At 48.0% G+C, this 71,164-nt stretch overlaps 1 protein-coding gene and 2 long non-coding RNA genes across 4 annotated transcripts; 2 read left to right on the top strand and 1 right to left on the bottom strand.

The window, feature by feature from the left end:
* The first annotated feature begins 24,303 nt into the window (after positions 1 to 24,303).
* On the top strand, positions 24,304 to 39,315 carry LOC146351743 (uncharacterized). The gene is made up of 3 exons (XR_014789646.1): positions 24,304 to 24,671; positions 34,948 to 35,025; positions 35,615 to 39,315. It is a non-coding gene; the product is annotated as an uncharacterized LOC146351743 (long non-coding RNA).
* LOC146351742 (uncharacterized) lies at positions 31,674 to 50,764 on the bottom strand. The gene is made up of 3 exons (XR_014789645.1): positions 49,693 to 50,764; positions 33,969 to 34,185; positions 31,674 to 31,862 (listed from the first exon to the last, which is right to left on the bottom strand). It is a non-coding gene; the product is annotated as an uncharacterized LOC146351742 (long non-coding RNA).
* PTMA (prothymosin alpha) lies at positions 49,355 to 62,991 on the top strand. Of its 2 annotated transcripts, none has more exons than XM_084847725.1 (5): positions 49,355 to 49,602; positions 54,783 to 54,854; positions 55,801 to 55,894; positions 60,202 to 60,275; positions 62,316 to 62,991. In XM_084847725.1, the coding sequence occupies exons 1-5, from the start codon at positions 49,558 to 49,560 to the stop codon at positions 62,361 to 62,363; spliced, it is 333 nt and encodes a 110-aa protein (XP_084703851.1). In that variant the 5' UTR covers positions 49,355 to 49,557; the 3' UTR covers positions 62,364 to 62,991. The 2 variants fall into 2 exon arrangements, with proteins under 2 accessions (XP_084703851.1, XP_084703850.1); XM_084847724.1 differs by having other exon boundaries at positions 55,798 to 55,894.
* The last annotated feature ends 8,173 nt before the right edge of the window (positions 62,992 to 71,164 follow it).

Genomic DNA, 71,164 nt, shown 5'->3' with positions numbered 1-71,164 from the left:
GGGGGACACCCCATTCAGATAGAGGACAGGCCTTCAAATAGAGGGCTGTCCTCTGTAAAAAGGACACCTGGACACCTGTGCTTTCAGATATGGGGCTCCTGGCACTAAAAATGTAAAGGCATTGTGCATCTCTTCTATCTTTTCTTCCTTAACGGATTGTTTTTCTGGTAAGAAAAAAAAGACAGATAAAGCAGTGGGAAAACACAGGCGGACTACAAGTGGGAGATGACTTTGACTCGGCCCCTTGCAAAATTCCGTGAATGAGGCAGGACAATTGCACAATAAAAGCTTTATCTGGAAACACCCCCAGGAGCCCCCTATCCCCCCCTTCTTTCTGTGTCACTGTATCAGTTTTTAAAGCATCCTTACAAGATTAGGCCCCCCAAAACTAAATTACATGCAGCTGCATGGCTAAACAACTACTAAAGAGGGGACTCGATAACAGCCTGTAAATATTCAAGGCATGTAACCTCCCAGGGAAAATTTAAGAGGGGCGTTTAGTGCTGTCCATTTACCCAAACAACCAAGCAAGAGGAAGACGTGGGTAGGAATGATGGACCAATATAATACATGTGGAGACAACTACAGCTTTACACTGAGTGCATCTATGCTACAAATGATATGAGTTTTATACTAGTTGTAAAGGGCAAAGGCTTCCCCCAAATCTGAGAATTGGAGTTTAATGAGGGTGCAGATAATTTTCTGTAAGGCACCCCTAGCCCCAACCCACACCCCACACAATTCCCATGATTCTCTGGTGTACACAATTCCCATGATTCTCTGATTCCCACAAGGTGCCACAAGACTGTTGTTTCTGGGGTAGAAGAATTTACTGTGGAACCAGTTTCTGTCTGGGGCATAGAACCATCCCTAAAAGCCCGGAGTGGGATGTTACAGCCCAAAAGCCCAATGCCATTCAAGGTTTTAGCATTGAAAAAGAAAGCCAAATAAGGGAGGTGGGAGAATATGATAGAGATTTTATAAAATCCTGAAAGTTATGGAGAAAGTGGATTTGTCATACTGATGGGCAGCAGACTCAGGTCAGACAAAAGAATGCATATTCTTCACACAACACGTCAATTTCAGTGAAGCCATTTGCTGCCACGAGATGCAGTGATGGCCGCTGGTTTAGATGACTTTTGAAGGGGAATAGACAAATTCATGGAGGAGGCTTAGGGCTCAACCCTATGCATATTTAGGCAGAAAGAAGTCCTACAATTCCCAGCATTCCCCAGCTGGGAGTTGTAGGACTTTTTTTTCTGTCTAAACATGCATAGGACTGCATCCTAAGTCTGTCGATGGCTATTAGTCATGACAAGTGCTGCGGTTGGAAGTGTCTGTTCAGGTCACCAGCCAGCCACCTGTGCCCTATTCCAGAACACTCCATTTCATTTCCTAATTATTAAGAATGATTTACAACAAAACAGATTTAAAATAAGCATTGAGAATGCCCCCCTGTGCACATTTACTAAGGGAATAAGTCCCACTAAAATTGGTGAGGCTTACTTCTGAGTAAATATGGTTCTGCTGTAAAATACTTAAACATAAAAGAGAAAAGAGAAAAGAGAAAAATGTGCAATACAAGCTTCAGCATAAAACTATGGCAGCCTCCAGAGACAGCAGCCTACACGAAACATTAAAAAAAAACCCTGCTTGAATAGGTCTGTTTTTAACACCAGTCTAAACACAGGAAGAGTCCACTGGATCGTTGTTTCATCTAGCCCACTTTGAGCTAGTTTGCTCATCAGAATATCATGGGGCACTTTGTCGAAAGCTTTGCTAAAGTCGAGGTATATTATGTCTACAGCATTCCTACAGTCCACAAGGGAGGTTACTTGATCCAAAAATGAGATGAGATTCGTCTGGCAGGACTTGTTCTTGACAAATCCATGTTGGCTTTGAGTAATCACTGCGTTGTTTTCAAGGTGCTTCCAGATGGATTGCTTTATCATCTGCTCCAGAATTTTCCCAGGGATTGATGTCAGACTGACTGGTCTGTAGTTCCCAGGTTCCTCCTTTTTACCCTTTTTGAAGATAGGGACAACGTTAGCCCTCCTCCAGTCATCTGGCGCTTCCCCCGTCCTCCATGATTTCTCAAAGAGAATAGACAGCGGTTCGGAGAACTCTTCTGCCAGTTCCTTTATTACTCTATGATGCAGTTCATCTGGCCCTGGAGATTTGAACTCATTCATAGGGATGTCAGAGAATTTCTCCATGAATCTCGGAGATTCATGAATCTGGCATTCGGCCCCCCGAAATTGGTGGATAAATGGTCTGCCCCCCCCACCCCGGGACGGGACTGACCTTGCTCGAATGTCCCTGGCAGCGGCGGCTCCGGCCAGCTGCCCAGCTGCCGCCACCACCACCGCCACCGACCAGTGGCGCCACCACCGCCACCAGCTGCCGCCACCGCCATTTCCAAGTAAAAAAAAATAAAAAACAAACAAACGAGATAGGCTACGTAAAGATTTATGTAGCCTATCAGGGCTAGATTTTTAAAAAACACCGTGATAGGCTACGTAAATGTTTACGTAGCCTATCACAGCTGACTTTGGGGGAAAAAAAAGCGTGTACGCAAATGGCGGTGCCCATGGGTGCCGCCATTTACGTTCCTTATTTTAGCACGTGTAGTCTACGTAAACATTTACGTAGACTACAGCGAAAATAAGGGGAACGCAAATAGTGTTGCCCTTATTTTCACCGTAGTCTACGTAAATGTTTACGTAGACCACACGTGCCAAAATAAAGAACGCAAATGGCGGCGCCCATGGGTGCCGCCATTTGCATACACGCTTTTTTTTTTCAAAGTCAGCTGTGATAGGCTACGTAAACATTTACGTAGCCTATCACGGCTGACTGCAGGGACGCAAACGCCGGCGGCTACGACTGCCGCCATTTGCACCCTGGCAGGAGACGAGGTTTCGCGGCTGGAGGGAGGGGGCGCCTCCCCCCCGGCCAGAATTTCGGCGGGGAGGGACGGGGCGCCTCCCCCCCTGGCCAGAATTTCGGGGGGAGGGACGGAGCACCTCCCCCCCACCGCGAAGCAAGCTTTGGGATCAGTAAGTGACCTTCGTCCATCCCTACTCATTCAAAGTAATTAGGTGTTTCTTGACCATATGCCTATCCATCTCAAACTGCAATCCTGACCCTTCAGCTTGTACTTCGCCTTTGCCAGGGGGCTTTTGGGAGAAGACTGAGCCAAAGTAGGAATTGAGCACCTCTGCCTTTTCTTTGTCATCTGTTATCATTTTGTCATCCTTATTTAATAGCTGAACCACCATTTCTTTCCTCTGCCTTTTACTATGCACGTAGCTGAAGAAAGCCTTTTTGTTGCTTCTAGCATCCCTCACTAACCTCAGCTCATTCTCAGCTTTAGCCTTCCTGACGCCATCCCTGCAATTCTGTGCTACCTGCCTGTACTCTTCCTTTGTTGCTTGGCCTTCTTTCCACTTCCTATATGTGTCCTTTTTTGTTTTCAGGTCATCCCTAAGTTTTTTGTGAAGCTACATTGGCTTCTTCTGTTGTCTGCCACCTTTTCTTCTTGTTGGAATTGTTTGTAATTGTGCCTTGAGAATTTCCTTTTTTAAACGCTCCCACCCATCTTGGACTCCTTTTCTCGTTAGAGTCGCTTGCCATGGGACCTTACTTATCACCGTTCTGAGTTTATTAAAATCGGCTTTCCTAAAATCCAGGGTACGCGTTTGACTACACTCGGCTTTTGCTTCCCTTAGAACCAAGAACTCAAGTACAACATGGTCCCTTTCCCCCAGAGTTCCTGTAACTGCTACTTTATCCACTAAGTCATCTCTGTTGGTTAGGATCAAGTCAAGGATAGCCGATCCTCTAGTTCCTTCCTCTACTTTCTGTACGAGGAAGTTATCTGCCACACAAGTCAGGAATTTCCTGGAGGGGCCATGTTTTGCAGAATTTGTCTCCCAACAAATATTGGGGAAATTGAAGTTCCCCGTTACTACTACATCATGCTTCCTTGAAACATTGGCTATTTGCTTTTCAAAAGTTTCATCCTTGTCTTCTCCTTGATTGGGTGGCCGGTGGTAGACTCCGACCACCATGTTCCTTTTATCCTTTGCTCCATTTATTTTAACCCAGATGCTCTCGATGGGGCTCCCAAGCTCATCCTCCTGTATTTCTGTGCAGAGATATGTATTTTTCACATACAGTGCAACCTCTAGCCTCACTATTTCTCCCCCACCCCCCTCTTTAGGCCACTTTTGACTAGCCAGGTCCCCACACCAGCCGCTATGTGACTAGCCATATCCTCTGTGGCAGCCATTTTGTAATGGTGCCCACAGCAGGTTCTCAAATTCCCAAATGTGCCACAGGTCCAAAAAGATTGGGGGACCCTGGAGCATGTGTGCAGTCCAGGTGCTCTTGATGGGCAACTACAAGGCCCAGCTCTTTCTTTAATTGGTTCTTTTTCTTTATACTGGATTTGGGCTGGACAGCCCTTCAAATAGAGAGGACTGTCCTCTGTAATAGCTCACTGGGTGACTTTGGGCCAGTCACAGACTCCCAGCCCAACCTACCTCACAGAGTTGTTGTTGTGAGGATAAAATGGAGAGGAGGAGGATAATGTAAGCCATCTTTGATTCCTTGCAAGAGGAAAAAGGCAGGATATAAATGCAGTAAATGAATGAATGAATGAATGAGGACACATGGCCACCCTGGCCTTGATTATCATGTTTATCTCCATGCAGAAGAAACTTAACCTGCTAATTCTCATACACTGAGCCGCTGTTAGACACAAGATCAGGCAGGCTGGGTGGTTTTATTTTCCAAGCCAGTTGTCAACCTTAGAAGGTAGACTGTGGTCCAGTGGTAGACTCCTAGCCCTAGGCATGGTCTGAAAGCACATGACAGAGCAACCTTTCTGAAGTTAAGTAAGTTTTGGTCTGGCCAGTACCTGGATGGGAGACTGCCAGAGAATCCCGAGTTATGCTCCTTGAGTTCCATAAAGGAAGAGAGATGGAATATAAATACATGCACAGATGGTTCTTTGTAGGCTATTTAGTGCTGGCATTCTTCAGATCAAGCACATTAATTTGAGCATTTGCTCCAACTGCTTTGTGTTTGGGACCCTGATCTGATCCTACAATGCACACCTCCTTCGTGTATTTATTTACTCAGGATATGCTGTCTTTAACACAGATTGATTATGCCTCAATTCCTAACAGGACCTGAGTATGTGCTCTTGCCTTGTATGTATGTGCTCTTGCCTCACTCTTTCCTCAGCAGAGTGGAAGCCAGCGAACACAACAGTAAAATTAAAATAAAAGAATGCCAAATAAAAACACAACCCTGCAAATGAAAATGGAATAAAAATTAGAGTAAATAGAGAATAAAGAAGTGGAGAGTTAAAAGCAGCTGCAGAAACCACTTTCATTAACACACCATCCAGCAGGCTAAATGCACACAGAGTTCAAAGGCCTTTGGGGGCAAACAGCAGGTTGGGGGGGCACTTTTTGGTAGGAAAATGGCACAAGATGGAAGGATCGATGACCACGGAGAGTCTATATTTTTAAAAGAAAGATAGAGTAGAACACACAAGACTGAAATCCACCAGCCCTTGCTAGGTAGGACCAGCCTGCATGGTGCTATTACAGATATGGGGATGGGATAAGATTTCCCTTAATCAAGGTTTCCTGATGCTCTTCCTCAGAAGATGCGTTCAAGCATCACATCCACATTTCCAGCTGGGACTGCAGCTCAGCTAAGGGCATAATCCTACGCTTGCTCAGATGGGGAAAAAGGCCTACAACTCCTAGCATGCCCCAGCCAGCCATGCTGGCTGGGCCATGCTGGGAGTTGTAGGCCTTTTCTCCATCTAAACATGTGTAGGATTGCTCTTTCAGAAAATGAAACGCTGGAGCCATGTCTAGGAAAAGTATTAAAATATTTTAAATGTTAAATTACAGCTCCTTGGAAGCTACTCTGAGCTTCTGAATGTTGGAAGTCAATCCATCCTGCGATTTACATCTCATCATCTCTGACTGTGGGCCATGCTGGGTGGGGCTGATAGGAGTTGTAGTCCAACACAGCTGGAGGTTGAAGAAGGCTGACCCACACTGCCTGGCAGTGGCTGTCCAGGGTTTCAGGCAAGGGTCTCATCCTAACCTTAACTCGAGATGCCAGGGCTTGAACCTGGGACCTTGTGCATGCAAGCTGTGGTCATTCTTAGGGCATCTTCAAGACCAACAAACGTATAGCAGTCGTGTCGAAACTCTGCCACAATAAAACTGTGCACCTTTCAGGCGGCACAGGTCTCTTGAGTGGTGAAGAACCCCTTTGTATGGGGACCTTGAGCTGTGCAGAATCCTGCTGATGTAAATAACCTCAAGGCACTGTGGGACATTATGCAGTGGGCATCAGGGGTTATGTGACGTTTGATGTGTGTGTGAGAGAGATGATAACCCTCCACTTGTTAAACAAATTCCAGAGAATCACCTCCGGGATCACCACACAGTCTGATAACTTTGCATTAGGCCTGCATCAGACTTCCCCCTAGTACCCTTCAGCTGTGCTGGACTACAATTGTAGTCTGGGAAACACTGCCTTGCACCAACAAGCTCTGCTAAGAAAGCTGCCTTATACATGTTGGATTATTTGCTCATCTGGTCCAGCATTGTCTAGCCTTACTGGCAGCTGCCCTGCAGGGTCTGGGACTTTCACCTGGGACTTTCTGCATGCAGAGCATACACCTGGGGTCTCTGACCTAGCACCACTGGGTATCGATGTGCCCATGGAGACCTCTCTGGGCATCCACTGGGCCCTGCCTGATGTTCATTTTATTTTTAAATGTTTTTTTTTTAATTAAAAGTTATATTTTTAACTCAGAGTCTGGGATACTGCAAGGAGAAGCACCTTTATTTCCAAAAATGCCCCTGACACCCAGAGACATTCTTAGAAAACAAAAGGGTGGGTGGTTATTTTGGCATGGTATGTGTTTTTGCACGCGCACGTGTGTGTGTGATTCTCTGGACATCACCTATTTACTTTCTGCGAAATTGGTATTTTGTTGTGCTTTGTGGGAGCAAATATGTAATTTGGCATTTGGGGATCAGACGCCACCTCTGCATTGCACGCAGTTCCTTGGCCAATTTACTTGTCTCTGAGCCTCAGCACTTTGCCGTGTGTGAAATGGATGTTGGAGCACAAAACTTCTCTTTCAAAGGAGAGGTGTTGTGTTTTAGAGCTCTGAACCCACCTCTGCCTTGTACTTAGGTTCTTGGGCGAGTTACTTTTCTTTTAGTCTCACCAGCTTGCCTTCTGGGAAAGGAGTGCTTTGTGAGTGGCCACACCCCCATGGCAGCCATTTTCTGAAAGTGCCCATGACACTCTATCAAAATTCTAAATGTGCTCACCACCGATCCAAAAAGATTGGGGACCCCTGACATACACTCTTAAGTCCCTCGAAAGTGTTCCCCAAAGGGACATCCAGTTATGTCTCTCCAAAGATGAATACTCCTTTGAGCTAGAGGGGGTTGATTGTTGCCCTCCTCTGTTATAATTCTCACTACAGCCTCCTGTAGACTTGTTGCCCAAACTGCTGTCGAGGTCAGAAGTCCACCCCAACTTTTATGCATTATTGTGTGATGACTTGTGATGGATCTCTTCTTTTCAGCTTGCAGCTGTACATCTGATTACCCTCACACTCAAATTTTGAATATTTCTTTTATCTTTGAAAAACATGGGTTTCGGGCGGGGGGGGCATATTTTGCTTGGTGTTTACACAATAACATTAGCTGGAGAAACCAGAAATGTGCTCCTCAAACTAGCCTGTTAGTCCTTTTCCAAGAAAATCCTATACCTCTTTAAAGACATACGATTTAGCCAAGATGATTCTTGCCTGCTTGATACTGCCTACGCTCATGGCCACAACAATTGCTGCCCAAGGCAAAAACTGCCCCCCCCCCCCGCTTTCCCTGGTCCACTCTACAATTTGCTGCGTAGAGAGGTGGAGGGAATTTATGTTCCCTGCTTGAAGCTGGGATCCTTTTCCCCTGATCCACAAGTGAATGGGTAAACCACTGGAGATAGGATACACCTCACCTAGACCCTGTTATCACAAGGTACTCCTGTAAGATGTCTTGGAATAGCCTAGCATTGTTTATATAGTCAACGCTGAGATACTGATGATTATTTTTGTTTTATGTTTATTCTCAGGGTGGTTATCCAGATAACCAGATAAGAAATGATCAGGTATTTCATCCACAACCTGCTGCAAATTTTCCTGGATGCTTCACAAACCAGTGTGGTTCTCTATGGAATTGTGAAATCCACTGCTAATGTTGAGGTTATCCTGGTGCATAAAAGACGTGTCAAGAACCCTGATTTTGCCAGCAGTTGTTGGGCTTTTCTACATGAGGCATTTATCGCGCGCCCGTCATTCCCTCCTCATGGCTGTTTACGGGTTCTTTAGACAACAACGTGACCCTCCATTTTCACTTCTGTTTTTAAACAGCACTTTCAGCAAGTTCTTTTAGAGCAGGGAAAATGCAGCATTTTGTTTTGAAAGTGAAAGAAACTATTTTTTTCACTTGTGTATTTGCGCTATTCCACTATAGCACGGTGCCAGCTAGAGGTTATGTAGCGGAAAAGCAGGAAAGGAAATGCTCCTCATGTAGTGCTCAGATCTTGATTCTGTGACGAAACCTAAAGTAGATACAGTAGATGAACAGTCTCATGTAGAAAACCTCCTAATCCACAAAACAATCCTGTGAGGTGGGTTAGGCTAACAGAGAGAGTGACTGGCCCAAGGTCACCAGTGGATTAACAGAAAAGCTCCTTGATTCCCTTTCAGCTTCCTCTTACCTCTTGTAACAAATTGGTTGAAGAGAAAGAGATGAGGGGTCGTTATCCCAGGGATGTGTAAACAGGCCCAAGTACGCATTATAGTGTGTGGGCCCTGCAGGATGAATGTAGACTGGAATAAATAAAAATAAATGGTTTATTTCTGATGCAGCTAAAAAGACACACGACCAAGGTGCTGTACAACAGAATAACATATCACAATAATATAACAAACATTCACTTTTCATGTAATGATCACCAGATTTCAGGGATATGTCGCTGAGTTCAAAGGGGCTTATTAATTCATTAATTATTATTAATTATTGCCTCCCTGTGTCAAATTTTAATCTGTAAGCTCCTTAGGGCAGCAACCTGCCTTCTTCTATGACTTCTATTTCTACTTCGTAGTAGTAGTAAAGTGCCATGAACATTTATGGTGCTCAATAAATCATTATTATTATAGTCAGCACTCAGCAACAGTAATGTAGATGTCATGTGACAGAGTATAATGAACCAAACAGACAGTTCTCTGCCTCCAGGGAGCTTACAGTCTCAGTTTGGGGAGGAAGCAATGTAAGAAGGCGAGGGAGCAGCAGAGAGAGGGAAGCAACACAAGATGAATGTAAGCAGACCAACTCTAAGCAAACATGTTTTGGACTGAGCTATATCTCTTGGCCATATTTTTAATGAGTAACTTTGGCAGGTCAAGATCTTCAAAACATTATTTGAATAAGAATTAGTTCCTCTGTGTATACACTTCACTTAAAAAGGGTGAGGGAGAGAAAGCAATAGCCTTTTCCATAGCCCTCTTTCACTGGGAGGCACTGGTGGACAATGCTTGGACATTGGCTAAGAAGATACAGGTTCATATCCCTACTTAATCACAAATCATATTGGGTAACCTTGGGCCAGCTACTGTCTCTCATCCTGACCTACCTCATAGGGTTGTTATGAGGACAGAAGAGTGGAAGGAGGCTGTATATGCTGCTCTCTCAGAGAAAGAGTTGGATAAAAATCCAATAGCACTGACTTACCAAGAAAGAGCTCTTGGGGTTGTGGTGGACACCTCAATGAAAATGTCGACCCAGTGTGCGGCTGCTGTGAAAATGGCAAATTCCATGTTAGGCATAATTCAGAAAGAATTGAGAATAAAACTGTCAAGATCATACTCTGCTTATACAAAGCTATGGTGCGGCCACACGCGGAAAACCGAGTACAGTTCTGGTCACCACACCTAAAAAGGGATATTGTAGAGTTGGAAAGGGGGCCGCTAAAAGGATCAAAGGGCTGGAGTTACAACATCTGGGACTGCTTAGCTTAGAAAAGAGGTGAATAAGGGGAGACATGATAGAGGTGTACACAATTATGCATGGTGTGGAGAAAGTGGATAGGGAGACATTTTTCTTCCTCTTTCATAATACTAGAACCCAGTGAGGTCATCCCATTAAGCTGATTGGTGGGAGATTCAGGGCAGATAAAAGGAAGGACTCTTTCACACAGTGCATAGTTAAACTATGGGATTTCCTACCACAAGATACAGTGATGGCCTCTAATTTGGATGGCTGTAAAAGGGGATTAGACAGATTCATGGAGGATGAGGCTATCAATGGCTACTACTTGGACTCAATGGTCTTATAGGCCCCTTCCAACCCTGCTGTTCTATGATTCTAGTCCTGCTGCCTCTATGCTACCTCCAGTACCAGAGACAGTATGCCTACGTACACCAGTTGCCAGGGAACATGGGTGGGCTGGTGCTGTTGCCCTCCTGTCCTGCTTGTGGGCTTCCCATTGGGGCATCTGGTCGGCCACAGTGTGAACAGAATGCTGGACTAGATGGCCCCTGGGTCTGATCCAGCCTCAGGGCTCTTCTTATATTCTTATGTGCAATAGGTAAACAGATTTATTGATGGAGACAAAGGTGAAATTGTGAGTTGCACAGAATTCTTCTTCAGGCAAAAAGGGAAGGTCTCTAACTTTTGGGTATACAAAATATGATGAGGGATTGTAGCGTTTCCACCTTTTTTGCTGGCTCTGCTTCTGAGCTTAATGGCAGCACAAAATGTGGGGATGTGAGGAGAAAAATATTTCCCCGCTTAATTTCTTTAAGACAATTAAACAGGCTGCTTTAAAGGCCAGTAATAAAAGTGACAACCCAGCCTTAGCCTTTGAACAAATACATTTCAGTCCAATTTTTTTCCACCCTTTCCTTTCCGACTGCCAGGGCAGGACTGGACACGTGGATGTGAGTCATGCGGACGTGCCAAGACAGGTTATGAAGGCCAAACCGGGAAATGGTGGGGTGTGTTGCGATTTTACGCAATGCATTCCACGAAGCCTTTGGCATCCCAGTGTAATTATAGGAAGCCTTCGTCATATTAAGAAGATAGCTAAGTCTGAGGAAGGAGAGAAAAAAGAGGGAAACCATTTTGTTTGTGGAGGAGGAATCCCCTCTCTCAGGATGAAAACATTTCAAGATGAGAAAATTTTCCACTCTGCATGTTGCCTCTGAATGCTCGCCTCGGGGCTTCATGTTCCCATAAGGATGTCAAGGTGTGAATATTCATTAAAAATAATTGAATGTTAGGTAACCTCTTCAAATGAGACTTCTGTCTCACCTGGGCGGACTGATAGGAAACAGAGAGAAGAGGTTTAAAAGCAGCAGAGCCTGAAAGAGGACAGAGAGACAGACAGACTCAGCTCTCCAATAACTCTCTCAATTTACCAGGGACTGTCCATGTTTTTGGTCCTTGGTCTACCACCGCTGCCCCTAATTTTGTCTTTCAGGATGCCTTGTTAAAATGGTTAGTGTGTGTTTATATTTATTTATTTACTGGAAATGTTTGTATACTGCCTTTCGAGACAAAAGGTTTTTCAAGGCGGCTTTCAAAATAAATAAATAATTTTTGTGAACCGCCCAGAGAGCTTCTGCTATTGGGTGGTATAGAAATGAAATAAATAAATAAATAAATAAACAAGCAAACAAACCGTAAGACAATTATATCGGACAGCTAGCTAAGGCAGAGTTGTCATTCTATGGTCGTCATTCTTCAGAGTTCAGCTCTCTCTCCCTGAGGAAGTGAAATCTTTAAGTTAGTGGATACATTTTGTCTCTAGTGTGCATGTAGGGCTCCTTCACACAGGGTTTTTTATCCCGCAATTTACAGGGGCTTCTGCTTCCAGATTCTTTGAGGGATTAAGATCAGCTCCCTTACACAGGCTGACATGGGCTGTCTTTTTGGGGCTCTTCTTGCAGCCCCTTCACCACCTCCTCAGAATTTGTTGCCCCTCTCTGCTTGGCCTAGGAATTGAGGGAAAAGTGTGTGTGTGGGGGGGGGGGAATGCTGAGGAGGGATGCTTTGTCAGAATTTGCTACGCTTTTTCTTTTCTCCGCATCCTGCTGACTCCACTGAGGTAGCAGAGAGGGCACCCCAATTTACCCAGTCAGAGAGGACCACCCAGAATATGTGACATCAACTCCATATTACATGTTTATTCTGCCGTTCTTCCAAAGAGCTCAGAGCAGCATACATGTCTCCTTTCATTATAGAAAAACCCTGCAAGGTAGCTTAGGCAGAGGAAAGGGAGGAGGGGAGAGAGAGAGAGAGAGAGAGAGAGAGACTAGCTCAAACTATCTTCCCTTCTTCCATGATGGAGTTAGCTTATCATAGGAGCCACCCTATATTTATCTCATAGTGCAGTGGTTATAGCAGAATTGTGAAATTTCACACGGCCATTAAAATGGATTTCCATTTAAATACTGCATTATCTCCAATCTTTTAAAAAGCGGGATAAAGGTCAAAAACCTCAGGAGACACCCTGGAGGTTGACAACATTATGTAAAAGACCCGCAAACTTCTGTGAGTGACCAATCACAAGCGTGCAATAAAAGCCCCATGTAAAAGACCCTGTAGATAAAATGTGCTTTGTTTATTCACAGCATTTTACCCTGCTCTTCAGACAAAAACAAGGGGGGGGGGCTCCCAGAGTGGCTTACAAAGATTAATATTAAGACAATCCCTGCCCTCAAGCTTACAATCTAAAGTCATGACACAAAAGAAAATGGGGCTAGTCTGGTCTCTGCCTTGCCACGATGTTCTCCCTGGTCCCTGGCAGGCCGGGGGTAGCCTCCTAGTGGCCCTTGGCTCTCTGGTTAACAGCTGAGGCCAGCATCCACAGTCCCAGGGAGCTGTCAGGGGGAGCATGAACATGAAGACACAGCCCGCCATGTTGCCCCCTGCAGCTGCTGAGGTCCATTTGGAACTGTTAGTAACAAATCAGATCCATTGTATTATTTTTTATCCCCTGGCGTATCTTTTTAAGGGACCGTCACTCTTTGGGCTGGCTTTTTCAATCAGCGCAAGACGGGTTCTGGCACAATACCTGAATGCAGCGTGCAAGAGGCAGAGGCGGTGCGCCTTCCGCAATAAGTAACAGTGGAGACACGGCAGGAAGCGTCGTTTGCAAAGTGATCCTGTTGGGAGGAGAATAAGGCTGTTATAAGCACATCCCTGCTTTCATCCTTGAAATCTTGAGAGGAGTATGCAGCCCTTTCGTTTTGTTATGAGAACCTTCATTTGCATCACAAACGCAGGGCATTTTTGTTGGCATTCGCATTTATTTCAATGGGAGAGCCAGCTGCTTTTTACCTGCCTGTAGCTTCCCTGTTTTCCATCCAACTGGCAGGGATTGTTCAGACATGGACTGTTCAGGCTGGTACTCCCTCAGGGCATCCATCCTGCAGAGTTTCATGCAGGCAGAATTGTCCCAGTTTAATAGGCAGTTTAAGAAGTCACACTGGACGCGCATCCTAAAATCGATTTCGGTGGGAGACCCGGCTGTTTTTCTCTTCCCAGGGGGAGGGAGGGAAAGAGGAAGGAAAGATCTGTCTCTCCATGACAGGGCTGTTGCTTCTTCTGCAGGCACGCTGGCCCTGCCATGAGGCGCACTGTGGTGGCCATCTCCGAGAGGGCTCCCTCCACTCTTAGCTCCTCATAACAACCCTGTGAGGTAGGTTAGGCTGAGAGACAGTTGCTGGCCCATGATCGCCCAATAAGCTTTGCTGCTTTGTAGTGCCAGCTCCAGGATTTTGAAGGCCCCTGGGTAAGACACCATCCATGGGCCCCTGCCTCCGTGAGCCCCCGTTCTCACCACCATGGTCACCAGCTGCTGTTGCTTTCTCCTCTTTGCTACCTTTGCTTTCTTGACAGGTAGAGAGCCAGGGAGCCAGGCGGCCGGGGCATCTGCTGCTCTTCCTTCTCACCACTACCATTCTCTGGGCCAAAATGAGAAGCAGGTGAATAAGCAGTTGTCATGGTGAAGAGGAGCAACTCCAGGGCGATCTTGTCAGTGGGCCCCTGCTGGGGTGTGGGCCCGTAGCAGGTGCCCAACCATTTCATTCCATTTATGATATTTCTATGCCGCCCCATAGCCAAAGCTCTCTGGGCAGTTCACAAAAATTAAGAACCATTAAAAATACATTATACAAATATAAAACCATTTACATAAGAACATATAAACAGATAGGACACACACAGTCAACATATACAGTACTGTGCAAAAGTCTTAGGCCACCATTAGATTTGTTGTTTTAGCAATGGTATAATGACCATATATAATTATTTCTCAGTCTCTTCATTAGAATACAACCAGAAAACACAGGAAATTTGTATGCAGTATTCAACGACAGAAAAAAATCAGAAAAAACAGCTTCCATAGGCTAAAGTGGCAAGTATTTAGTGTGATCTCCCCTTACACTAGAGTAACAGCAGGCGGCTGGCCAGGAATGGTCTTCGTGGACGGGTAGTAGCCAAGAAACCACTTTTGCGGAAGGGGAGCAGGGTGAAAAGGCTAAGATATGCTAAAGCTCACAAAGACTGAAATTAGGATAAGTGGAAAAGATTATTATGGAGTGATGAATCCAACTTTGAAATTTTGCGGTCCAATCGTCGACAATATGTGAGAAGAAGAGTTGGAAAGAGATGGACGAATGAGTGCTTGCGGCCTTCAGTGAAACATGGTGGAGGGTCTGTCTTGGTTTGGGGCTGCATTTCTGCGAGTGGTGTTGGCAATCTTGTCCGTATTGATGGGATCATGAATGCTGAAAAGTACAGACAGGTTTTAATTCATCATGCCATTCCTTCTGGAAAGCGCCTGATTGGGAATGGTTTCATTTTTCAGCATGATAACGATCCCAAGCACACTGCTAATGCAGTGAAATCATATTTAGCGAGGAAAACAGCTGATAAAACACTGACAGTCATGGACTGGCCTCCACAGAGTCCAGGCCTGAATATTATAGAGGCAGTATGGGATTACCTCTTCAGCAAAGGAGATCGTTACCTTGTCGTGGTGCTGGAGCTTGAGTACCTCAATGACATCATGAGCTAAACCGTGAAGGGACACCCAAGACGGGAAGGTCATGGCAGAGAGGTCAGACTAAATACGATCCCTGGGGAAGGAAACGGCAACCCACCCCAGTATTCTTGCCATGAAAACTAAATGGATCAGTACAACCAGAGATATGTCGGTATACCATCGGAAGATGGGACTCCCAGGTCGGAAGATGGTCAAAATGCTACTGGGGAGGAACAGAGGATAAGTTCAACTAGCCCCAGATGTGATGATGCAGCTAGCTCAAAGCCGAAAGGACGGCTAGCAGCCGATGGTGCTGGTGGTGAATGACGAATCCGATGTTCTAAAGATCAACACACCATAGGAACCTGGAATGTCAGATCTATGAGCCAGGGCAAATTGGATGTGGTTACTGGGGAGATGTCAAGATTAAATATAGACATTTTGGGTGTCAGTGAACTGAAATGGACTGGAATGGGCCATTTGACCACCAGATCTACTACTGTGGACAAGAAGACCACAGAAGAAATGGAGTAGCCTTCATAATTAATAATAAAGTGGCTAAAGCAGTGCTTGGATACAACCCAAAAAATGACAGAATGATCTCAATTTGAATTCAAGGTAAGCCATTTAACATCACAGTGATCCAAATATACGCCCCAACCACACATGCTGAAGAAGCAGAAGTAGATCAGTTCTATAAGGATCTGCAGCACCTACTGGATAGTATGCCAAAGAAATATGTTATTTTCATTACAGGAGACTGGAGTGCTAAGGTGGGTAGTCAAACGACACCTGGAATTACAGGCAAGCATGGTCTGGGAGAACAAAATGAAGCAGGACATAGGCTGATAGAATTTTGCCAAGACAACTCACTGTGCATAACAAACACTCTCTTCCAACAACCTAAGAGACAACTTTATACATGGACTTCACCAGACGGTCGACACCGAAATCAGATTGACTACATCCTTTGTAGCCAAAGGTGGCGGACATCTATGCAGTTGGTAAAAGCAAGACCTGGAGCTGATTGTAGTTCAGATCACGAACTTCTTATTGCACAGTTTAGAATCAGACTAAAGAGAATAGGGAAGACCCACAGATCAGTTAGATATGAGCTCACTAATATTCCTCATGAATATGCAGTGGAGGTGAAGAATAGATTTAAGGGACTAGATTTAGTAGATAGGGTCCCGGAAGAACTATGGACAGAAGTTCGCAACATTGTTCAGGAGGCGGCAACAAAAAACGTCCCAAAGAAAAAGAAAACCAAGAAGGCAAGATGGCTGTTTGCTGAGACACTGGAAGCAGCCCAAGAAAGAAGGAAAGCAAAAGGCAACAGTGATAGGGGGAGATATGCCCAATTAAATGCAAAATTCCAGAGGTTAGCCAGAAGAGATAAGGAATTATTTTTAAACAAGCAATGCATGGAAGCGGAAGAAGATAATAGAACAGGAAGGACAAGACACCTCTTCCAGAACATTAGAAACATCGGAGGTAAATTCCAGGCAAAAATGGGTATGATCCAAAACAAAGATGGCAAGGACCTAACAGAAACAGAAGAGATCAAGAAAAGGTGGCAAGAATATACGGAAGATCTGTATAGGAAGGATAATAATATCAGGGATAGATTTGACGGTGTGGTCAGTGAGCTAGAGCCAGACGTCCTGAAGAGTGAGGTTGAATGGGCCTTAAGAAGCATTGCTAATAACAAGGCAGCAGGAGACAATGGTATCCCAGATGAACTGTTTCAAATCTTGCAAGATGATGCTGTCAAGGTGATGCATGCCATATGCCAGCAAATTTGGAAAACACAAGAATGGCCAACAGATTGGAAAAAATCAACCTATATCCCCATACCAAAAAAGGGAAGCACCAAAGAATGTTCAAACTTTCAACAGTGGCACTGATTTCACATGCCAGTAAGGTAATGCTCAAGATCTTGCAAGGTAGACTCCAGCAATTCATGGAACGAGAATTGCCAGATGTACAAGCTGGGTTTTGAAAAGGCAGAGGAACTAGAGACCAAATTGCCAATATCCGCTGGATAATGGAGAAAGCCAAGGAGTTTCAGAAAAACATCTATTTCTGTTTTATTGACTATTCTAAAGCCTTTGACTGTGTGGATCATAACAAATTGTGGCACATGCTTGGTGGTATGGGGATACCAAGTCATCTTGCCTGCCTCCTGAGGAATCTCTATAACGACCAAGTAGCAATGGTAAGAACAGACCATGGAACAACGGACTGGTTTAAGATTGGGAACGAAGTACGGCAGAGTTGTATACTCTCACCCTATCTATTCAACCTGTACGCAGAACACATCATGCGACGTGCTGGGCTTGATGAAACCAAGGCTGGAGTTAAAATCGCTGGAAGATACATTAACAATCTCAGATGTGCAGATGATACCACTTTGATGGCTGAAAGCAAGGAGGAGCTGAGGAACCTGATGACGAAGGTGAAAGAAGAAAGTGCAAAAGCTGGGTTGCAGTTAAACCTCAAAAAAACCAAGATTATGGCAACCGGCTTGATTGATAACTGGCAAGTAGAGGGAGAAAACATGGAGGCAGTGACAGACTTTGTCTTTCTGGGCGCAAAGATTACTGCAGACGCTGACTGCAGCCAGGAAATCAGAAGACGTCTACTTCTTGGGAGGACAGCTATGACAAATCTTGATAAAATAGTGAAGAGCAGAGAGATCACACTGACAACAAAGGTCCGCATAGTTAAAGCAATAGTATTCCCCGTAGTAACCTATGGCTGCGAGAGCTGGACCATAAGGAAGGCTGAGCGAAGGAAGATGGATGCTTTTGAACTGTGGTGCTGGAGGAAAATTCTGAGAGTGGCTTGGACTGCAAGAAGATCAAACCAGTCCATACTCCAGGAAATAAAGCCAGACTGCTCACTTGAGGGAATGATCTTAAAGGCAAAACTGAAGTACTTTGGCCACATAATGAGAAGACAGGATACCCTGGAGAAGATGCTGATGCTAGGGAAAGTGGAAGGCCAAAGGAAGAGGGGCCAACCAAGGGCAAGATGGATGGATGATATTCTGGAGGTGACGGTTGGGCGTGGCAACGGCCGACAGGAAGCTCTGGCGTGGGCTGGTCCATGAAGTCACGAAAAGTAGGAAGCAACTGATCAAATAAACAACAATGGGATTACCTGGACAGAGAAAGAAATAAAAGACAACCTACATCTAAAGAACTCTGGGAAGTGCTGAAAGAAGCCTAGTATAATATACCAGAAGATTACTTCAGAAAACTTCAGGACAGTCTCCCCAAAAGAGTTCAAGATGTGCTTACAGCCAAGGGAGGTCACACTAAATACTGACTTTTGCCTGTACATATTTCCTGTATTTTCTGTTTGTATCTTAATACAGAGACCGAAAAATAATTATGGATGGTCATTAAAACTTTGCTAAAACAACAAAGCTGGTGGTGGCCTGACTTTTGCACAGTACTGTACCTAAAAACAATTTGCAAACAATCAGCCAAAGACAATCCAGGGTATGATTTTTAAAAGCCTTATTATATGCTGCCAAATGCCTGAGAGAAGAGGGCAGTTTTAACCTCGCACTGAAAGGGTAACAATGTTGGCACCAGGCATGCCTCGTTGGGGAGACCATTCCATAATTGGGGGGGGCACCACTGAGAAGGCCTTTTCCCTTGTTGCCACCCCCCGCCCCCCTCAGAGGAGGCACTCGGAGGAGGACCTTCAATGCATGGGTTGGTTCATGCCGAAAGAGGTGCTCCATCAGGTATTGTGGTCCTGAACCATGTAAGGCTTTATAGGTCGAATTGGGCTCGGAAACATACAGATAGCCGGTGCAAGCAGGTCAGAATCGGTGTTATATGTTCGGACTTTCTTGTCCCTGTTATCAGTCTGGCTGCCACATTTTGCATGAGCTGCAGCTTCCAAAACATCTTCAAAGGCAGCCCCAAATACAGTGCATAGCTTGGCCACCATCTGAAGTTGGTAGAAGGCGCTCCATTCCACTGACAAAGTGTCCAAGCACTACACCACATTGGCTCATAGTGAAAGGAGGAAATTGAAAAGGTCTGGGGGGGTGTTTTTTCCTCCGTGCTCCACTTTTTTATTGCCATTAATAGGAAGCAAATTCATTTCTAAGGGAGGAAGTGGATTTCTTGGTCACATTAGATTGTGATGCAACCTTTACAACTGACTTTTTAACAGAGATTGCAAATGGGACCTGCAACAAAATGTTGAAGTGTGGAGTGCTGCTGTTCAGGGTTCCAGCCAGCCAGGCCCTTTCCAGAGTACTCTGTTCCACCCATCCACAAGGTTTTCTTCATAGACTGGGGTAGGGGTCCCCCTTTGCATGGGTTTTCTAAAGACTTTTTTGTAGTTCTGCAAATCTTGGGGTCCCTCGAAGCTGGCTGACCCCTCTTGTGCATAGATGGTGCTGTTTTGATACATAAGGATCCGTGCTCGGAGAACGAGTGTGCTATTAGTATACAGAATTAAGGGTGTGTTTCCCCCTCCCCACTCCCCCAATGGAACAGACACCTCTTGGGGTTTGGGCCTCTGGCACCAAAAATGTTTTTGGGTTGACCCAACCACCTACATACTCTGCAGATGGCTTCTCTTGCTGAGTCCCCATCTGGAACTGTACTCTCACTCTCTCTTTCTCAGCTTCTGTTTCTCTGTAAAATGGGGAGATGAAACACACTCAGTGTTTAGAGAAACTGCTGATGCTCTGGGAACTGTTCTATACATTTCTAAGGAGCTGAGCAGAAGAGTTTCTCTTCTGTGAGATATTTCATTTCATTTTCATTTATTATATTTCTATACAGCCCCATAGCTGAAGCACTCTGGGCAGTTCACAAAAATTAAAAACCATTAAAATACATTATATAAAATATAATAGCCATTCACATAATGACATAAAACAAATAACACACACAATAACAACGTATATCTAAAACAATTTAAAAACAACATTTCATAGAATCATAGAATAGTGGGGTCAGAAGGGGCCTACAAGACAATCGAGTCTAACCCCCTGCTCAATGCAGGAATCCAAGTCAAAGCATCCCTGACAGGTGGCTGTCCAGCTTCATCTTGAATGCCTCCAGTGTGGGAGAGCCCACCACCTCCCCAGATAATGGGTTCCATTGTCGTATTGCTCTAAAAAAAAATTCATTGGCAACTGGCAACAGACTGGCAACAGACACCCCCAAATATCATGGGGGTGTCTGTTCTGTAGAGCTTCAGGCATCAGGGGTGGCTCCTTTATGCCATAAAGTGGTGGAATTTGCACCTGGGGAAATGTGCATTTCTGGGTTGTTCTGTGAAGCCATGTGACGGGCTGCAGTGCATTTATGCATATTTCCCCAAAGAAATGTTTCAGTACTTTGTTTCTCAGGATGTAGCCAGATTTAACCAATTGATTCCTTTCTTCTAAAGAATACTGGCATTTCATTGGTTATCATAATCTTGTGCTTTCAGTTATTTCTTTTAGAAGCCTATGCCTGAATAAGAGTTTGGTATAACCTGAAGCCCTGCTCCCACCTTTGGGTTCATAGCTCTTTGGGGAGGCTCAGATCTCAGTAGTAGAGTGCACACTTTGTATTCATAAGGCCCCAGATTCAGTCTCTGGCACCTCCAGCTGATAAGGATCTCAGATAGCAGGCAACTACAGTTGCTGCCTCCCAAAAACGAGGGCGCTCCCAGCCTCCTGCACCTTGCTAAACCACATCCACCATCCCTTCCCTCTGCTCCACCCACCCAAACCTCTTCCCACCAGCTCCACCCAAGCTTCACCTGGGGAAGTTCCTCCTTTCAGCTATTAGTCAATGGATCCTCCATGTTTCAAGGCAGTTCACCTCTAAATACCAGATGCTGGCAACCAGTGGAAGCTGATGGCTCCAATGTCGGGGGGGGGGGATGAATCCGCTCCAGGTTTTAGTCAGAACCAGTCAGAATTCTAAAGGAGCTCTCCAAGGTGCAAAAGTCCTTAGAGTTCTGACTGGTTCATACTAAAACCCAGAGCAGGTTCACCACCCCACTGACATCAGAGCCACCAGCTTGGGAGGGTGGGGATGAAGTGGTTGCCTTCATGTTCTTCGTGTTCTCTGCACCTTGGAGAGCTCCTTTAGAGTTCTGACTGGTTTTGTCCGAAACCCGGAGCGGATTCACCGCCCCACTGACATCAGAGCCACCAGCTTCCACTGTTTGAGTTGATTTAAAAGGCTTTTCATTGATAAAAAGTTGCAACCCTAAAAAAAATCCAAGTTTTTTCTTATTCTGCCTCAGCTCCGTCTTCTTTAACCCACACAGCCCGATCCCCAAATTTTTCACTTGCGTTGTAGCCAGGATGATATCCACCCTCAGCCTCTCCAGTGCCTGCCTGATCCCTCAACGCCTCTCTTCCAGCTCCACCTCCAGGTGAGAAAACAAAGGTGCAAGATGTTAAAACAGGCAGCATTCAAGCCTTCTCCTCCGTGCACTTCACAGGCACTCATCCTTCCCCAGCCTGACACACTCCATGTGTCTTGGACTACATCCCCCATCATCTGTGCTGGCTGGGGATGATGGGAGTTGTAGCCCAACACATCTGGAGAGTGCCAGGGTAGAAAAGGATGCTACAGGGGCAGGCAGGGAGCAACCATGAGAATGCCTTTTGCACTCATGTACCAGCAGCACCTCAGAGCCTTGAAAAGCTGGGGGGGGGGATTTTCTTTCCAGTTGGGCCTGTCACTCCCTTGCACATTAAGGACCCACCTTGGAGGGTTGCTGGCCAACAAAATAGACAATATTGGCCCTGGATGGGCCAGTGGTCTTACTTGGTACAAGGTAAGGCTGTGATGTAAATTTCCCTGGCATGAAAAGTTGCATAAGCTGATTTCTGACCATCAAGTTGCTGTTAAAGGCACAACAGCAGGCCAAGACAGTTTTTTTTCCTCTGGTCATTTGGCAAAATCCTGGGAAACACGGTTGCCAATCCCCCCTCCTCCTGCCCCCTGGCATGTCTCTTGTGATTTTAACAGCTGCATGACTGGCAGAAATCCAGCGAGGGAGGCTTTCCACATAATTACATCCGCCTGCCAGGAAAAAAAGAAGAAGCACCTTCTGAATTTCTGCTTCTAATACATGTGCCCGGCCAGAATTAAAAGGTTGTCCACACTGCTTGGAGGTTGAATCTCTACCACTGCATATTTAAAAAAAAAAATTCTAAGAAGTCCGTAGTCCTGTCCCTTCCTCACTTGGACTCAGTTTGACTACTACAGGACTTGTTGTTTTTAAGCCTTGAAAGTGTGTTGTTTAGGAACACAGAACAGAGGAATGCCGGAAGGGCCTTATACTGGATCAGACCATCAGCCTCCTGATTGGCAGCTGCTCTGATGGGCTTCAGACAGGAGTTTTTCCCAGCCTGGAAAAAAGGATTTTCCTAATCCTTTTGCAGGCAAACCATGTTCTCCACCACTGAACTATGGTCCTTTCCTTAAAAATAAAGCAAGCTTCCAGTCCTCATGACTCTGAATAAAGAACTGATTTTAAGACGAACATAAGAGATCGCCTTTTACCAGCTCAGACCATTGGTCCATCTAGCTCCCCCTCCCTGCCCCAGTTCTAAAAGGTTGAAATGCCTAAGGCTTAATTACTGGCTAGAAGAGCTTTAAGCTAAAAGAAGCTGGCATTTGTTGTTATTTTAACCCCACCCCTTTTGCCTTTGGCCCCGCCCACCACTGGCATGAGCCCCCCCCCCCCCCCGAGAGACACCCTGAAATTGAATTTGGACCTTGGGCTGAAAGAGGTTCTATGCTGACCCATAACAACTCTCCAGGCTTTGAGATGGGGGTCTTTCTCAGCCCTACCTGGCAATGCCGGGGCTTGAACCTGGGACCTTCTACATACAAAGCAGGGGCTCTACCACTGAGCTACAACCGTGGTACATCATGTGAACAGGGATAAAGACTCAGCCTGTTTCTGTTGTGTTTATGGCATTTTTTTTTCCTGGCCCAGCCCCTCTGCCTTTTAAATTTTATTTATTTATTTATTTATTTATTTATTATTATTATTATTTATCACATTTCTATATTGCCCAATAGCCAAAGCTTTCTAGGCAGTTCACAGCAATTAAAACCACAAAATGCATCATAAAATACAACATAAAATGTAAAAGCTTAAAACTACAATAAAAAAGAACAACCCACAATTAAACCTAGCAACAGTGCAACCCACAATTAAACCTAGCAACAATGCAGATTTAAAATACAATCACAGATTTACAACAGCAGAGCTAAAAGACGAAAACGCCTGGGAAAATGCAAAGGTCTTCACCTGGAGCCAGACAGAGCACAATGTAGGAGCCAGGCAAGCCTCTCTGGGAAGCTCATTCCACAGTTGGGGTGCCACAGCAGAAAAGGCCCTCCTCCTGGTAGCCACCAGCCTCACTTTCTTTGGCAGGGGCTCCTGGAGAAGGACCTCTGAAGCCAGTCTTAGGATCTGGGCAGGTACATATTTACCAACCTGCACAGAAATTCAGCAGGTGAATGTTGTCTTCCCTGTGGGGAAAGACGTAACACACTGGGGGGCTTTTTACATTAGGAAAAAAGACAACTAAGGAATGGGGGGACATGACAGAGCTTTATAACTTTATGCACTGTGTGGAGAAAATGAATAGAGACATTTTTCTCTTCCCTCTCTATCATAATATGAGAACTTGGGGTCATCCAAATATATTGACTGGCAGCAGATTCAGCCCCCCTCCCCCACCCCATTAAAAAAAGGGACTTCTTCACACAGTACATAACTAACTGATGGAACTCCTTGCTACAGGATGGGGTGGCTATTGCATTCAAGCTGAACTGGATGGCATCTGGTTGGGCATGGTGTGGATGTTAGGGTGGAAGTGGACCCTTGTTCTGATCTGTCAGGACCCTTCTTACGTTCTCGTCCCAGCACTTTATCTCCATACCAGGAAAGTTACACCTGCTAAATCTCTGTGTCCAGCTGCCATTAAGCATGCAGGAGCAGGGCCAAGGGGAGGAGAGAGAAAAGGTGGCAACCCTACATCTTAACTGCCATTCCAGTTTTGCAGCTTTTGGCAGCAGCCGCTGGGATTTGGGAACGGCAGCGGTGCCAAAGCCACACGCCGATTCCAGGAGTTTTGCAACGTGCGAGAAAGGCATGTCTGCATTGCTTCAGGGAAAGGGCAGCATTCTGGCTACTCCTATCCTGACGTAACTAACAATTTTCATTCCCACAAGCTGGATTTGTTGAAGCGTTTCAGTGGCTCACAAGGACTGCAGTGCCAGCCAGCACTTGCTAGCACAAACCTAGGCAACAGCAGCTGGGGCGAACAGCTAAAAGTCTTGTATTCTTTCCCTTCTTCCTCTACGACGCGGTTCATGGTTACAAGCCTATTGCTTTCGGTCCATCTGGTTGTACTTCTAGTCCTGGCCAAAGCACTTGGAACGAAGAGTCGTCTGGTGAAATTTAGGATTCCGTATCTGCCCATGGACCAAAGCACAAAATGGGTAAGATGATCTTCACCAAAAAGAAAAAAGAAAAAAAAGAAACATGCTTTGCTGTTGTAAGACTATGCAAACTTTTGAGTTGCACAGGATTCTTCAGGATATGTTGGTGCAAATGCCAATGTTTGCGTAACATAGAACTCTTTATTGTGAACCATCACCTTTTGGTATTAAGCCCAGGCAGGGTGGAAAAAAATCTCTGGTGTGGTGCCTGATCCCTGGGTTTCTAGAATGTCGATGCCAAGAGACCTTGAACATTCTATACAGCCCTGATAGAGGAAGGACAATAGCGGCAGAGCACACGCTTTGCACGCAGAAGGCTCCAGGTTTAATTGCTGGCACCTCCGGTTAAAAAAGGATCAGGTAGGAAGTGGTGTAAATGCCAGTGTTTGAATTACATAGAGGTCATCCTTTGCTAATAAGCCCAGGGCACCACCAGACAGGGAATAACCAATACTGGGCTATGTGAATCCATAATCTGACTGGATATAAGGCAGCTCTCTATGTTCCTAATGACTGCAACGGAAGAATCTGTGTCTACTGATTATTACCATTATTAAAAGATGACTGATTATTAAAATATTGTTTCCTTGCATGGCACTTGGGCTTTTCCAAGAGTGTGAGGCATGAGACGTTGATAGAATACACACACCCCTGGCCCAGTGTTTGCATACGTCAACTGAGCTAAGGAGGCAGCGTGCAGACCTGCCTCTCCCTCATAATGCCCAAGACTGCGGACAGGTTTGGTGCCACCTGTATGTTTATGTTGCTTGACAGGGAAGTGGCCAGTAGGGTAACCACTTGCTTTGTCTAGGAAATTCTGATATCCTTGCTGTGCCTCCCCTGTCCCACCCGCAACACAAACATATCCGACCATTGCAGGAATTTACATGAAGCAAAGACAAAGAGCTCACCAGAGGAAGACAGATGCAATAGAAAGCGCAAGCTCAGAGCAGCTCTCTTTGCTGCAACGTAAGACCTGCGTACTTCCATCTTTGCAACTAAAATGACAGATATGCTTATTGGTGAATCGAATGCTGGCTCAGCCATCTTCTGCTCTGATGCTTCCTCCTTTCACTGCATGAACATTTATACATTTATCTGTTCATATTCATGTTTATCTGTTCATTTGTTCTTGTTAATGAAATAATAACACTCTTGAGAGCCAGTGCATCGCAGTGGTTCAAATACTGAACTACGACTGGGAAGACCCAGGTTCAAATCCCCACTCAGCCATGAAGCTCTCCTAGTGGCCTTGGGCCAGTCATTACCTCTCAGCCTAGCCTACCTTACAGGGTTGTTGTGAGAATAAAAGCGGTTGGGGAGAACCTTTGGATTTGCTAGCTGACCTGAAAGCACATCTTGAAGGGTGTGATAAAAATAGCTTAAATAAATAAATAATGCATCTTTTCAAAATGCAAAACTGCTTTGGGTGTGGTGGAGGGAGGGGATTTGTAATGACATCACAAAGGGCCAACTAATCAGCACTTGTGCCCAGCTGAGTTCTCCTTCAAACTTGCAGAACTGTGCTGTGGTTTTTCCTCTTCCCCAGAGCATAACCCAGGAAAGGTATCTTTGGTCTGATGAATGCAGTGAGGGCACTTCCACTATGGCCTTGATGCACTAACTAGGTTACCTCTCTCATCACCCTCTGACTGCCAGTTTGTTTTGTCTTAAAGCTGCTTTGCACATTACAGGGATGCGAAAACAGCATAAATGGTAAGTAACTTGCACATCCTCTTTTCACAATTCCCCATGTGTAACATGCAAATGAGGGAGTCCTGTATCTCTTTGGCTATGACATTTGTTCCAAGCGTGTGTGGAGTTTATGCTGTTCTGTTCAGTCGTTCAGTCGTGTCCGACTCTTCGTGACCCCATGGACCATAGCACGCCAGGCCTTCCTGTCCTGCGCTCTCTCCCGGAGCGTGCTCAAGTTCATATTCATTGCATCCGTGATGCTATCTAGCCATCTCATCCTCTGCCGTCCCCTTCTCCTTTTGCCTTCAGTCTTTCCCAGCATCAGGGTCTTTTCCAGGGAGTTTTCTCTTCGCATTAGGTGGCCAAAATATTGGAGCTTCAGCTTCATTATCTGTCCTTCCAATGAGCACTCAGGGTTGATTTCCTTTAGGATGGACTGATTGGACCTCCTTGCAGTCCAGGGGACTCGTAAGAGTCTTCTCCAGCACCACAGTTCGAAAGCATCAATTCTTCGGCGCTCAGCCTTCCTTATAGTCCAGCTCTCACAGCCATACATTACTACTGGGAAAACCATAGCTTTGATTAGACGGACCTTTGTCGGCAAGGTGATGTCTCTGCTTCTTACTATGCTGTCTAGGTTGGCCATAGCTTTCCTCCCAAGGAGCAAGCGTCTTTTAATTTCATGGCTACAGTCACCGTCTGCGGTGATCTTGGAGCCCAAGAAAGTAAAATCTGTCACTGCTTCCATTTCTTCCCCTTCTATATGCCAGGAAGTGATGGGGCCAGATGCCATGATCTTCGTTTTTTTAATGTTGAGTTTCAAACCAGCTTTTGCACTCTCCTCTTTCACCCTCAACAAGAGGCTCTTGAGATCCTCTTCGCTTTCTGCCATTAGGGTGGTATCGTCTGCATATCGGAGGTTGTTGATAATTCTCCCAGCAATCTTAATTCCGACCTCTGATTCATCCAACCCGGCATTTCTCATGATGTACTCTGCATATAAGTTAAATAAGCAGGGTGACAATATGCAGCCTTGTCGTACTCCTTTCCCAATTTTGAACCAATCGGTTGTTCCATGTCTGGTTCTGACTGTTGCTTCTTGACCCTCATACAGGTTTCTCAGGAGACAGGTAAGGTGGTCTGGTACTCCCATCACTTTAAGAATTTGCCACAGTTTGTTGTGATCCACACAATCAAAGGCTTTAGCGTAGTCAATGAAGCAGAAATAGACGTTTTTCTGGAATTCTCTTGCTTTCTCCATGATGCAGCGAATGTTGGCGATTTGATCTCTAGTTCCTCTGCCTCTTCGAAACCCAGCTTGTACTTCCGGTAGTTCTCGGTTCACATACTGCTGAAGCCTAGCTTGTAGGATTTTGAGCATCACCTTGCTGGCATGTGAAATGAGCGCAATTGTGCGGTAGTTTGAACACTCTTTGGCGTTGCCCTTCTTTGGAATTGGAATGTAAACTGACCTTTTCCAGTCTTGTGGCCACTGTTGAGTGTTCCAGATTTGTTGGCATATTGAATGCAGCACTTTAACAGCATCATCTTTTAGGATTTTAAATAGCTCGGCTGGAATACTGTCATCTCCACTAGCTTTGTTGTTACTAATGCTTCCTAAGGCCCACTTGACTTCACTCTCTAGGATGTCCGGCTCAAGTTCAGTGACCGCACTATCATGGTTATCAGGGACATTCAGATCTTTCCTGTATAGTTCTTCTGTGTATTCTTGCCACCTCTTCTTAATCTCATCTGCTTCTGTTAGGTCCCTGCCTTCTTTGTCCTTTATCATGCCCGTCTTTGCACAAAACGTTCCCTTGAGATCTCCGATTTTCTTGAAGAGATCTCTAGTCTTTCCCATTCTGTTGTTTTCCTCGATTTCTTTGCATTGTTCATTTAAGAAGGCCTTCTTGTCTCTCCTTGCTATTCTCTGGAACTCTGCATTCAGTTGGCTATATCTTCCCCTTTCTCCCTTACTTTTCGCTTCCCTTCTTTCGTGAGCTACTTGTAAAGCCTCATCAGACAGCCACTTGGCTTTCTTGCATTTCTTTTTCTTTGGGATGGATTTCGTTGCTGCCTCCTGAACAATGTTACGGACCTCCGTCCATAGTTCCTCAGGCACTCTGTCTATCAGGTCTAATCCCTGAAATCTATTCCTCACCTCCACTGTATATTCATCAGGGATATGATTTAGGTTATACCTGAACAGTTTAGTGGTTTTCCCGACGTTCTTCAATTTAAGCCGAAATTTTGCAAGAAGCAGCTCATGATCTGAGCCACAGTCAGCTCCAGGTCTTGTTTTTACTGACTATATGGAGCTTCTCCATCTTTGGCTGCAAAGGACATAATCAATCTCATTTCGATATTGACCATCTGGTGACGTCCATGTGTAGAGTCGCCTCTTGTGCTGTTGGAAAAGAGTGTTTGCTATGATCAGCATGTTCTCTTGGCAAAACTCTATTAGCTTTTGTCCTGCTTCATTTTGTACACCAAGGCCATGCCTGCCTGTTATCCCGGTGATTTCTTGACTTCCTACTTTAGCATTCCAATCCCCTATGATGAAGAGGACATCTTTTTTTGGTGTTAGTTCTAGAAGGTGTTGTAGGTCTTCATAGAACCGATCAACCTCAGCTTCTTCGGCCTCAGTGGTTGGGGCATAGACTTGAATTACTGTGATGTTGAATGGTTTGCCTTGGATTCGTACTGAGATCATTCTATCATTTTTAAGATTGTACCCCAGTACTGCTTTTCCCACCCTTTTGTTGACTATGAGTGCTACTCCATTTCTTCTAAGGGATTCTTGCCCACAATAGTAGATATGATGGTCACCTGAATTAAATTCGCCCATGCCTGTCCATTTGAGTTCGCTGATTCCCAAGATGTCGATGTTCAATCTTGCCATCTCATGTTTGACCACCTCCAGCTTACCTTGATTCATTGATCTGACATTCCAGGTTCCTAAACAATATTGTTCTTTACAGCATCGGATTTTCTTTTCACCACCAGACACATCCACAGCTGAGTGTCCTTTCGGCTTTGGCCCAGCCGCTTCACTCTTTCTGGCGCTACTTGGAAATACCCTCTGCTCTTCCCCAGTAGCATATTGGACACCTTCCGACCTGAGGGGCTCATCTTCCGGCGTCATCTCTTTTAGCCTTGTGATACGTTCCATGGGGTTTTCTTGGCAAGAATACTGGAGTGGGTTGCCATTTCCTTCTCCAGTGGACCACATTTTGTCAGAACTCTCTGCCATGACCTGTCCGTCTTGGGTGGCCCTGCACGGCATAGCTTATGGCTTCACTGAGTTACGCAAGCCCCTTCGCCACAACAAGGCAGTGATCCATGAAGGGGGGAGTTTATGCGCCTTACCACAATAATATCACTTATTACTTGTTTGAGTCTTCAGATCACTCTCTCAATGGGGACCAATGTGGCATAGTGGTTAGAGTCAGACGAGGACTGGGACCACCTGGCCTCAAATTCCCACTCCGCCATGAAGCTCACTAGGTGACCCTAGACTCTCTCACTCAGCCTAACCATCCTCGCAGGGTTGTTGTAAGGATAACAGGGGGTGGGGGGAAGAACCATGCCACTTTGAATCCCTTGGAGGAAAGGTGAAATATAAAAATAAATATGTCTCAGTAATCCTTACAACAGCCCGATAAGATAGACCGGTATTACACCCATATTGCAGATGGAAGGCTGAAGATGAGCAATTAGTGTCTTCCCTAAGGCTGCCTGGTGACTTGATGGCTGAGGTGAAACTGAATAGTGAATTTCCTGTCTATATCACAGACTTAAACTGGTTCAATAGGCATTCCCCCTCCCCATAGAACTCTGGGAATTGTAATCTACAAGGGCCTCTAGCATAAGCACAAGCAAGGTTTTGAGCCACATAGAGTTCTGGAGGGGTCTGTGTAGCTCAAACATTTACAGTGAGTACATCAGCCTTCCCTGACCTGGTGCTCTCCAGATGTGTTGGACTACAACTCCCAGCATGGATGGGTATGATGGGAGTTGTAGTTCAACCCATCTGGAGGGCACCAGGTTGGGAAAGGCTGGGGTACATCATCTCCACTGAGGCTTGTCTTGGAGGGACTCCAGAACACCTTATTCTTATTAGGCTGCGTGGACAATACTCTTCTTTTAGGAAAACAGGCAAAAAGGGAGGCAGGAAACATCCTGGGTACCTGGTTGTCTAGAAATGTGAATTCTTTACTCAGCTCTATATAGGCCTGGTGCCTTAAAGAAAATAAAAGCTGGTGGCAAGACCCATAAAACAGAGCCTGGCACCCAGAAATTTGAAAATATTTTTCCAGGCCCGAAAGGATGCCAAAAGTTGAAACTAGATTCTGAGTCCCAGATGTGTAGACCCATGTAAGAGGAAGGCCTGTCGAGGGTGTTTCCCCGCAGCCACCTCTGTGCGTTGTGGGGCAATGGAGAGAGCTGAACGCCTTTGCTGAATCCGAGCGGGTGGCGAAGTGGCCGTGGGCCCCACCAGCTGGAAGTCAGCCCGGGCTTAGCTTCCTCCTGTGGTTACCCTGCACCAGCATGGCAATGCAAAGAGCCATTATTCCTTTCTGCCACCACTATTAAAGTAAACAACCGCAATACACCACCCTTAATTTTTATTTTGCCAGCAGACCTTTACGAAATAGATCTTTATATACTCAGGTGTGTTTTAATTTCACCAGTGAGGAACAGGTGGGTTACTCCTTAGCTTAAAACATGCATTAAGTACATCTTAGCCTTCCCTTTAATAATATATGGAGACCAAGATTTCCACCCCTAACCTGCCCACATACACACATTAAACATGGGGTGGGGGGCAGTGGGGAGGTTGAAGACTTGGTCTAACAGCATGCATACCCCTCCTCCCTCAACTGTCACCACCAGCAGCCATTCCAGCAGGCTGTATTGAGGGAGATGAGAAGGGGAGCCAGGGCCATTCCAGCAGCCCTGCTGAAAGACTTAAGGCACAGTCCTCTGTGTTTAGACAGAAAAAGTCCTACAACTCCCAGCATGCCCCTGCCACCCATGCTGGCTGGGGCATGCTGGGAGTTGTAGGACATTTTTCTGTCTAAACATGCATAGGATTGCATCCTTAATTCCCCCCCCTTCCTTTCCCATTCCTTTTTCCTTGCATGCTGTAACCTTTTAAATTGCACGCCTATGGGCAGGGACTGTTGTCTTTTACTGACTATTTGCAGCTCCACCCAGGGAGCTTTTTTGGCTGAGGAGCAGGATAAAAATGCTCTCAATAAATAAATCAACCAACCAACCAACCAACCAATGGAAAGTGGACCACTTAACAGATCACCCTGACCACTTTGCATCACTCATTCTTCTTGGAAGGAGTGTTAAAGTTAACTACAAACCCTGAAGTCTGCTATCTCTTCAAACCCTCAGCCAAAGCTCTGTGCCACGAAACCCAGGTTCTGTGCTGCCACCTGCAAGTGTGCGCTTGACATGTCCAGTCGAGGTCCTCGTGCAACCCTGCAAAGAAACGTGCACAAATGATTTGCTGGACATTTTACAACCCCCTGCCAAATTCCAACGTATCTTAGGAGAGTAAAATGTCTGCAAACAAAAACGTGCTGGGGTATGCTGGGAATTGTAGGACTTTCCCCCCCCCTCTGAACATGCATAGGATTGCACCCAAAGTCTATTCTTTGCATCAAATGTTAGTGGTGGTAGGGAACCCGGGACATTTTTTTACTCCAATACTTTCCAGGGCAGGGACAAAAAAGCACCTCAATAGCAAAATTCTATAAGGGCACCATCCTATGCATGTTTAGACAGGAAAAAAAGTCCTACAATTTCCAGCACTACGGGAGCTATAGGACCTTTGTCTGTCTAAACATGCATAGGGTTGCACTTTTAATTTTGTGGGATATTTTGTCTGTTCTCCCTGATCTTCATGGGTATCCTATAAACCAAATGGAGCCTAAAGTCTCTCTCATGTGGTCCTTTAAACCATAGCTGCTTCTTCCTGTCCCATAACATACCTTTCTCCTGCATGGTGCGGTGTGTAAAGCGGCCTTCCCCAACTGGATCCCTCTAGATGTGCTGGGCTGCAATTCCCATTATTCGCACTGATGGGATTTTGTGGCCTAACACATGGGGGGGGAGGGCAGTTGGGGAAAGATGGTGTAGGGTGTTGGAACAGGATAAGGGAAACTTGGGTTCAAATCCCCATTCGGCCCTGAAACCTGCTGGGTGACCTTGGTCCAGTTGTCTCTTAGCCCAGCCTACCCCACAGGGTTCCTGGGAGGATAAAATGTTCACAGGCCTGAGCTCTTTGGCAGAAGGGTGGGAGAAAAATGTTATACAATAAACAAACAAACACCCCAATTCCAGCTGCAGTCAGGCTGGAATGTCTGGCAGCCAGGTGCATTTGGAAGGTGATGGTCTCCAGGGTTGCAGAGGAAATGTTTTCCAAGTCCACGCTAATAGGGGCCTCTCCTGTTTCTTCTCAATGGTTAGTGGAGCAATTTCCACTAGGGAAATGGCACCAGAAAAAATAATTAAAATGCCCCCCCTCCCCGCACGCGCGCACACACGTACCATAGACCCAAGCCAAGTTCCTTCCACCACACCACCACTCCCTGCAACTTTTCTTAAGCAAACAAAAAGATGTTGGAAGATCTTCTGATGTGTCTCCTATGTCATGTATAGTTTGGCCTTCACCAATGTCATTCACAGCTCTGCAAAGATCTTTTAGTGTGAAGCACCAGAGATTGGACCTGGGACATTCTGCATGCAAAGCATGGGCTCTGCCATTGAGCTCCAGCCCCTCCGGTAGCAGTTTGCCCATTCCTTCCTCAGAACAGGGACATCCCTGGGAAAGGAAAACAGGACCTCCCGCATGCAAGCAAGGACCATGCTCCCCTAGACCAACAAAGGCTGGGTGGTGTTGTGAAGCCCGTGCTGGATCGCAGGACTTTGGGATTAGCAGGGACGCTGAGGTCATCTGCCATGCTGTCGCCCTCAGACTACCCTGTTCCCTCTGAGCAATCCTCACAGCAGCTCAGGAGACATGGATTTTCCCAGCAACAATACATTGTTCCCTGTTGTAATGCAAGGGATCTGGAGTGGAGGCTGGGTCTGGAATGGGCAGTTAAGAACCATTAGCTTTACAAAAGACCTGCTCCTGGCAGAGATAAAAGCTACTAGAAAAAGGAAAGGAAAGGTTCCTCCTGTGCAAGCACCAAGTCATTACTGACCCCTAGAGGGATGCTGCTTACACTGGCATTTTCATGGCAGACTATAGCGGGGTGGTTTGCCATTGCCTTCCCCAGTCGTGCCTACCTTTCCCCCCAGCAAGCTGGGTACTCATTTTACCGACCTCGGAAGGATGGAAGGCTGAGTTGACCTGAGCCGGCTACCTGGGACCCAGCTTCCGCTGGGATCAAACTCAGGTTGTGGGGAGAGTTTCAGCTGCAATACAGCCGCCTACCTCTCTGCACCACACGAGGCTCGTTAATGTGGGTCAACACAGCTGCCAGAATTTTTGGACTCTCCTTGGGTGCCTGGTTATGGGGACTGTCATGACGAGCTCCCCTGCACCCCAAAAGGTGTGCCCCCTCCATATATGCATACCCCTCATAATATCTCTATTGGTGTTTATTCGTTCAATCACTTCCGACTCTTCGTGACTTCATGGACCAGCCCATGCCAGAGCTTCCTGTCGGCCGTCGCCTCCCCCAAGGTCGAGTACGTCACCTCCAGAATATCATCCATCCATCTTGCCCTTGGTCGGCCCCTCTTCCTTTGGCCTTCCACTTTCCCTAGCATCAGCATCTTCTCCAGTATATCTCTATAGTAAATGGAAAAAACGAAAGGAAAAAAAATCTTACAGCCTGCACTTCAAAGTTTACTGCTACACCACTGGAGCACCGATTCAGCATTTACTGATGGCTCACTGACCCACATCTCATTGCTGCATTAAGCAAGGCTGGCTGTATCGGCCCGAACACTCTTTGGTAGAGGCATTAGAATTCCCAACATGCTTATCTGCTTCTGCTCCTCTGCCTGTCATAGCAGCCTGACATACCAAAATCTAGCAGGTGAAACTTTTCCTCTCATCTTATCTTCATGCTAGGAAAAGCTTCACCTACTATGTCTGCTTGTGTCAGGCTGCTGTTATGGGCCTGCGGGGGAGGAGGTGAGGAAAAATTAAGAGATGCCAACCCTGCCCAGCACATGCCATCCTGCCCCAGCATGCATACAGCATGGAGCAAGTGAAACAATAACTTCACTTTTATTTGGCCTGGCTGATGTTAAAAGATGCTGGGAGGAAGCTTTTATATTATTAATATTTCTTACAGTTATATATATATACCATCTTTCAGGAGACAAATCCTACCAAGGTGGCTTGCAAGTAACAAAAAATAATAAGCTTTTGAATTACATAGAATTACATAATAAGCTTTAGAATTACATAGAGCTCTTTCTCACTATGGATGTTCAAGAGGAGTGTGTGTTTGTGCGTGTGTGTGGTGGGGAAGGTGAGACAGAATATGTCTTATTATGCCAGATCATGATATCAAGTGTTCACGCATCTCTACTCTTCACTTAGTCATACCTGCGTGATCAAAATGGAGAAAGGAAGCTGCCTGCAACAGATGCTTAAACAGATTACAAGCAGGGCATGACAGTAAGTTTTTTGGTTACACAAAGGCTCCTCCAACCAGGGATGTAGAAAACTATTATAACACCTTAGAAAATATAGGAATACTGCAGTAAGATATGCCAGTAACTTCTGCGTTGTTTGGGCCTGAGCGTTTAACTAAGCATTAGTACCAGGCTACAATGGGGTTCCCAACCCAGTGCTTCCTCTGGAACACTAACACAGAGGGGATCTGCAGGGGGGAATTAACAGGCAGGAAGGGGGGTGCTTAACCCTTCCTCCACCTGCCAATCCTCCCCCACAACCCTCCCGCTGTCCATTTTCCCTCAAGCAACCAGAAACAAGCCTGGCTTAGGGAAACTCAACATTAAAAAAACTAAGATCATGGCATCTGGCCCCATCACTTCCTGGCATATAGAAGGGGAAGAAATGGAAGCAGTGACAGATTTTACTTTCTTGGGCTCCAAGATCACCGCAGACGGTGACTGTAGCCATGAAATTAAAAGATGCTTGCTCCTTGGGAGGAAAGCTATGGCAAACCTAGACAGCATAGTAAGAAGCAGAGACATCACTTTGCCGACAAAGGTCCGTCTAATCAAGCCTATGGTTTTCCCAGTAGTAACGTATGGCTGTGAGAGCTGGACTATAAGGAAGGCTGAGCGCAGAAGAATCGATGCTTTCGAACTGTGCTGCTGGAGAAGACTCTTACGAGTCCCCTGGACTGCAAGGAGGTCAAATCAGTCCATCCTAAAGGAAATCACCCCTTAGCGCTCATTGAAAGGACAGATGCTGAAGCTGAAGCTCAAATATTTTGGCCACCTAATGCGAAGAGAAAACTCCCTGGAAAAGACCCTGATGCTGGGAAAGATTGAAGGCAAAAGGAGAAGGGGACAGCAGAGGATGAGATGGCTAGATAGCATCACCGATGCAATGCATATGAACTTCAGCACACTCTGGGAGAGAGTGGAAGACAGGAAGGCCTGGCGTGCTGTGGTCCATGGGGTCACGAAGAGTCAGACACGACTTATAACAACTGAACAACAACAACAGGGAATAAACGCGGGAGGCAGGGGAGATTGCGTGGGGAATAGGTGGGCAGGGGAGTGGTGAAGCACCCCTATGATCAAGGGGCTGGACCATTTCCCTTGTGAGAGAAGGTTACAACAACTCGGATTGTTTAGCTTGGAAAAATGGTGAGGGAGGGGAGACATGATAGAGGTGTACAAAACTATGCGTGGTGTGGAGAAAGTGGAGAGGGAGACATTTTTCTCCCTCTCTCATAATCCCATGAAGCTGATTGGCGGGAGATTCAGGACATATAAAAAGGCATCCTTCTTCACACAGTGTATACTCAAACTATGGAATTCACTACCACAAGATGTAGTGATGGCCACCATTTGGATGGCTTTAAAAGGGGGTTGGACAAATTCCTGGAGGATCAGACTATCAATGGTGACTAGTCCTGATGGCTCTATGCTGCCTTTAGTATCAGAGGCAGGATGCCTATGTACTCCAGTTGCTGGGGAACATGGTGGGAGGGTGCTGATGCACTTGTGTTCTGCATGTGGTTTTCCCATAGGCAGCTGGTTGGCCAGTGTGTGAACAGAATGCTGGACTAGATGGACCCTTGGTCTGATCCAGCATCAGGGCTCTTATGTTCTTACGTCCTGTGCCCCGATTTTTCTCTGCAATTGCTTCTGTATCCCCATTACTGTTAACTAGCAAACACATGTTTGCCAATGTAATGTGTACTTCTGCTCTTTGAGAGCCCTTGAGAGGCGAAGAACTACTGAGTTAGATGTGGAATAGATTTATGAATTCGTAGTTTCTGCTACTTTCTTTGTTTTTGTTTGTCAAAGTTCATATCAAAGATTAATTAAAGTGGGTGGGGGGAAGCAATAAACTTCATGAGAGGATCAACGTTCAGGGATGGCATCAGGAAGGCTAAAGCTGAGAACAAGCTGAGGTTAGCAAGGGATGCTAAAAGCAACAAAAGGGCTTTCTTCAGATATGTGCATGGTAAAAGACAGAGGAAAGAAATGGTGGTTCAACTATTAAATAAGGATGGCAAAATGATAACAGATGACAAGGAAAAGGCAGAGGTGCTCAATTCCTACTTTGGCTCAGTCTTCTCCCAAAAGAGGGTCTATTACCCCCCTGGCAAAGGCGAAGTGCAGGCTGAAGGGGCAGGATTGCAGCTTGAGATTGATAGGCATATGGTCAAGGATCACCTAATTACTTTGAAGGAGTTCAAATCTCCAGGGCCAGATGAACTGCATCCTAGAGTAATAAAGGAACTGGCAGAAAAATTCTTAGAACCACTGTCTATTCTTTGAGAAATCATGAGTGCCAGATGATTGGAGGAGGGCTAATGTTGTCCCTATCTTCAAAAAGGGCAAAAAGGAGGAACCTGGGAACTACAGACCAGTCAGTCTGACATCAATCCCTGGGAAAATTCTGGAGCAGATTATAAAGCAGTCAGCCTGTAAGCACCTTGAAAACAATGCAGTGATTACTTGAAGCCAACATGGATTTGCCAAGAACAAATCCTGCCAGACAAATCTGATCTCATTTTTGGATCAAGTAACCTCCCTTGTGGACTGTGGGAATGCTGTAGACATAATATACCTCGACTTCAGCAAAGCTTTCGACAAAGTGCCCCATGATATCCTGTTGAGCAAACTAGCTCAAAGTGAGCTAGATGAAACAACGATCTGGTGGATCCACAGTTGGCTACAGGATCGGACTCAAGGAGTGCTTATCAATGGGATCTTCTCAGACTAGGGAGACGTAAGGAACGGGGTACCGCAAGGCTCAGTCCTGGGCCCAGTGCTCTTCAACATTTTTATTAATGCCTTGGAGGAGGAGCAGGGAATGCTGATCAGATTTAGAGATGACACAAAACTGGGTGGGATAGCTAATACCCTGAAGGACAGAAACAGAATTCAAAGTGATCTTGATAGGCTGGAATGCAGGGCAGAAAACAACAGAATTACATTTACTAGGGATAAATGCCAAGTTCTGCACCTAGGAAAAAGAAACCAAATACACGGTTACAAGATGGGGGATACTTGGTTCAACAGTACTACAAGCAAGAAGGATCCTGGAATTGTAGATCACAAGCTGAATATGAGCCAACAATGTGATGTGGCTGCAAAAAAGGCAAATGCTATTTTGGGCTGCATTAATAGAAGCATAGCTTCCAAATCCCAGGAATTACTAGCTCCCCTCTACTCAGCACTAGTGAGGCCTCATCTGGAGTACTGTGTCCAGTTCTGGACGCCACACTTTCAGGAGGATGCAGACAAACTGGAGAGGGTTCAGAGGAGGGCAACAAAGATGATCAGGGTACTGGAAACACAGAACTGGAAGAGAGACTGAAAGAACTGGGCACATTTAGCCTTGAGAAGTGTGAGGGGAGATATGATAGCGCTCTTCCAGTACTTGAAATGCTGTCACAGAGAGGAAGGCCAGGATCTCTTCTTGATCATCCCAGAGTGCAGGACATGGAATAATGGGCTCAAGTTACAGGAAACCAGATTTCAGCTGAACATTAGGAAAAACTCCCTGACAGTTACAGCAATACCACAATGGAACCAATTACCTAGGGAGGTAGTACGGTCTCCCACACTGGAGGCATTCAAGATGAAGCTGGACAGCCATGTGTCAGGGATGCTTTGATTTAGATTCCTGCATTGAGCAGGGGGTTGGACTCGATGGTCTTATAGGCCCCTTCCAACCCTACTATTCTATGAGCCACTATGTATTCATGGCACTCAGGCATAAGAGTTAAATTTAGAGCATCCATGTCCCAAAGCAGTATTCTTCAAGTACCAGATGCTGGGAGCAAACAGCAGGTGATGGTTTCCACTTTCGTACTCTGCTTTACAAGCTTCCAGAGGCACCTGGCAGGCAGAATGCTGGACCGTAGTCTAATCCCACAGCTCAGATATTACATTCATCATCAGAGGTTCTTCTCTGGGAACCTGAAGTTAGGAAGCTGGTGGGGAGAGGGGGGCATTTTGGTAAGGGCACCTCCATCTCTGGAATGCTTTTCTGAGGGAGGCTTGTCTGGCGCTTACTCTTACATAATTTCAGTGCCAAAGGCCTTCTTAAGATTTTCCCAGGCCTTTTAAAATGTCAGCTGAATTCTGTGATTTTTATTATCTGCTGTTTTACATCTTGCTGTGCTATGCTGCTAATTTATTTTTCTGAATTTTATTCCATTTATTTTTAATGTTGTAGGCTACCTTGAAAGAAATTGCTGAAAGGGTGGGGCACAATTGTTAATAAATAAATAAAATAATCCAGCAAGGCAATTCTTATGTGGTTATTATATTAACAAAGCTGGAGACTAATCCTGAAAGCACAGTAAACCACTATCAGGGAGAGCCTATGTATGTTTACTTGAAAGTAAGTCAGTAGGGCTTACTCCCAAGCAAGTGTGCATAGGATGGCAGACTACAGCTAGTATACACACTTGCCTAGGAGTAAGTCCTACTGAACTCAATGAAGCTTACTTCTGAGTGTAGAATTGCTCTGTAAAGCTTTGATCCAGCTCTTGATCCTTTTAACCCATGGAACTAATTGCAACAGGATTTTATGAAGTGGGTCAGCAGTATTCAACATTTCAAAACTAAATGATATAGCAAATTCAAAGAGGATTGGAAGATTAATGGATAATATCCAAGGAAATCAAGGGGTAGAATTCTTTACACTTCAGACTGCTAGAAATTCTGAATAAGCTGTAAAGCACTATTTCCTAATGTAAGATATTAACTTCTTGGAGAAGCTGGGAAGTGAAGGGTAAGGAGGGAGTGCAACCGCCTGCCATTTTTGCTGCAAATCCTGTGTGAAACCAAAACTGAAGTCCTACCTTGATATCCAGTGTTCTCCGATTTGTTTGGGAGTGGGGGAACAGAAATGATTCATATGCAATTACTACCATCCAACTGGAAATACTAGGGTCATGTGGCCTTAAATTTTAAAAAAGAATTTCTACAGGTGCAGCTTCTCCAGTTGTAATTTCTAGTATTTGAAAAAACTGCACCTCCTAAAATTGTCTTCTTTCAGCCACACATATATAACAAGTAAATATTCTGAGCTGCTAGAGACTCTCCAGGTCCCAGGCTGACACCCTTTCCAGGAGACCAAGAAAGTACTAAACCTGGAACTCTGCGCATATAAATGCTAAGCAAGTCTCAGCAGCTTGGCTGTTGTCAGGAGCTGCCCCTTTTCAGCATGTAACTCCTTTGTTGAGGGAACTATACTGGCTGCTTATTCTCTACCGGGCCAGGTGTAAAGTATTAGTACTAGTGTACAAAGCTGTAAACAATTTAGGACCACCATATGTGAGAGAGCGCCTTCTCCCTTACCAACCTGCCCAGTCACTGAGGTCATCGGAGGGCATGCTCCCGGTGGCTCCACGTGGACCTATGGCCCAGTTGGAGTCCACCAGGAAGACAGCCTTCAGCGCAGTGGCCCTCTTCCTGTGGAATTCCCTGCCTTGGGAGGTCAGGCAGGCACCAACATTGTGTTGCTTTTGGCACCTCCTGAAGATGTTATTTGGAGAGGCTTTCCCCGAGTGACCAGCTGCAGTTTATTATGTTCAGAATCTGTCCTTTTAAAGTGTTTTGGTTGTTTTAATTATGAGGTTTTATTCTTTTATCTTGCTGTTCATCGCTCAGAAATCTTAGATGTGGAGCCATATATAAATATTGTAAATAAATAAAATAAATAAATAAGCAACAGCACCAAACTAAGGTTCTTCCTTTATTAAAGACATAGGTGCTCAATTAACTCTGTGTTTAAAGTGCACGTGAAGAGTCAGAAGTAAGGCACACTCTGCTGAATAACCCCCCTGCCCTTACTGAAGTAAGGGTTTTCCTCATGTTCATGTGAACATAACTCCACACATCATATTTCATGATTTTCACATCATATTTCAAAAACACTTTGCTTTCCACATTATGAAGTTCTGGAAAATATTACAATCTGCTGTACATGGTCATGGGTGGGAAAGTCAGTTCCCAAAGAAGGTAAACCAGAGGGCAGCCCATGTAGTTCCAGATGGTAGGTAAACCACAAGAATTAGAGACCAATTCTGCATAGCCAAGCAACCTATACATGGAATGAAAAAAAGCATCACTTTTTTAAAACGTTCATTCGGACGGTATGCTTCTTGTCAGAGTTTAAAAATCAGAGTAATGCGATTCAGAATGAACAAAGGCGCCTTTATAAATGATTAGTTATTACTCACTGAGCGAGACTATTGGCCCACCTATAGCCTAGTACCATTTACTCTGATGGTGTCATACCTGCTACCTGTTCCTTTTACCTGGGGATGCCAGGGTGTGAACCTCGGATTGTCTACATGCAAAACATATGCTCTGCCTATGAGAGAGAGCTATGTCCCTGTCTGACACACACGCGGGCACGCGCACACACAATGGCCCTGTTCAGACACATTGGGGAAGGGTGGTTAGGCTAACCATGGTGCATGGTGGTTACCATTAACCACTGCGAGTGCTACTGCCATACATGCAGGCAACCATGTTCCGCAACGTGGTTGGACTAACCATTTTCTAACCACCCTCCCCACTGTAGGAACACGCAGTCCTCCGGATGAGGGGCCATGCGTCCCAGTGCCCTTTGCGCTGCCAGCCATTTTGGTGCTTGGTGCTGCTGGCCATTTCAGTGCTAGGCGGTTCAGCAGCCTGCTGCCCCCTGTGCCATGGCAATGGCCCCAATGGCCCCATGCCACAGCATAGACTCACATGGTCTGAGATCCTTCTTTTCCATTCCATTCCAGAGGCCTAGAATCGCCGCTCAGCGCTGGAATCCATTGTTCCGATGCACAGCGCATTCAAGCGTCCCCTGCGGTGCAAACGGAGACAGGCGGCCATCAGGAATCAGCTTCCATCGCTTCCACCAACCGTTTATGCCACTGCAGGTGCGGTGCCAGAGTCCATGCTGCCTCTGCAGTCGCATTGTAACAGATGCCATCGCACGTGGCGGCGCCTGACCATGCCCACAGCAGTGGTGGGCCAGGGCACAAGCGGCAGAGACTGATGTTTGTAAAGACGTGTGTTACTCTAAAACACAGTGTACAATGATGCATATATAACCATTCCTTTTGTGAGGGGGGAAGTGTGGACAGTCTGTTACTCCAAAACTCCTTTTGGAAAGTTTGAATGACCACATATCCTAGAGCAATTCCGTTCACAACTCAGTCCATCCTCCTGAGGAGAGTGCAGCAAAGCTGAAGTCTTCTCCTCAGGCATCTCCTCCTGGGCGCTTTTTCACAGCAGAAGGGGTGGAAGGCGGGGCGTGGGAGAGAGACATGCTACTGCCCTCTTCCCATCCGAGGCCACAAAATTAACCTACAAGAAACTGCAGCAAACGTCCCATCCATCGCTCTGTTTCTCCTGAGCCACTGTTTTGCCATTCTCTGGACACTTGCTGCTACAGAATAAACACCAAAGGAGCCCCCCGGCGAGAACTGAAAGCAAGAAAATAAAAATTGTAAAAGTCAACTGCAGAATTAGCAACAGAGGCCCTTTGAGGCAGACGGAGGAGGAAGTAATGCTCATTTGGTCCTCAATTAAGCTAGCCATATTTAGCCAAGGGGGCCGCCAACTAGCACTTGGCCGGCGGCTTCAGGCTGAGTCCTACACTGTTCGTTAGGATTACTCTGCCCACACGCCTCAGCACAAACACAACACACACACCCCAAACGCCTCATTCCTCCATGGGCCATGGGGGCGGAGAGCAGGCGAAAGAGAGTAACTGCCTTTTACAGGCAACAGTTTCGATCTGTTGTTCTTCCTCTTCAGAACTGTGAGGCATAACATGTCAGGCCCTCCATGCAGTGTGTGTTTGTTGGGGGGGGGGTCTCTCTGTCTCTCTCTCTCTCTCTCTCTCTCACACACACACACACACACACCCATTTTACTCTGATCTACCTTGCTATCTCTTCCCATTTTATTTAAGACCCGGGCTTGCCAAATTCTGGCAAAATTACCTCACTTCATCCAACCCTTCTGAGCCCAAGTTGAGGGCCAATTCACAAATCATCCAAGGACAGAATACACACAACTTGCAATCCTACCATACTTGGGAAAGCAAGTGGGTGGACCATTTTACCATGAGGATAATACACGTCGGAATCACCTCATGGTGGCTTTTTTTGCCACAAAGGGGAAACGATGGCCTTGTGAATCCTCCCAAATAAAGATCTGAAGTGAGGGAGGCCTACGCGTTGCTTTCTAAAGGAAGTTAATTCTCCTACTTGTGAACAATGAACATTGGCAGAGCCGGACCCTTTTCACTGGGTCCCCTCACCACAGACCATTCCCATTTCAACCCTACTATTCTATGAACCAAATTACAAGGCATTACATAGGCATTGATGGAGGCCTATGAAACTTCAAAGGGAGATTAGAGCGAGAGATTGCTGATTTAGAATTTATTAGCAGGTTTAATTCTGTAATCAGAGGTCTGAATCAGGAGAAAGGATTTTTATCACACTACACGTGTTACCTAGGGTCAGGGTGTTTGTGTTATCAGTACCAACTGCACTATGAATGACTATTCTTAATAATGTGATCACCGTTTTCTGCATTTAATTTCTTTCTGACCTCACTGCTTACAATTCTACCCCCACATCCACACACCCACACCACGTGCACTGTATATAAAACTGAAACTCTCTCTAGTACCCTATGAATCTAATGAAGTGGGCTATAGTCCATGCAAGCTTATGCAACAATAAATGTGTTAAGTCTTTAAGGTGCCACAAGCTCTTTCTTGGTTTTGCTGCAATAGACTAACATAGCTACCTTCTGGAAAAATCTTCTCCAGAGTTCCTAAGAAGGTAGACATTCTGAAAAAAACAGGTCTATACATTTAATCTTCAAGCTGCAACTAAATCAACTAAAATGAGAGGGTGACAATGCATGAGTATAGCACAAACATTGCTATGATTATTGCTAATACTTAAAAGGGAACAAATATCTACCAGAAAGAAAGATATAAAGTGCCTGGAGAGGTTTGTGTGCTATTGCAAAAGAGCCGGTTACACAAACAGAACTTTGTACATTTTCACTTGAACATTAGGGTGTGTATTAGAACGAGGAATCTATACATACCAGGAATGCTCATATTTCATAGGAAGGGAACATTCAAAAGTTCTCCCAATGCAGCCTAAATGCCACTTAATAAATACTCTTAACCATTCACACAATGAGGCTGACTGAAAGACCGTAGGCTCTTTCTGCTCTTACAAACATATTTAATAAAAGGAGAGCTGATTCTCCCCGTTTAGCAATTTATGAGAAAGACTTCAGGCTCATGAATCCAGAATAAAAAGCAAAGCTTTAACACTGCACCATGACACTTTGGAAGCATGTCGGGAATGGGTTTCACCATGATTTAATCACAAACTTTATGTGAACAAAATGATGGTTAAGGATTAACCCACATCCAGACTGGAAGTTTTCCTGCATTCCGCTGCAGAAAATCATGCGAGAAAGCACCAAACTCTGCACCATGTTCTATGACCCGTTGCTGGTTAGTACTTGGCTGCCACTTTTCTCATGGGAAAGTCTGTACCTCATTAAAGTGGCATATATCTTCCTGCGTGAATGAACCTCTCACAGAGTATGACTAGATACAACGCCAAACCGAACTCTTTTGCACCTTTCATAGTCCTGCGGCAGAGGGTATCTGAGCAGGTGCAGCTGCATGAGAAGCTGCATGTGCTAAAATTCCCTCTTCTATACAACTACGAAAGGAATGGAATCCCTGAAGTCCTCCACTGCATTATCCCAGCCTCATAGTATCCCCCTTCCTTGCCTTTGTTCTACTCTTCTTTATTAGAAATACACACAACTTCACTCTTTTTCTTTGCTTTCACCACTTACCCATTCACTTTTTTCTTTTCTCTTTTTTTTTAGTGGAAACGGAACCAAGCTATTTCGGGATCCCTAAAACTATTTTACAATCCCACCTCTAGCCTCTCCCTGGTCTTTCTCCCAGCACACCGCATCAGATTTATTGGTGTATCTAAGCCTGCCAATGTTTCAACCATCCTGTGTCTCTGGGCCTTTAACAGCCGCTTGAACTGCAGGAACAAGCAGATGAAGCTGTTCATGTCATGGACATAAACATGAACACCTGCTAATTGCTGCAGATCTAGCTGCAGTTGCCCATACAGCTATAGAAACTATTTAAGAAGTTGTCAATTCTACATGTATACAGTTGCACAAGCACAGCATTTAGTTATTCATTTTTTAAAGACCACAATTCTGGGAGAAGAAAACATGCATGTCCAGGAAAATGTATGAACCTGGCAAAATATTCACTGTTCCCGGAACATGAGAAAGGCAGAAGTTAAGTAAAATGAAAGACAAGAGGGCTAGCCTGAATATGGCCCATGTCTGCAATTCTACACATGGTTGCCAGTACACCCCCTGCCCCCCGCCCCCCATCTCCCTGTAGAAATCAATAGCACAACTTCTGATTAACCATACTTGGGACTGAGCTTTAGAAGACAACCTGGAAATGGTAACTTCAACTGAGCGGTAGGCCAGCAGAAAAGAGAACAGGGAGGGAATGGTATTGCATTGGCATTGTGGTTCATAAGAACAGAAGATGAGCTGTGCTGGATCTGACCAAGGGTCCATCTTGTCCAGCATCCTGTTCACACAGTGGCCAACCAGCTGCACCACTGGGGAACCCACAAGCAGGACATGAGTGCAACAGCACCCTCCTGTGCATGTTCCCCAGCAACTAGTGTACATAGGCATACCGCCTCTGATACGGGAGGTAGCATATTGCCATCAGCAGTAGTAACCACTGACCAGCTTATCCTCCTTGAATTTGTCCAATCCCCTTTTATAACCATCTAAAGCAGTGGCCATCAGGGTTACTTCAAACATTATGGTGTACACCTGGGGCCAAAACTAGATGGAACAACGGAGATGTATGAATGCATCTCTGCTCTTTTTAAGCGTTTGCAAATAGCAATGGGTGTGCATGAATTTTAACGCTTTCCCCCGCATTTTCATAATGAAAATCCCCCTCCTCTGGCAGTAAAAACATGTGCAAACTCCGTTGTCACATCTACTTTGACCCTAAAATGCTTTAAGTGGACACCTAAAAATGATTGCCACAAACAAGGTACATACAGGTGCACTCATCCAAGAATTACCAGCCAAAGCTTCCTGCCAAGTGCATAACTGGGGGCAAATCCAGGTTCCATGAAATGTGTGAACTGGGCCTCAGTGGTAATGTACATGCTTTGCTTTGAACGTGGCATGCCCCTGGTGCAGCTGTGATGCCCACCATCTCTATTTAGACCTGAAGTTGTGAGATGTGGGAAACCCTGTTTCCATAAAGCTTTCGCTTGAGAACAACTACTAGTCAGCACGGATAGGTCTGGATTAGAGGAGTTTCTATACTTTTGTCTCAGAATGAGATAGTTAAGACTGTTCCTGCCCTAAGTTCAGAGCAATATTTTATTTTCTGGTGCTGCTTATCCTCACAAGAAACTTGCGACCATTACTGTAACCATGCCCCTTCCAGAGCAGCTGAAAAAGTTTAAAAGAAAAAGCAGCGACACGCGAAAGACCATTCCGCCAGTCCGTGGCTGTGCAGCATTTGAACCCGTCTCCTACTTCGAAGTCTAGAACACAAACCCTTAGCACATTGCAGGCGAGTTGAGAGGGCGATCTCAGGAACTCCAAGGCGCAGATATTGTGAAGTGCTCAGGAACTTAAGGCATTTAAAAATCAGAAAATAAGAGTTGTTGTACAAAGCAGAAGAGACATTTGACATTTAAATGTACAGCGTGACTTTAAAATGGGTCAGACCCGGGAACATGCGAAACTGCAGCTATTATTATTATTAATAATAACAATAATTACAAACAGACGGGGGGGAATAGAAACCACCAGCATAAAACGTCGATGGTAAGTTTTTAAAAATAAGATTTGCAAAACAGAACAGAGCGAAACAGGTCCATGCCGCTCGGGATCGATAAGTTGCTCCGTATCTCAGTAACGCACCACTTTTAAAGCAAAAAAAAAACCACACCCCAGCGACATAAAACCCCTTCCCCTTGCACCCAACCGCGCAGCATTACAGACAAATCTTCCCTTCCGCTCTTCCTTTCGCAAAGAAGGCGGCGAGAGCTAAAGTCCATTCCACTGAGCCAGGGTCATGCCGGCGTCCCGGTTTTCTTAAGCGCCTTAATCATAAATGGCACAAGCCTCGTCCAATAACACACCGCAAAGCGTCAACATCGTGTTCGCTCGACACCATTGGCCAATGGTCATCGTCGGAGCTCGAGATCCCGCCTTCCGTGGACAAGATCGGCACTGGCCCGGCGGCCATGTTGAGTGTGGCACAAGAACGACTTCGGCTTGGGGAGCCTTGTTCGCCTATTCCGAGATGTCGCTGCCAATTCTGGGCACCGGGAAAGGCTTTCTTAGCATGCAGGGGAGCAGGCTGGGGCGGATCCGGTCGATCAGCGGTCCTAGCTGCGTGGTGAAGCCGAGTGGTGTCGACACCAAGAGCTCCAAGCGCCATCTTAAGTGTGGCAGATCCTTCTTGCCTCGGTTACCTTGCCGCCTCCATTGGGTATTGCAAGCGTGGGCTGGTGCTAAGCTCCCTCCTGCGCTATGCATCCAGCTGGGATGGGGGTCAAATCTCCCCCCCCCCCGGAATGTAGAGTTTTGCTAATTTTGCAAACAGCAGCAAAAAAGCATCTGGGGCTCAGTTGCATCAAATAAAAGCAATTGCATGTCCCCCCCCCAGGGGAGAAAGAGGTAATTGTTTTTTCAACAATTGCAATTGCGAGCGTTTCACTTCCGTTGGCGAGTTTTACAGATCCGTGAATCGTTTCACCAAATCCCTTTGCAAAGTTTTTTTGGGGTGGGGGACGGTGGGTTTGCAAAAGATGGGCGCATCGAACTTCGATTTAGCTGTTTTAATTAGTTTGGCCAAATTCCTCGGATGTCGCCGCGGGGCGGGGGCCGGGAGTAAGTTTGGCCAGTGCCTTTATTAGAAACCAGTTCGGGGGGGGGGGTGTAATGGGGGCGCGCGCTCTGCTTTGTGAAATCGGGCTGACAGCAAAAGGGAGTAACAACAGTGGCGAAGGAGCCAGCTCGAATTTCCCGGTTTTCTCCCGCTCAGAAATCGAATCTTTCTCTCCCCCCCCGCCTCGCCTATTTTATTTTTTTAGGCGGAGTTTTGAGTTCCCTCTCCGCAAAGCGATTAATGTGGCAAAAAGCCGAAATATCGCCATGAAATTGAATTAGAGAGATGATGAACTGGGGCAAAATAGTAATTGGACCAAGATTTGCCGGCTTCAGCAGCACTCCCTCCGCCCGCTCTTCCCGTCATCCCCAGACACGCGAATGGACGTTTCCACGTGCGCGGGAACTCCGCTCTTGGGCATTGCATTGTGCAGCCAATCATGGGGCATTTCTCCCCTCGGCGCCGGTGGAAAGCGCACAAGCGTGCCCGACTGTGCGTATTTTTGCGCGGCGCGGGGGAAGTGCGAGCGGGGGCCCCCCCGTGCACGTTTGTTTACTGCTGCGCGATCCTCAGCGTGTTTACTCCGCCAGCGGCCCCGGGGACCTTGCTGGGCCTTGCTCCCGCGTAAAGAGCGCATACACACGCGCGCCCTACCCAAGACGCTCCTTCACCCTCTTCCCGCAGGTTCGCAAGCCCGCGTCGATCCGGCGGGACGGCACTTGCTTGCGAACGTCCAAAACAAGAGGCGGCTGGGGAAGGGGCGACTTCGGCTCAGCGGGGGTGGAAACGGTGTGAGCGCGCCTTTGCAACTTCGAAGCCGCCCTCGACGTAGCGCTGGCGCGTTCGGAGCAGAGAGAGAAACGTAAGAATTCGGCGTTTCTGCGCCCCGCTCCGAGCCTTTGCCGAAGTGTCGCGTTTTAACAATGCCGCCGCGCTCATGCGCTTTTGCAGTGCGCAAACCCTTGGCCCCCCCTTCCACCCCCACTGAGGAGGAGGCTCCCGAGGGTGCGTGCCCCCTTTGCCTCGCTCGCTTTGCGCCGCCTCCCTCCTCTGCATGTTTTGTACGCTAAAAAAAACCCCTCCCTCCCTCCTTTTGGACGGCTGAGGCCAGGCATAAACTCATCGCAGTGGTGACAAGACGGGCGCGGAGGGGCGGGGGGCAGGCTTATACAGCTTTAGGCGGCCTTGCCCATTGTTCGCCCCTCGACCAATCCCCGGGCCCATCTTTCCCCGGGCCGCCCAATCAGCGCCGGGCAGGGGAGTGAGCGCGCCGCCCACTAATCTATATTAAAGGTAGTGGCGCCGCGTGAGCCTTCCACTGGCTCGGTCCAAAGCCATCTTTGCATTGTTCCTGCCTTCTTGCTCGGGCTCTCGGGGCTTTTATTTTTTGCTCTTTCCCCCCCTCCCGCTCCCGGTCTTCCCACCTTCCTGGGCGCGCGCCACCGGACCTGTACACTTTGGGGCTTATTTTTGTATTTTAGCTCTATTTTATATACCGCACAAACTCCCCAGCCAGCCATGTCAGACACCGCCGTGGACACCAGTTCCGAGATCTCCACCAAGGTAAGGCTTGGACGGACTGCCGCCCTGTCCCTCCCCCCTCCCTCCCCCACTTATTTATGGACCCGCTCCAGCAAATAATCCCCAAAGTACCGTTTTATGCGTGCCTCCCGCGGCTCTCTAACGTGCGGCGTGCGCTCGCTCGTTCCCTGCTTCCCTCTTCCTTTGTTTGCGACAGGCTCCGGGCTTGCAAGATTCCCGGCTTCTTTCTCTACCCTTCTTCCAGTACAAAAATTAAAAATAAATAAAACCACCTTGGGATCCCCCCCCCCCGAGGGGGCGGACAGATCGTGCCTTGTGGGGAAAGGGTGAGAGAAAGAGGCTGCGACGGGGGAGGGTTGCATTACGCTGCTGGAGCGGCTCTCGCTCTTCGCGCTCCGACGTTGCCTGTAACAACAGGCAGGCGTTTGGAAAGAGCTTCCATTCAAAGGAGGCTTCTCGGGTTTGACAGACGCATAAAACTTCAGAGGTCTCCTTCCGTTGTCTTTTTTTTTTTTTAAGTGGGAGGAGGTGGAGGGGAGAAGGGAGGGAGGGAGGAATCCGAAGGAGGCTGGCGAAAAGCCCCCGCCGTAGTAGGCGGCTGTAGAGCGCATTGCAATGTTTCCCCGGACCCTCTCCACCTGAAACTGAAACGAGCGAAGCGAGCGCGCAGCGCCACTGCTGAGCCGCCTTTGTGATGGTTCCGACGTACTTAAATGGAAGTTGACTGTGCCGCCCCCCCCTTTAATTTGTTTTTCCTAATTGCACGGAAATAACTTTACGACCCCCGGTGGCTGTGATAAAAATCGGAAGCGGTTTATTTGGGCAGGAGGAGGGGGCGGGAAGGAGGTCTGGGGGATTGGAGGGGGGGCGCGAAGGGGGGAGCTATAAAGACAGGCTTCACTTTGATGGGGAGCGATCGAATGGGAGACGGGCAAATGTTTGCGGCCATCCAGCGCAGGCTCTTTGTTTTAATGGAACGGGCGCCCCAGCCTCCCGGGAGCTTTCCATATTTTCTACCTGCTTTTTCGCCCTCCGGCAACCCCTGCCGAGCCCTCCACGGAAGGGGTTTCCCCTCCCACCCCCCCAAAAGAGGGCGATCTCTTCCCACCCCGCGCAGAGGGGTTCACAAGCGGCTTTTAAACCGAACGGAAAGTCTAACCTTGCGCCGCGAAAAAAAAAAGGAGCAGGTTAAAGAAAGAAAAAGGTGGTGAGTTTCTCTCCCGCCCCCTCCAAAGTTGAGCTGCCCCCCCAGCTGAACTAGGTTGACCCTGCCCGCCCCCTCGGAGACCGAAGTTGAGGAAACGGCTCCCGCTGGGGCTTCGGGGGTCGCAGCAGGCGAGGGGAAACGGCGGGCAGGAGGGGACTTGGCGGCGGAGCCCACGCGTCCGCGGGCGCAGATGGGTGGGGATGAATGGGAAGACGGGCTGCGGGAAGGCGGAGGGGGAAACTTGGTGTGTTTCTGACGTTGACGGCTGAAAATACCCCCTCCCCCCCCGCGCGGTACTATTCTCGGGAAGGGCGGTTGTGGGGCTCGCACGGGCTCTTCTCCCCTGGCCTGGACCCCCCCCCCCGACGGGCGGTGGATACAGTGTAGCAGCCGCCGGATACGTTGTGCCAGGCGGGCGGCGCGCGGCTCCTCCGGCCTCCTGGCCACTCGAAGACCCGGGGCGGGGGGAGGTCGCAACCGTCGGGCGGCCTTTTTTCTCCCCCCCAAACCGCGACGCCTGTTTTTAGGGCCCCACGGGGCATTCGCACGTTCTTTGGCTGGCGCCCTCGATGTAGTCGCAGACGGGGCTGCTCTGCTCCCCCCCGCTCAGCCCCTCCTCTTTCCAGCCTCGAAGGGTTGTGAGGCCGGCGAGGGAGAGCAGGAAGGTCATTCCGCGGCACGCAGCATCCCCTCCCCCAAGCCCCCCTCGACGGACCGCGAGGGAGGGAGGGGACAGAAGAAGCGGGAGCCTCATGCTGCTGCTGCCGGCTGCCCCCCCCCCCGGTGTTTGCACGCCACCTCCAACCTCCCGTAAGGGCCAGTTTCTCTCTCGTCCCCCCCTCCCCGGCCGGTCCGCCCGGCCTGCCTTTGAAGCTCCGTGCTCGCCCCGACGGGACGTCGCTCAACAGCGGGAGAGGGGCGCATTTGAAGCCAAGATCCACACGCCGGGAGGTGCGGGTCTTCTAAATAAAGTGATCCGAGTTAACGGCTTGAGCGGGATCGGGATGGCGACGTGTGGTTCCATGTTCCGAAATCCCCTTCCGCCCGGAGGCGGGGGTGACTGCATGAATCCCCTCACCCGTTTTACGAGAGCGAGACCCCCTCCGGTGTCCTGGCAGGCGCGGGTGGGCGTCCTTCATATGACAGGACGCACCCTGCGGGGGAGGGGGTGTTTGGGTCCCCTCCTGCAAGAGGGAACGTACTTCTGAAGGGGGGCGTTCTCACACACACACACCCCGTATGTAGCGTCCCCGACCCTATTTTTTGCAGACGGGGCAGCTTTCTCCATTCACCTAAATGTGACCCTTCGGGGGGTGGGAGTCGGCGCTGCCCCATATGCAACAGAAAAGCGCTCGCACTGTTTTCTCCCTCTTCGTGCTTGCAGCGCCAGGGCATTGAAATGCTCAGGGGTAGAAAGCTGCAGATTTATTTCCCAGGCGGGCGGCGGCTCCTCTCTCCAGCGCCGCCCCCGGCTGTCTGCGGCCGCAGTAAACAGCGAGCGAGCAGCAAGCCGAAGCGCCCCACCACGTGCCGCTTTCTGTTCTCTCTCGCCTCTTCTAGTCCCCGCCCGCGCGGGGCCTCTTGGGGATCGTAGTCCGCTCCCAACCCGCGCCCTGCCACTTGCCCTCCCTTGGCCGGGCCCTTGGCCGCCGGCCTCCCGCTCGGAGCGAACTACACGTCCCGGCGCGCCTTGGGAGCTCGGCGGCGACTGGCCAATCGGAGTGGCGCCAAGTGTGGCGCGCAGGTTTGAAATGGCCCAGGGCGCATGGCAGTACCGCCAGCCGTGAGCGTCCAGTTCATGCGCCCCCTGCAGGTGGGAGGTTTGTGTTCATTGAAGGACTAATATTAAAGGCGCTTCAAAAAACATGTTGCCTGCACAACCGGGGGCTTAATAGGTGTATCTGTGACTGGGAGGAGGGGTGGGAGGCTGCGCTTTGAAAAGCTTGCATTTAAAAGAACAACACAAATGTACGTGAGAGTGGGGTTACCCTGGGCTGCACATGTTTTTTCTCATTTGAAGAGAGAAATTCGTTTGCCACGTGTGGCCCATTTTATTGCCACTCTTCAGTTATCAAATGGGATTCTTCTAAGCTCTTGTTTATGTTTCCTCTGCCAAGTGCCTTGTATATTGATGGTTCTGTGTATTCTTATTAATAAAAGATGTACATATCCCAAGTTCAACTTAGCTGCTTGGCAAGTTTCCCTTGACCGATACACAGCATGTTACAGTAGGCATAGTTTATATTGCATTCCGTGGCGTGCTTTGTTTTGTTTTAAATCACAAGTGTAGTCGATAGCAATACTGTGGCTGCTTTTGAAGCTACAAGCGGCTCTACTGGGCCTATGATGATAGAGACTCCTCTGTCAAAGGAGTTGAGTCAAAGCGTTGAGTTAAAATGTGTTGCTTCTAACCTGGAGTCTTTTGTAGGTGGATGTGTTCTTAGGAGGTGGAAAAATCTGGTGGTTGTAACTTTTAAGTGCCACTGCTCCATACAAACTAGCCCTGTCTGACAATGCAATTGACCTGTTATGCTGTATGGTGAAGTGTTCCAAGTTATGAGATTTTCTTCACCTGTGAAATGTGCTGCTTTTTAGGAGCATTATCTAGTAATTAGACATTGTGGCTGCATGAGAGTGAGATGGAATTTTCTCCTAATTCAGTCATGCTTGTTGGTGTATAAATGCTGCAAGTCTTGCTGGATGAATGTAATCAGATTTTCTTTTTCTTATTTCCTTTTTAAAAATACCATGGAGCTTGTTTGGATTTTTTTTTTCCAGAGGTTAGTTTGAGCAACAGGTGTGTGTTAGTGGTACTGGTGCGACACACTATTCTGGGTTCTTCTGGGCGATGCGGTCAGGGTTTGCTAATCCGTTCCTGATTTACCCAGAAGCCTCGGCTGTCCTGATCGAGGCTTAATCGGAACACCCTTGTCTGGGGCCTGCGCTATTGGCTGAATAATCCAGAAGCAAGTCTAATCCAAATAAAGAAGAGGGAGGGGGTTGTGTGGGATGGGGGGGCTTTCCATATTGATGGTGGAGCTGTACGCACCACAGCTGTGTCGTCATTGTAACACCACGCTCTGTGGGGAATGAAAGTGAAGCATATGGTGGTTGGGGCAGCAGAGCGGTCAAAAGCCTGGCCCAAGCTTGCCCCATCAGAGGACGGCACCGCCAAGGCATTTTTGGGCACCACATGGCCTTGTTATGAGGCAGCTTTGTGCCTGTGGAAGGCCTCTTAGCTGTGCTGAGGAGACTCTCCTTTTGCCTGGGGCATGGGCAGTTTCCTGGTGATAAAGGGGACCAGGGGGTAGGTGGGCTCTTCTCTGGCTCCAGCAGCCTCCTTGGCTTTCCCCTGTCTTCCTGCTAGCTGACAAGCAAGAGGTACAGACATCTGTTCTCTTTCAGTTTTGTGGCTTGAAATTCAGGAGGCTCAAGATGGGCTCCTGAAGCCTTTCCGTGTGGTTTTTAGTGTTAAATCAGTGGCTTGCCGATGACTCTTAACTCACCCAGGCCTCTGTCTGACCTTTTTTGTAGGGGAGGGAAACTTGCCATAATATTGTGATGCTGGGGTGGCAGGGGGGAGAGATGTTTCTCTGCCTTGGACAAGGAGCCTAATCTAATAAAGACTTGGCCCATTGCGGGGAGCTGATGCCGTATAGGGAAAGCATTAAAAGCCGGCTTTTCCATTTGAGAGTTCTGAGGCTTAAGCATGTTTGTCCAGCACCAGATGTTCTAAGCGCAATCTTGTTTTTTTGGGGGGGGGGAGCAGCGCTTGCTCTAGCTAGTCAGACTTCAGCATTCAAGCTGTTCCACACGTGGGTGGGGAGAAATATTCCCACACTTTTCCCAACCGCTGTTGCTTTAATGTTCCTGGTCGTGTCCCCCCCGGCTTCCCTGGGGGTCCGGGAGATTCCAGCTTCCCAAGAAGAACACCAATCCTATTGGAGTCTGGAATCCTGGTGACTCATTCTGGTTTATTTCTGTCCCCTTTAAGGACTTGAAAGAGAAGAAGGAAGTTGTGGAAGAGACAGAAAATGGCAGAGATGCCCCAGCCAATGGCAATGCTGTAAGTACCTCTGCCGGGCAAAGCAGTGTCAGCAGGTGAATTGACATGAAGTTACCTTTTCTTGAGTCTGACTGCAGGTTCCACCTAGCCCAGTATGGTTTACTTTGTCTGGCAGCTTCTCTGTGGAGTCTGTTTTCCTTCCCCAGCTATGCTACCCGAGATCCTTTAAAAATTAAAATCTGGAGTTAGCAGGGATTGAAGTTGGGCCCCTGGTGTGTGCAGATCCACTGCGGTGCCACTGAGCAGCAGCCTCCAAGATGTTGAGGCCTGTCTTGCGTATGTGTGTGAAGGGATGCAGTATCTTAATTCTCCTCCCCCACGCTAAATTGAAAATCTTGATGGTAAAAGCATACGAGGGTGAATGAAAACCCAGTGGAGTGGAAAAGAATCCTGGAGGCTTTATTAACGCAAGAATATTCTGCAAACATGGAATGGTCACTCTTCCGACTGAAATGTTTTGCACGCCCTGAAAATACCTATAGCACAAGCAACAACAACAGTAAATAGTAGGCAGAAGTTTGTTGGTAAAGTGTGTCCCCCGGAGTTGGGTCTCTCTTTTGGATGTTGCTCCTAGTTCCGAACCACCAACTTAGGACTGATTGGAAAGCCCCCTTTGCGGCATCCTGTTTTGATTGCCTTAGGGTGCAGTCCTAGGCATGTTTAGACGGAAAAAGACCTACAACTCCCAGCATGCCCCAGGCCACTGTGGTTCCCACTGACCCGCAACTAGAGAATCGCTAGGGTGCCAGTGGTATCACAACAGCTGTCGCGAGAGAGGAACTGCAACTCCCCATTTAAAGCACAGCCCTTAAGTGACAAGCACCTGTGTTTTGGAGTGAGTTCCAGCCAGTCTGGAACTGCGCGCCGCATTGGGATTGGCTAGGGCCAGCAATCATTGGTTGGTCTTGGGGCGCTTTTTTTAAGTGTGTCTTGTTTCAACAAGGAGAACGAGGAAAATGGGGAGCAGGAAGCAGACAACGAGGTAGACGAAGAAGAAGAAGAAGTCGGTGATGATGAGGAGGATGAGGAAGAAGGTGATGGTAAATGTCCTTTTTTCTCTCTCTTCCCCCCCCCCCCCCCATGATGCCCTCTTGCTCTGGTTGTGACGGTTTGCAGAGGGCACCGTCTCCCCCTAGTGACAACTTTGAGTTTAGCACGAGGAACGAGGTGGTTGGCCCTTCCACCAGTGCCCCCGCGAATTAATTCTTAGTGGTGTGGCTCTCTGCTTGAGGAAGGTGAAAGGAGAGGTTTGTTTGCCTTTGGGCAAACTGGTGCCAGGGGCTGGGGTTGAACTAAATCAGGGGGGGCAACTTGTGGCCCTCCAGATGTTTGTCTAAAACTATCACGATCCTTCACCACTAGCTAGGGCTGGTGGGGGTTGTTGGTGAAAACATCTGGAGGGCCACAAGTTGCCCACCCCTGAATTAGATGACCAGGTGGGAGAGCTAACTTTTGCTTGGCCACTCGGTAATAGGGAGGCAGCAATGGGAAACAGGTCCTTATTTATTTTATTAATTTTTCAAGCAGCATGCATTGTTTTCTTCTGTTCTTCCCCCGTTCCTCCCCATCTTCACAACACCAACCCTGTGCGGTAGGTTAGGCTGAGATTTAGGGACTGGCCCAAGGTCACTCAGTGAAAGCTTCATGGTTGCTGAGTGGAGACTTAACTCTGGGTCTCCCTCATCCTAGTCTGAGAGGTCCAGTGGCCATGCTGGCTGGGGATGATGCAAGTTGGTAGTCCTACGCATCTGGAGGGCACCAGGTTGGGGAAGGCTGCTTTAACTATTACACCACCCTGGCTGGGACTAGATTGTAGAGAGTCTGTCCAGGTGCAGGGAAACCAATCAGGTCTTGATTACTGCCATTCCTTTGCAGGACTGGCACCTTTACATTTGCAGCTGTCTCCCAAACATTTTTCTGTTGTGGTGCCGAGGAGTCGGGGATAACTTCTTGAGCCTTTTTCCCCCACACATATACTCCCGTTGGGGTTAAATGTGAAGGATGCCTCTTGGTGTGTGAGTGTGTAGAGGATACAGGTATATTTTCATGCAGCATTAAACCACTTGCTCCATAATTGTTCCTAGAAGTGGCTGGAAGCTTTCCACTTGAGTGCTTCATCTTGTCATGGTGACCAACCAAAAAGGCTGGAAGGGGTGTGAAGCATCTACTGTGGGTGCCCAGAGTAAGAGAGGGGCCACTCCTTCTCCAAACCTCCACCCCCTGTGCATAGATCACAGTAATCTCTGCCTTGAGAGTGAGAACCGAAGGCCTTTTCTCCACCCCACCGGTTGGGTGGAGAGCTTAGAGAGGTGCCGCTGTTTTGCTCCTGCGGCTTTATGTTAGGTACTTGGGTTCTGACTCCCTTTAGTGCCCAGGGGGAGCCCTGCAAATATTTGGGCTGTTGATTCTCCTGCCAGCTCTTCCCTTGCTCTGGCTCGGCTGTTCCTGCCGTGACCGATGCCCAGTGGATTCCCACGCTTGTGCGTCTGCTCTTGTTCTTGGCCATATAAAGAGCATCCATCCTCCCCACGTGCGCTCCTCCCCCCCCCCCAACCCACTTGGAGCTGATACTGCCAGCCTTTTTCAAAAAGGGACTCTCCAAGGGCAACCTGTGTTATGCCCCTCGCCCTTAACAGCACCTCCTGAGATCCCTCTTTGCATCTCCTCGCAAGTGGAAAACAAGATGCAGCTTGCAAAAAGCCTGGCCCCTTTCTAGGAAGGAAGCCTGCCGGTGATTAGAAAGCTGCCGGCAGCCTCCAGCCCCCTGACGATCCAGCCTCCAGCCCCCTGACGATCCAGCCTCCAGCCCCCTGACGATCGATCGCCCTGCTTCTGCTGCCTCCAGAGGGTCTCCTGTGGCATTCAGGCCGTTTTGCATAATTGGGCGTTTGTTGCTGGGTGGGGAGTGTTGCTTAGAGACCGTGGAGATGGGGGAGGAGAGGGGCAGGGAGCCGAGCTGGGAAACCATGGCGATGAGCGGTGATGTCAGCACCAAGCTAGGATGTGGTGGCAGGGAACGTTCTGGGTTGCCTGTAGCGAGAGGAAGCGGAGCGACTGCTCCTGGCGGCTGCCGCTGGGAGTTTGAGCAGGCTTCTCCCAGGGTGCCTTCCCTCCTGTCCCTCCGAGCATTTGCCGGGGTCACGAGGCTACATGCCACAGAGATGACGGCCCAGTAACAGAAGATGCGGAATAGCTCTCCGCCTCCCAGTAGTTCTTAGGAGGATACGTTTGCTGGGTGGTTCCCCCCCCTTTTTTTTGGAAACGTGGTTAGGATGTTACTTCCATCCCATTGTTTACTTTGCTGAAATCCAGGAGGTAAGAATGTCCCAGTCGTCAGCCCTTCAAAAATAGTCAAAAGAGAGCCTTCTCCCCCAGTCTTGTTGCAGCTTTGCTTTGTTTTCTCCTCCCCTGTCCTTAAATTGTGTGCGGCCAGCACCAATCCCCCCCCCCCTCAAGGCAGCAGAGGGGAGGGAGGGAGGTGGGGAGGGTGGACCTTTTATTTTATTTCTGTACCACCCAATAGCCGAAGCGCTCTGGGCGGTTCACAAAGATTAAAACCACAAAGCGCAGCATAAAACAATATTGATGCTCTGATTTGGATTCCTGCATTGAGCAGGGGGTTGGACTTGATGGCCTTGTAGGCCCCTTCCAACCCTGCTATTCTGTGATTCTATGATTAAGTATGAGAGCTTAAAACCACAATATAACAGTGCAACCAGAATAAAACCTAGCAGCAATGCAGAGATTTAAAACACAGACCCTATTCAGGTGACCCTAATCTACAACTCCCATAATCCATTGCAGTCTCCCCTTGTGGCTCACGGTGACAGTTAAGCCAGATTACTGGCCTAAACATGGAGGGCCTGACTGCTTAACCAAAAGAGCTTAAGGTGGAACACCCACCCCACCCCCAGCACGGTGGCTTTTAAAGGGCTTTTGGAGTCTCCCTCCGACTGGGCTGAGCTGTCCCTGATCACTGGCCCATTTCACCCCTTATCTGGGTCAGTCCATGCGCCATCTCATCTCTCCCTTTCTCTGTCAATTCCACGGGATGTGGCCCACGAGCAGAATCCGTGCTTGCGACGCAGGATAATTAGAAAGTGTCTTGAGTCAGAACTAATGAATCCTGGCTCTCCTGCCTCATTAAAGATGGGCTCATGGTGGAGAAGGGATGCAGAAGTAATCTGGGGTTGGCTGAGCAATGCAGCCCCTAGAACAGGCAAAGCCGCTCCCCAGTTTTTGCTTGGGTCTTGTGAATTTGGTCCTCACAAAAGCTACTTGTTCCAGCAGCCCCTTCATCTGCCCCCTACAGATCTGGCTTGTCCAGAGGTGCTGTATCTCTACCGAGCGACTCCCTCAGGCACCCTGTCCTGGGACACAGCGGGGCGCAGGTGCTGTCTCAAGCTTGGTAGCCCCACGCTATCCTGTATATATATTTTTCCCGGTGCATAGAACAAAGCAGGCAGGGTTGTTTGCCACACTGTACTGCTAAACCACACACTCGCTCCACCAAGTTTGGAACCAGTTGACAAACTCCTCCCCTCGCTGTCTTAGCGTGGATTTCTCAGCAACGCCCACAGCCCTCTCCAAAGCGTGTCGGCTGGATATATCTGGAGAGGAAAGGGGCGGCACGTGCCACAGCCGTTGCTGAAGGAAAGCAGGTGCCCCACCTGCCCAGAGGCCACCTGGGAGTCGCTGGACCCTCATAGTGAGGAGAGCAGCGTTGAAGCGTGAGAGGGGAGGCGTCCGCCTCCCGCAGCCTGGCACTCGCCAGGTGTGTTGGACTCTCTGAAGGCTGGTGGCTCCGATGTCAGTGGGACTGTGAATCCGCTCCAGGTGTCAGTCAGTCAGGCAGAACACTCAAGGAGCTGTAGAAACACCTTGGAGAGCTCCTTCGGAGTTCTGACTGAAACCCGGAGCGGATTCACCACCCCACTGACATTGGAGCCACCAGCCTCCGCTGGTTGGACTGCAACTCCCATAATCCCACAGCCAGCAGTCTTCCTGCAAAACCCCTGCAGCCCATTCCATAACCCAGGTTTTTAGGGGGTTGGCTTGCCAGGGCTCGGTCCTGGAGGGGTTCTGCTTGCCTTTGGATGCGGGGGGGACCACGAGTGGGAGGCAGCTGTTGCTTAGGGGCTTCCCGTAAGCATCTGGTTGGCCACTCCGGGAAGCAGGATGCTGGGTGAGAGAGGCCTGTGGTCTAACCCACCAGGGCTGCTCTCGTGTTCCTGTGGAGCGCCCGAGTGCGCTTGTGTCTGTGGGAGGAGGGTGCAGCTGGTGCCGTGTTCTTTTGTGCCCCCTGGTCTGGCATTTCCTTGCCTCACTCCTGCCCTCTTCCCTGCAGGCGAAGAAGAAGACGGTGACGAGGACGATGAACCGGAAGGTCCCACAGGCAAGCGGGCAGCTGAGGATGATGAGGTAAGCAACCCAGGGCCACCCTGGGAGGGGCTGGGTGGCCAACAGCCCTGCCAGAACCCAGCCCCATTCCCACCCCCAGGTGTGTGTTCCACATGTTGGTCAGTTGCCGCTCCCATCAGCTGTACCCAGCATAGCCAGTGGTCAGGGCTGATGGGCATTGTAGTAGTAAGATTTGGAGGCCACACATCCCCCCATCCATCCTTGCTCTAGGCCAGATGTCCCCAAACTGGCACACACACTCCCCTGGAGGTGTTGGGATTGCAATTCCCATCATCCCCGGCCAGCAAGGTCATTGGCTTGTAGTTCTGCTGGGTGGGGATGATGAGAGTTTGCAATCCCTAAATCTCGGGGGGGGGGGGGGACCAGGCTGTGCTGCTATGCATAACATGCTGTGACATTGTATATACAGCAGTACATAAACCATTTTGAAGCCAAGTGTGTGGTCGTTGGAGCATCCTTCACTGCACAAGTTAGGAGAGCTTAAATAACCAGTCTTCATCCCAGGGATGCTGGGAACTGTAGTGCTGTGAGAGGGAGCTGTGGGTTCTCTAACAGTTCTCTGGGCCCCTTCCCCAAATTTCAACACCCAGGGTTCTTTCAGGCCATGAGAGTTAAATTGGCCTAAAACTCAAGCTTAGGTTGTTAGTGGAGAGTTCCCAATGGCTGGGTTGGCTGGGGCTAATGGGAGTTGTAGACCAGTATATGTGTAGGGCACCAGGGTGAGGAAGTCTGCTTTAGGCCAGAGTCAGGCAACCTGGTACCCTCCAGATGTTTTGGATTACAACTCCCACGATCCCTGACGATTGGCCATGCTGGCTGGGACTGATGGGAGCTGTGGCCCTAAACAGCTGGATTGCACCGGGTTGCCTATCCTCGCTCTATGCTACAGGTGGTTGCCAAGTAATTGAACTTTCTGGGGGATTTGCATAGCGTGACAAGATCCAGCTGGATTACATTAATCTGCAGCTCGTTGCCCGGCTCCAAACACCAGGCAAGAAGGCAGCCGGTTCCTGCAGCAGTCACATGGTCTCCAGCCTTTCCACCCAGTAATACTTGGCCTACTGGCGTCATCCTTTGTCAGAGTTGGGTGCGTGAAGGAAGATCGGAAGCTGCCTTACAGTGAGTCCGTCCAGCCCGGCATTGTCAACACGGGCTGGCAGCAATGGCTGTCCAGAGTTTCAGGCAGGCTCCTTTCTTAGTCCCACCTGGAGATGCCGGGGATTGAACCTGGGACCGTCTGCATGCGAAGCAGGGGCTCTACTACCGAGCCACGGCCCCTCCTTCAAGGGGGATGGATGCAGCTGTTGTTCTAAGCTTCTGGGACAGCCTTCCTCAGCCTGGTGCCCTCCAGATGTGTTGGATTGCAACGCCCATCATTCCCAACCAGAATGGCCATTGGCAGCCTTCCCCAACCTGGCGCTCTGCAGATATTCCGGGAAATGCAGGCAGAGGAACAAGAGAGGGAGAGGAAACTTCAGGAGTGGAGGGAAGAGACATCAGTGTTAGGGGGGCTTGTTGGGCTCCTCCCAGCACGACAGCCGTGAGAGTTTCTGTCGCTGAGATACTCTGCGAGCCGGGCTGAAGGCGTGACCGGGCCAGCTCAAACAAAGCTAAAACACAGTGTCTGGGGCAGGAACAAGAAAGTGGGTTTGTTGAAATCACAGTAAAAGAGATTAATAACAAAACAGCCAGGCCAGCTGAGCCTCTGAGGTTGGTCCCGGTGTGCAGTTGCTCCCGGTTCTCGCTGTCAGGCCTGTCTGCTTCCCCAGGGCGGGGGGGTCTTCAAAATGCTTGCTGTGGAATGCAGCTCTTCGCATCCGAAGGCACTGGTTCCCTCCCGCCTGGTGGGTGTGACAACTTGGCAACTGGGCTGCCCGCTGCCCGCACTAGGGCCGCGTTCTTTGAAGCTCTTTTAAGATGAGAAAGCCGGCGGCCCAGGGCGGAAGGTAAAGGCAGGGCCCGTGAGTCAGAAACGCTGGCGGCGGCCTGTGAGGGGGTCTCTGTCCCGCTCTCATCCAATGCTCCTTTGCTCTTTTGCAGGATGATGAAGTCGATCCCAAGAAGCAGAAAACCGACGCAGATGATTAGGAAGCAGAGTGATTAAAAAAAGAGAGAAAACACTTTTTTTTTTAAACTTAAGAGGAAAAATTTTTTAAAGGCCAGCGTGACCTACTTCACCTTTGAAACTTCCTGTTGCTGAACATGTCCCCCTTTCCTCCTCCTTGCTGTGGTCATTGTCCTCAAGTAGAGCGGAAAAAGCCCTGTAAAAGCCGGTGCCGCCGCCACTTGCCCAACTCTGAATGAAATCAAAGTGAAAATCCCTCCTCCCTCACCCGTTGCCACCTCAGGGAGGAGGAGTGGGGAGAAGCCGACACTGTTCCCACCCCTTCACTCTTCCCTCCCCCACTGAAAACTTCAAGGCCCAGCTTGCTTTTCTTAAAAGTAACTTTAAAGGAGAATTTGTTTGTATTTTTTATTTACATTTTATATTTTTGTACATATTGTGACGAGGTCAGCCATTTTTAACGCGATCTCTGATTGACCAAAAGGGGGGCTTTGAAGTGCAGGTTTTTTTCCTCTGTCCCTAAAAACAAACAAAAATTTTCTTGACTTTACTTGTGGTGTGACCATGTCTAAACCATTATCTCAAAGGAGAAGAAAAAAAGACCTTGTAAAAAAAAAAATCAAAAACGCAAAAAAGTCCAATCTTTATTCTGAGCATTCCAGTAACTCTTTTGTGTATGTACTTTAGCTGTACCATAAATAGTGGGTTTGTATGAGATGGCAAGGCCAAAGATAAAAGGGTTTTTCTTTTTTCCTTTTTGTTCTTTTTTTTTTTTTTTTTTGTCTGAAGTTGCTGTTAATTTTTTTTTTGGCCTGTTTGATGTATGTGTGAAAACGATGTTGTCCAACAATAAACCGGAATTTTATTTTGCTGAGTTGTTCTAACGAAGCTGGTTGCACAATTGCTGTGTAGTTTTTCTTTTATTTCCCTCCCTACCCACTTTCCTTTTTTTTCATTTTGACTTGAAGGAAGAGGCTTTTTATGAATAAGGAGGACCCTGGAAGTTACCTTGGGGTAATGTCTGTTGCTGATGGAATACTGGTAAATGGTCATGGTTCTGAGAGAGAAGTGAGAGGTCAGTTTTTTGGTAGAATAGGACTTCACACCAGAACTTGACGCACACAATCCCAGAGTCAAAAGATCCAGAAGGGTAGACCTTTTAAATACCACTCCCAAATTTATTGCCAAATCCCTCGTTGTTGTTGTTCAGTCGTTCAGTCGTGTACGACTCTTCGTGACCCCATGGACCATAGCATGCCAGGCCTTCCTTTCCTCCGCTCTCTCCCGGAGCGTGCTCAAGTTCATATTCATTGCATTGGTGATGCTATCTAGCCATCTCATCCTCTGCCATCCCCTTCTCCTTTTGCCTTCAGTCTTTCCCAACATCAGGGTCTTTTCCAGGGAGTTTTCTCTTCGCATTAGGTGGCCAAAATATTGGAGCTTCAGCTTCAGTATCTGTCCTTCCAATGAGCACTCAGGGTTGATTTCCTTTAGGATTGACCGATTTGATCTCCTTGCAGTCCAGGGGACTCGTAAGAGTCTTCTCCAGCACCACAGTTCGAAAGCATCAATTCTTCGGCGCTCAGCCTTCCTTATAGTCCAGCTCTCACAGCCATATATTACTACTGGGAAAACCATAGCTTTGATTAGACGGACCTTTGTCGGCAAGGTGATGTCTCTGCTTCTTACTATGCTGTCTAGGTTTGCCATAGCTTTCCTCCCAAGGAGCAAGCGTCTTTTAATTTAATCCCTCATGCCCCCTACTTTTTTGAGCCTTTTCCACTGACCACTCACCCTGCATCTGTTGGGGTCCCTTGTCATCTATGTGGTCATGGTTGCTAGCCATGATCGTTATTTTCCACCATCCATGTGGTCTTGCATGATGCAGAATGATCGACAGGTGTACTTTCTGCTGTGCATTTTCCCCCTCTCTTCTGGTGGGAGAGGATGTTCACCCCAGCTTGTGTGAACACATCTTAAAGATTCATTAGCTTTGTCACTTTAAGAGGTCCTGCTTACTACTTTATTCCTTCTGTGCCACTCCATGTAGGCGTCTGTCCTCTATAGTTAGGGGCCTGAAATGTTTTGCTACTTTTAAATAAATTGGCACCCATTTAAACACATACAAAACCCCTCCCAGTTTGGGGTGTGTGTGAAAACATAAGCTGCTCTCTCAATTCCTTTCTTCTAAAATCTGTGCCCCCGTGAATTGCATACATCTGCTGGGAATGGTAGAACTTACTTTGGTACGATTGGTGCCAAATTCTTGACTTACTGTTCTGCAATCTCACAAGAAAAGGAGACATCGGGTAGGGTGGGGGCTGTAGTGTGGAAGGTACTAAAAACATCCTGAAATATAAAAAGGGAAAGGTGGGGGGAGAGGAGACATCAGATCAGTCTCTTGTCAGAAGTAGGTGAAAAGATGGACAGTGAGGCACCCAAAACTGATGGATTGGCTTCTAAATAGCCAGCACAGCCATGCCTTAAGGTGCAGCTGGTCATATTGCTGTTTTGCAGACAGAGAACTGAGGCTGTAGAAGCTAATGCCTGTAGGTTTTGTGGATTTTTTTTTTAGAAGGGGGTCTTTCCCCTTTCCCTTTAGTTGGAAAGATGCCTGTGTGTCTTTTGGGGGGGGGGTTACCCATTAGTCATACATACTTGGCAACCTACTTTCAAGGTTTGTGCATCTGGGTGTACATGGACTGCTACCCACAAAATTTTACTCTCTTGTGGGCTTTGGCCTCGGTTATTTGCTCAGAAGGAATCTGCAGGAAAGCAACACTTCACAACAGGACCTGAAAATGGGTTCTTCCTTCTATGTCAGTCCCCCAGAGTGCAAGTGTTGATCTTGATCAGGCTGGTGTATGCTCTGTAGTTCAAAAAACAAAAGCCTCCCCTTATCAATTGTGAGCTGTATAAATAACACAGCCTGCATGATTTATTCTGCTTTTGCTAGTGCGGACAGAAGAGGCCCCTGAAATCTACACAGCCTGGACTGCATGCCCTAACCGCTGATGCAACAGAACTTACAATCTCGTAACTAAAAACTATGAAGTCTTAAAGAAACATTCACATCCAGTAGTTATTTTCATTTCATTTATATCCTTCTTGCAAGAAACCCAAGATGGCTTACATGGTCCTACTCTTCACTTTATCCTCACAACAACCTTGTGAGGTTGGTTAGGCTGAGAGTTGGTGACTGGCCCAAAGTCACCCAGTGAGCTTCATGGCTGAGTGGGGACTTTGAACCTGGGTCTCTCTGGTCCAACGCTTAACTGCTCCACCTCGCTTGCTTGCCTGCAGTTCCTTGACACCCATTGCTATCTGGTTAGTGGTGAAATGCAAGGCTGTACTAGATCTCTGCCCTGGTCTGATGCCAGTGGCCATGCTGGCTGGGGATTATGGGAGTTGCAGCCAGCACACTTGGAGGGGGCTAGTTTGGGGCAGGCTGCGCACAACAGAATGCTGCTGCTGCATTCTGTATTGGGGGAACCAAGCCTGGAAAGTGCTCTATGGGCAGGGAGAGCATGGCAGCTGGGAGAGGGGTTCTCATGTGAGCTTGGTCCTCAGGCAAGTTGGTTGGCATGGCAGAAAGCCCTGAACGTAAATGACACCCAGGCTGTTGGGTGTACCAGAGATGGAGTACCTCGGCCTGAGGGCTGAATTCAATTTTGTAAATATGGGGACGGGGGGCCTGCTGTATTCTAGTGGTACTAAAGGCAATGGGGGCACAGCCAAAAAACTCCAAATGCCAGCATATTTTAGCATAAAAGCTCTTGCCTCTCCTCTAGCTTTTTTTCTGGCAGCATCTCCGCCTTTTAAACGGGAAATGCACAAATACCGGGAAACCACAGAATGATGGGGGGGGGGACACCTGGAGAACCACAGCAGGCTAGATGTGGCCCCTTGCTCTGAGGTTCCCCACCCCTGCTCTACACCAGCACCTTTTGAGCTTGGCTGAAAACAGGTGAGCAAGCGCAGGCACCCTTGGTCTGCCCTGGATGCAAATGGCTCATAGGGTTTGGAGCTGTCGACGTGTCTAGACCCTTCAAGGGCAGCCCCCTGAGCCACACACTACAGTAGTCAACTCGAGAGATTAGCTCAGCATACATAATACAAGGCGCGGGGCAGGCGCGTGCTGAGCCTCCAGGGGGGCGCGCAGCTTGGCCAATCGGGACTAGAACTGCGCGCTTGGCTGCGGCTCTCGCCTGGATGCCTGGTCTAAAAGCCAGCCAGGCTCCAGGGGCACCCCCAGGCCCTGGCTCGCTGCCGCCCCAGGCACCTTTCGTGGGCGGCGCTGGGTCACTGGGGCGGGCTTCCTTCCAAGCGGCGCTGCTCTCTCAAGATACTAGAACCCAGTGGGGGCATCCCATGCAGCTGATTGGGGGGAGATTGAGGGCTGAGAAAAGGACGGCCTTCCTCACAGCACATGGTTAAACTATGGAACTCGCTACCACAGGATGTAGTGATGGCCACCATTTGGATGGCTTTAACAGGGGCTGGACAAATTCCTGGAGGAGAAGGCTATCGATGACTGCTAGTCTTGATGGCACCAGAGGCAAATGAGCCTATGTACAGCAGTTGCTGGGGAACATGGGTGGGAGGGTGTGGGTCACAAAAATGAAAAAAAAAAACCCTTAAAATGCATTCTCATGGAGACCCTCCCTTTCGGGCCCAACAAGTGTGGCAGCCTTATACCAAGGCAAACTCCATTGAGATGGGTCCTGTCACACTGCCGGGGGAGGGGGGGTCTTCCCCTTTCCACCCTCCTGCTAGCTCAGCTCCTTAGAACTCCTCTTAACCTGGAAATGCCTGGGGAGCGCCGGCGCCAGGGTTTGGGGGGCTCCTTTTGGGCAAGAAGAAGGCCTTCAGTGTCCCCCTGCCTGCCCAATGATATCAAACCCACCCACCCCCTTTCCTCGGCACTGGCTCTGTGCCAGGACCCACCCTGGGCCTTCCACACCGCCCTGCCTCGCCTCGCCTCCTCGGAACTCGTGGAAGTGGGCGGTGGGAGCCGTTTTCTTTGCTGGCAGGTAATTTGGGCCCAGTCGGAAACTAATGTGGGGGGGGAGTCCCAGCTTTCTGGCTTGGTCTGTAAGTTGTGTCAGAACTCAGAATTGTTCTTGGGAGAGAGGGAGGGTGTCACACGTCCAGGGAAGGGCAGTTGCAGGAACTTGCTTCGTTATATAAGGGAGAGCAGAGAGGGTGGGAATGGGGCTGGGAAGCAAAGGGGAACATCCCAGAGTCAAATGTACTGTGGGAGCGCCGCAGAGCAAGGGGGTGGCCTCCCCCCACCCCAAGGGCTGCATTCTCTCTGGGAAAATCTGAGGTGGGGGATACATGCCAATGGGGGATGGGCCTGAAAGCAGGTGGAACCAGAGCACACAGACATCCATCCTTGCATCCCCCCCGCTTTGCTCTCTCCCTCCCACCACTTTGGTCTCTCTCCCCATCTAGGCCAGGACTGTCCACGCTAGCTGAGGCGGCACTCCAACGGGGTTTCACATCTGCTATAAGGTTCGGTCTTAGCCGCTGATCTCTTAACGCCAGCCTTGCTGATGAGGGCTAGAACCTTGGGCTGGTTTCATCACATCAAATCCCAGGTTCTCTAAGATGCTTGATTCCCATCAGAGACACACTGGCTCCTGCTCAGAGGCTCCTCTTCAGAGCCTCGAACTGACACAGAACATGCAGGACTTTGGCCCACCCTTCCGTTTTAGAGGCCTCAGTGCCGCGTGGCTGAGCAAAGAGGCCACACATCTGCTCAGCTCTGCCCCAGCTGGTTCTGTGACATGTGCCTGAAACAGAATTGGTGGCACGTGAGTCTTTCACTGGGGGATGTTGGGGGGGACTGGATTCTGCAATCGTGTAGGGCTCAGATCTCTCTAACCTTATGCAAAGCTTGTGCTAATTTGTTCCCTCTCCCCTTTTGTAGCCAGGAATAGAAACATGCCTCTAGCACCTGCATTGCCAGGCAGAGTGAGTGCATCGCATCAGCCAACACCCTTGGCCCAGAATGGTTTCCAGGGTCATTCTCCCACATCCAGGTGCAGGGTCATATCACCTGGGCCTGGTCTGGGTGGGATCTTTGACAGTGTGATGGAGCTCCTGCTTTGCATCCAGAAATCCCTGGCAGCTTCTCCAGGTAGGGCCAAGTGAGAATCTTTCCAGAAGCCCCAGAGAGCTATTGCTGCCAGTCAGTGTCAACAACGCTGGGCTGGATGGTTCAAGGATCATTGTGGTTTTAAAGTTCTATATATTTTAAATTGTTTTATTGTGTGTTGTTTGGTTTTAATTTTTGTGAACCGCCCAGAGAGCTTCGGCTATTGGGCGGTATAGAAAATAAATAAATAAATAAATAAATAAAATAAAATAAGGATCTGGCTTGATATAACACTGCTCCCTATGTTCCTGTCTTAACCCTGGTGCCCGTTTTGAGGGCTGTGCCTTGGCTGTGGAGCATGTGCAGAGAGCCTTACCATAAAGCACCACATCCAGGCCACCCCTTGCCCCTCCCGTCTGTACGGGATTTAGTGGGAAGAGGCTTTCTGCATGCAGGATCCAGCCCACAGGGGCTGTCATTTTAAGGCAGCCTTCTCCAACCTGGTGCTGTGCATCTGTGTTTGGACTACAGCTCCCATCATCCCACACTGCATGGGGATGGTGGGGTTTGTAGTCCAAATTCACCTGCAGGGAGCCAGATGGGGAAGTTTGTTTTAAGGAATGTAAATATAAATGTTTAAAGGGGGGATTGTGGGATATGGCAAAACAAAGAGGGGGGGGAGTCAGGGTCCTGGTACCCCCACCCGTTCTCTTGCATTTGTGCCCCCACAAATATGCTAACTACTTTTATTTTGCCTACTTATTTATTTATTTGTGATACTTCTATACTGCTTGATATAATAAAATCCCTAAGTGGTATAGAAGGCTTATTTTATAGCCTGCCCTATTCTTAAGGCTTGGAGTGGGTCACAGCTATCCTCTGCAGTGATGCCAGTGAACCAAATGAACAGCCCTTCCGTTTACTGAAGAGAGAACAGCATGTTTAAGAGGAAAAGGCTTGGTCAAGTCCTGGCACCTCTATTTTGAAGCCAAGCCAGGCCTGGCCTCAACCCACAGGGCACAAAGTGGACCTGGGAGAAGGCTCGGCTGCTTGTTGCATGTGAACACCTCCGGCGGCTCGGTCCTCCCCCTTGGCACTGACAGGATGTATTTTCCTTTATACAGCCCCATCGGGGAACACGGGGCAGCTTCACCAGGTTTTGCATGCCCAGAAAGGGCAAGCCCCTGCCCTCAAGGAGTCTACAGTGTAAAACATGGGAGAATAAGTAGAGGGAAGGAACAGGAAGGAAAGAGGGACTCGAGACCTCAAGCAAATGCCGATTATGAGCATAAGGTTTGTTTCAGTTGCGGGCGGGGGCTAAGGAATGATGCTAAAGGCCTCACAGGAAAGGTGTGTTAGGAACGAGGTGAAGTACCTGCCCGCCACTGGAATGCGGCCCCCGAGAGCCTCTCTGATTTGGCCCTCTGGCTGAAAGAGATTAGACATCTCTGTGCTAGAAGATGATAGCAGCAGAATAAGTGAGGGTCATGGAGGCAAGTGAGGGCTTCAAAACTAAGCTTTGAAGGTAAGACCAAGTAGTTTAGGCTGAATTTTCTATAGGGTGGGACAGACTTTGATTGGAGACAGGGAGGAAGGAATGTAGGTGGGCCCTTCATGAGATCCATGAGCACCGCCCTGTCTTCTGATTTTAGCCAGATCACAAATCCCCCTCCCCGGTAGGTATGCTAATGGTAAAGGGGCCAGCCTTCCTCTGGTCAACCCTGTAATCTGACCATTGGGCTGGGTTGTCAGTAGAGCTGCTGACCCGCAAAATGATGATGAAAGTGCTGGTGCATTTTCAAATCTGGGATACTGACTCAGCTCTACCTGCTAGGCCTGCCAGCCCTGTTCCAGGGAGCCTGGCTGGGGAAATGGTGGAATGTAACTCTGACCCAACCCCCTGCCTCCCCCAGAGCCACTGTCTCGGTTCTTGGCAAGAGGAAGACAGCACAGCACATGGAAATGCCAAAAAGTGCCCATGTTATGTTTAATGGGGCAGGGCTGGGGGGAGGGTGTCTGGAGATGGGAGCTTACTTCAAAGGCCTGCAGTGAAAAAGATGTGTGTGAGCACATGAGCGTGGTGTGCAAAGCACTGAGCATGCAGGCACAAGCTGCATTTGAAGTATCAATGGGCTCCTGTGTAGACAGCAGCCAGAAGCCCAAGTGACACACGCCATGAGTTTCCTTCCTTGCAGCTCGTAAGAGCCGTGCTGGATCAGACCGAAGGCATCTCTGGTCCAGCATTCTCCTCCCACAGTGGCGAACCAGATGCCCCAATGGGAAGCCTGTAACAGAACATGAATGAAATAGCACCCTCCCACCCCCCCACCCCACCCCCGCTTGTATTCCTCAGCCACTGGTGTCCAGAGGCATACTGCCTCTGACACTGGAGAAACTGTATTATGTATTTTTATTTAACACAATTTTTAGGCCACCATTTAAGGGAAGAGTCATCTGCATGATAAAAACTATACAAAACTATGCAAAACAAATACAACAGAAAATGAATAAATCAATATTCAATAAAAATGCGATAAAAACAGGTAACACCGATACTATTTATTTATTTATTTATTAAATTTATTAATCGCCCAACTGGCTGGTCACCCAGCCACTCTGGGCAATGTACAACAATAAAACAGAACAATAAAATTCTATATTAAAGACATAATAAAAAATACCCTAACCCACCCCAAATGCCTGCCTGAACAACCACTTTTT

Source organism: Heloderma suspectum, chromosome 3, assembly GCF_057233095.1.
Source record: "Heloderma suspectum isolate Gila_16-S chromosome 3, 16-S_ref, whole genome shotgun sequence".
Classification (NCBI taxonomy): domain Eukaryota; kingdom Metazoa; phylum Chordata; class Lepidosauria; order Squamata; family Helodermatidae; genus Heloderma; species Heloderma suspectum.
The sequence above is the reverse complement of the archived record's forward strand: the minus strand, read 5'-3'. Positions and strand labels throughout refer to the sequence as shown.

What these genes read in the sequence shown, in the direction of transcription:
- PTMA (XM_084847724.1), top strand. Translation starts at nt 49,558, where the DNA reads ATGTCAGACACCGCCGTGGACACCAGTTCCGAGATCTCCACCAAG. An exon ending in CCCCAGCCAATGGCAATGCT is followed by an intron (nt 54,855 to 55,797) that starts GTAAGTACCTCT and finishes TGTTTCAACAAG; the next exon opens with GAGAACGAGGAAAATGGGGA. An exon ending in GGGCAGCTGAGGATGATGAG is followed by an intron (nt 60,276 to 62,315) that starts GTAAGCAACCCA and finishes GCTCTTTTGCAG; the next exon opens with GATGATGAAGTCGATCCCAA.